Here is a 72,089-nt window from a genome sequence, read left to right on the forward strand (position 1 = left end):
CTACCAGCTATTAAATTATTTTGTGATTTGACAAAATCTAACGAAATTCTAATGACAAATACTTATAAAAAAAATTTGCTTAAAAAATACAGAAAATACAGCTTGTACATACAGCATCATGATTTAACTATGAGAATAATTAAAATAAAACAATTTAGTAAGAAACCATTGAAAAACTACAAAAAATTAAAACTTAAAAAATACTGTTCTAATTTATTTATTTCTCTTTCCTCGCATTTGCCTAGTGTACCGACATAATTTATTTTGTAAATATTGCCGGAAGTAGTACCCTTTACCGTCCAAAGCCTACTAATCGCAATTAAGCATTAAGCGTACAACAATAGTGTGTGCAAAATAGAGACATGCTGCAAAATATGTTACGCTGACATACTTTCAAAACGCACATCCGAACACACGTATTATTTCTGATTACAAGCATTTTCTAATACCTGATTACACTTCATTCCTCGAAAAGAAATCAATGGTGTTAAACATCTTATAATTAGATAATCAATATTTATCAAATATATTTGAGTTTTTGTTTTTACACGTTTAATGTGTTAACACATAATAATTGAGTAATAATTAATAATTAATTATTAATATTTTATATTGTTTATCATTTATTCATACATTTCTGAAGGCATTAAAAAGTGTTTGTAGTTTATAATTTTAGATTCTGAGTGGAGCGGTGAATATTATTTACTTTTTTTTTTAATGATATATGTTTTTTATTCTCTTATTTTTTTACTTGTTATTAGTTTTTAGAGTAGTAGACAAATTAAGAGTTTGATTTCTAACTTTGAGGGCAGTTTTTAGTAGCATATTAAATCTAATTGGTACTTGCGTCAATTTTGATTTTTTGTTGCAAACTAAAAATAAATAACTAAAGAGACTCATTTTTTTAAGAATATCCATATAAGCAATAACTAGACGTCAAATAATTTTCAAAATAGATTGCTTGTTTTTGGATTTTTTAAATAAAATACAAGATTTCTATTAAGTTTTTTGTTTAATAATAAAAAAAACGTTGGAAATATAATATATTACCATGTTTGCTCAATGAAAATTTTTGAAATATTTATAGCACTGGCCTATTCACATTGTTCTACGATAAATCGGTATTAAATCAAAAGTTAATAATAATATATACTGTCATAGTAACTAATAAGTACGTGTTGGGCAAAAAATGAGCAACCTACCGTATGTCCGTATTAGTTATAATAAAATAATTAAATATATAATTATATAATATACTATACTTGGTAATATAGGCTACCAGACGTCTTCACTCAAAATAGTTTTTCGTACACAATAATTTAACATTGAATTCAAATAGAAATCCACTACAATGACCTACTCAATGTTTGAGGCACACTCGAAACCTACTGTACAGTAGGGCGGTTACCTACTTCTCCTCTTTTATTTATAAATTCAATTTTAAATAGATTACTCACCTTTCCACAAACAAACCAATTTTTTTTTAAATGATATAACTAACTTTATGAAATTATCATATTTTAACAAAATTAAAATAAGAAATTCAAAATTTTTACTGTACTTCAGCATATTTTTATTATATTTAAGTTTCTATTTATAGCATTAACCATCGTATGCATATTTGTATTTATTTTAATTATTAGTAGTTAGTTTATTTATTATTCTCCACGGTTAATATTTTATAATTTGTTTCCATAATTTAAATATTATCGTTTTATTATAGCATGTTTTAGCCTTATTAAATATCGAAAGTGATCAAAACCTCATCTATGACTCCCCAATTATGATGATATATATTATTTTCACGTGATCAACTTGATCAATATTCAAGGTTCGTATAAAACGCTAAAAGTGTGAGTGACTATTATTATATTTCCAGTCACTTTGCAGTATTCGTTTAATCATTATTTAATTTTTATTAATTTCCATGAATTAAAATATTATATAAAAATTTTCGTGTTTTGATTTTACAATTATATACGTACTATCTCATTTAAAGATTCCTTCAAATAATTTCTCTATTGATAATCAAATAGTAGCAGATAGGACACTTGAGATTAAAAAATGTCAAGGTAATATTGATTCACCACGACTAAATTTTAAGGTAGGTATTAATAATTATTATGTTTAAACTTTGCAGAGACAATTGTCAATAGATTCCACATTTTAAATAAATAACATTACGAAAAAGGTTCTGGCATAGAGGTTACATTCGGCGTTTTTCAAATAAACACACAAACAGTAATGGTATAAATATTAACATAATATTCTTTTTTTATATATACCTAGGTAATAGATACAGTAAAACGTTTAGCCTTATAATATAAATACTATAAATAAATGTATAATATAACCATATAGATACTTTATTAGAATAGTCTTTCCATAAACACGGTCGGCAAGAATATGAAAATAACGTACATTAATATTTTTCAGTATGAAATATAAGTATTTACTTTTTCACGTATAGATTTACCTCGCGCGTTTTAATAATTAATAATGTACGCGTATCTACCTGCCATCTATCTACGTTTGTGGCTTGTCAAATTAAATTAAATAAACTTCAAGAACTTTGAATTGTATGATATTGATATAATAATATTATGATGACAACAAATAACAATAAAAAATGCCGCCATGCTAGCTAAGGCATAGAAATGTATTGTACTCAGCAACTAAAATTGTGTGTTGTACGGCACATTTTTGTGTAGTACAAAATGCTAAGTGTGTTATTTGAAATTAAAAAGTGCGTAATGGTCTAACTGTTTCTTATAGTTTTTTCTTAGTTTTATTTTTGTTTAATTTATTTATAGATAGGTATTAACACATTTTGTAAAAATATTTTTTCTGTATAATAATTAATATTTATAATTATAATTATACTATAATAAATGATCGTGGCAAAAGTCAAAATCGAACAAACCTCAGGAATTCCCTGACAAAACGCGAATTGCCCACGATACTCAGACAAAATGTCATACTTCGTCTTTTGCCCTGATACATCTGGTTGTAACCAACCTTATTTGAGCAAAACCGTAGTGACTTTTTTCGTAAGATTTTATTACAATTATTAATGACCACCATAAGCGGAAATTTGGTTGAATTTTTAGGGGGGCTATAATAATCCAATGTAAAGTGACCCCGTACCCTCTTTCTATACACAAATATAACATATTACCTTCGATTTTTCGGGGAACTATTAAAATACCCGGGGGACTAAGCTTCTCTAAGTTCCCTCCCCCGATGTCCACCTATGATGACCACACGTAGTCCATACTCCATTTATCATTGTTTTTGTATTTAATCTACTTCTTATATTATAAACACACGTGTACAGAATACACTTTATCTAATTGCTGTATAATATTGGAAGAATAATAATTAATCATGTATATAAATACCACAAAAATATATTTTTTATAAATAAATGTACCAACTTATTTAATTCTTAAAATTAACATTATACCTATATCATTAAATTTTTATTATTATTTATGCATGTTTAATTATTTTTGAACAATAATATTTATTTGTATATAATATTATTGTATATAGTATTTAAAATGCCATGGTTTTGCCTAAATAAGGTTGATCACTTCTTTGTTTGCCCGGCCAAAAGTCAAAATATGACATTATGCCCAATTATCGTGAACAATTCGCGTTTTGTCCGAGCATATCTGAGGTTTCCACGTAACAAATATATATATATATATACAAAGTTAACAGTAAGCACTGTTAACTTTGTATGTATAGATTAATTACATACCTCCTATATATTATATATATAGAAACTTTGACTAATTCATACTTATGTATATAATTTAAATACAGTTTGAAGAATGTGAGAGCAAAATTCCCCGCGTTAATGCAAAGTTTAATATAAATTGAATAGAACGAAAAATATACATTTTAGTCTCTATATTTTTATCTCTATTCTATGTCCCTAAAGCGCAGTGTGTCTCAACATTTGTATTATACGGTGACACGCTATAGAAATATTTTATACTTTGCAGCACGATAAAAAATAAGAATAATAGGTAATATTTAATTTTAATTTACAATGTAAAATTAAAAATAACAAAGAAAAAATATTATAAATAATAATGATAAATGCCGATAAAAGATAACTTATTTTTATTCATCAAAGAAATTATATCAAATGTTCCCTATTAATTATTGTTATAAGTCGTATCGAAAATGTTTGTACATTTTGCGTCATTTAATATACTTCGCGGCACTTTGGACTTATCTGACGACACACTAGTTAAAAAACAATGCTATAGACTATAGATTATAGAGTTTAGAGTTTTGACAACAATTTTGGCCAGTAAGTAATAAGCTAGTTTAGGTAAGGAATAAGTATGTGCTACAGAGAAATACACTTATGATTATATTATATTTTTATAGTGATATATTTGAGTCTATATTGTGTATTTATGTGTTTCTTATTATCATACTACTGTGCGAACCTACTATATGTTAAACTAATCTGTTTTTGTTTAAACGATTAAAAGTTTATGTTTACTATAGAGTATAGACTAACATTAAAGATAAAATTATACTATGACTGAATTTCAATACATTATGTACCTTATTTACTATATTTTACTTTACAATTAATATACCTAACCTTTGTCTTTTTTTTATTTGATCATGACTATATTATTTATATTCATACTCTGAACAATAACTTACTGTATTTTAAATTATAAAATATTGTCTTATGTATTAGTTTATAAATGTATAATAATATATATAATATATTATAATGACTTTTGAGTAACTAATCATTTATTCAAAAGCTTTTACTGATTAATATACAAGTATTTACATGATAATTGATTATAAAATATATTTGTATGTATTTAGTATATTATTTTACGTCTGTATAATAAATGTTTTTATACGCAAAATTTAAACAATGTAAATAACGCATTTTAATAGTACTTACGGGTTTTAAAAATATTTATGTAAAAATGTTCAGTGTAAAATAACATTGCTGTTGAACAAATTATAATCCAACACAGTATCACAATTTTGAGTATCATAATTTATTTTCTTTGGGTCGCAATCGAAGAATCATTTTTTTCTCTCTAAAAATGGGTGTCACGTAAAACTTTTCTAATCACCTGGTTAAATTTAAATTTGTAACTAATAAGGAACACATGGTTTAATAATTAATAATATAGTTAAAAGGTAAAAGAGAAGAAGAAGTTGTCGTCTTTAAGCCACATAACTGAATATTTCTCCAACCATTTCAGTAGGTCAACAATCTATTGCCGCTATTGACCTTGACTTTAAGAAGGAGTAACGGCGACAGTACTTACCACCTCCAACGAAACAGGTTTTCCTTCATAAATAATATAATAAGTATTTTATCATTGAAAAAAATAAATATATAACAAAATGATTTCCTATAATATTTTAATATTATTATACAAATAATTACTTTTGGTACTCGCATAAACAACTAAAAAGTTATAGTTATAACTTAACAAATTGGCGAAGTAAATTTATTATTATCAGATGTTCAATATAAACTAAAAATCATTAAGAATTCTAATAAGAATGTAGGTCAAGTTTAAATAGTTTCAATATTTTAGTTATTAATGTTAACAAAAAGTTAAAAAGATAATTGAGGAATAAATTATATTAGCGTGTATATACCCAAATTATATAGAAAACCAAATAAATCACTAATTACAATATAACAGGAGAGGAGTGTTATCTATTACAGACCTTAATCCCAATAAAAGTTCATAACATATGAGTAATTACTTTAAAAAAACTAGACTTAATTACCATCTCACTTATAATTTAGGAACCAAGGATTCTTTAGAAATCGTTCTGAAAATGAAGAAGATTACAAACGGTCATCAAATGAAATTTGTCAATTTTTTGTCGATCATATCAATGGACCTGTATAATAGTAATGTGATTGAAACTGTTTTTAATTTGTTATTATGTGTACTGAAAATTGATCGTGCTATATTTTTCCAATTGCATTCCTAATCTATAAGCAGGTGTATTAACCAATTCAAGAAATCTTTGGATGTCTTTTAAATGAGGTGTATGTGTACCGGTAGAATTGACTAAAATTATATACGATGGTGGTGAATTGTACAATATGTGCAGGTCGTAGCGCTTCACTATTTATTTTAAATTACGCTCGCATACACATTCATGTTCACTTGTTACACACAAATTTATTAGATCAGCGTACACACTCAAAAAATTGCCTATATTTAATCCGTTTGTAATAATTATTATTATAGTATCTATTGAAATAATTCAGATTCAATACCGACCGTTATTAAGGAGATCAATATAAGCAATTTTCTAAGCATAAGCTTGTGTATCGTGTAAATGTATGCGTAACAAGTGATTTATGGTGTGTTACACTGTGACAGTAGTCTAAAATAAATAATAGTGGTAACGCTTCCAAACGTGCACACACAAGTAAAATGCGCATTGTATCAATAATAATTAATTAGTTTTTTGTCATTTATATCAACTAACCTATTTTATTTTATTTTATTATAATACACGGGTTTGAAACTCTTTCGAACATTTTACTAATAGTTACATAAATACAATAACTACAATAATGCTCATAATAGAGTAGTAAATTAAATTAAGCATTTTAAAAATTATGATGAGTTTGATAGAATCAAATCTTCAAGAAAATAAATATTAATATATTAACGTATATAAATAGTATAAATAAAGATCCATAGAGAGATCTTCATTGGCCATTAACATTAAACGTCTAATAGGCTCATTTTTCATAAATTTCTCTAACATATATATGGTGATTAGACGTACTCCTTTTCGTAGGATAGTACTGTTTTTTGATGTGTATCCTAGTGTCCTTAACAATAATGTTAAGTACATGATATTATACTCTTTTTTTTAAATTATTATGGACTAATACGTGTTTATGTGTTTTTACTGTTTTTTATAATTTTATTATTATTTTATATTTTATGGTTTGACGTAAAGCATTCTTATTGGTTGGTAGCACGATTTAAGGTATACTAAATCGTATATATTTAAGTTTTACACTTGGTATTTTTTACCTTTAAAAAATAATTTATATTTTAGTTAAAGTTTACTTTAAAAATCGATAATTATATAACAATAAGAAACGGGCAGAACAAAAGAAAAATTATTTTATTGAAAAAAATTTTGGAAAATGGGTAAAATAAATAAATTTGACTTTGTAAAAGCTCTATCTTTTAAATTTTTACCAACCATGTGAATTTGTTTAACCATTTTATACAATTGTATACCATTTTATAATTATTTACTATAAATTAGAAACACAAAAAAATAATTTTAATCATATGTATCTGCATTCTAATTTATAAATCACTGACAGTCCTATAACTGAAAAAAATGAATAGGAATATGTGTTTTCCGTGGACCCAACTAAAGTAGTACCTGAAAAACACCAGGACCTAACTAGACTAAATTTAATAAGGGTCTTGCGGACCCAACTGTAAACGCCGATAGAACGGTTTATCTGATACCATTTCTGAGAACATAATATTAATATTTGAATTTTTCATAAAGTTTACTTAAAAATGAATATCACAAAATAATAATTTTTTTCAGTTAAATATTATTAACATTTAAAAGTTCTTAATGAAAGGTTTAAGAGTTTAATTTTGTAAAAAAAATAGAGAATTTATTTTCAAGTAAACTTCATTATATATATATTAAATGCCTAAATAATTGTCGAAAGCTTTCACAAAAGCACGATTACTTATATTCATATAAAAATAAAAATAAATGAACCTATAATATAATTAAAGGTAAAAGTATTATTTGTGTTCTCTTTTAAATTTTTAAGGCGGAGAAAAGTTTGTAAAATGGAACGTTAAAAAGTTCTCATAATTTGTTTAAAAATTTAAACATTGAAAAAAACTTTCAACAGAACATAATTGCTCTAATAGTAGGTAATTATAATAATTAACTATATTATGTATAGGTATGTATAAAATAATAAGATATTATAAAAATATAATTATTAAAGTTCTGTTTTATTAAAAAAAAAAAAAAAAAAAAAAAAAAAACGATCATAGGCGGAGATCCTATGAAATATTGAGGGGGGCTCAAATATATGATGCCAAACAGACCCGTAGGGGCATTGCCCCCACATCCCCAACAAACTAATTTTTACATTACATCACTCATAAAAAATTTTCTCGTTATCATAATAACTTAAATAATTACAAACGTAAAAAAAAGAATAATTAATAAAATACTATTACCATTTTTTAACATTTTTTAACCATAATATATGGTAGTATAGTATGCGGTAAATCACGCTTTACTTGGCGAGGCACAATGCCATAGTCGCCAGGATCAAGAAGGCAGCGTCCATGAAGTTTGAGATCCTCTCCGAGAATCAAGCCTTGGATGACCAAGGCTTGAGACTGGATCTCGTTCTTAAGAAGGGCCCTAACATTTATGTTGTGGACGTCACCGTGCCGTTCGATAACCGCCTGACGGTATTTGAGACAGCGACGACGAAGAAAAAGTCAAAGTATGACGACGTGAGGACTAATTTGGCGGCACGCTACGGTTGCGAAGCAGTGGTTGTTCCTTTTATTGTGGGTACCCTTGGGTCTTGGGACCCTGCGAACGACGCGTTCATGAAAGTTCTATGTAACTGTTCCTATGGAACGGTGATGAAGAAGCTGTGTGTCAGTGATACAATTGCCATTTCTAGGAACATATACATAGAGCATATGTTCGAGGTCCGGCAGGTTTGATACTTTTTATACTTTGTTTAATATACACTATGTTTTTATACTTTTTACTTTTAACCATTAGATTTTAGATTTTATATTTTATATTTTTATAACCATTTAAATTCCGCTTTTGGCTTTGTCTTTATAAATATTTGAAAATTCTGTTTCCCCCCCCTGTATTGTTATAACTCTCCGTTTTTTCTTGTAATGTTGATTCTAAGCATTAATAAACGAACAAAATCTGTTCTTATCAGCTTAACATCTGATACACCTTTCATCGAAAGGTTCAAATGTTAAACTAATTTTTCAAAATTTGGTGGAGATTTCGGGGCTTGCTCCTGCTTCACCGCGGGTTGACCCGATATTGCAGTACCATGGGGAACGGCCCACATAATAAACTGATATACCTATAGTAATTTAAAATTTTGGTTAAATAATTTCTTAAACTCAAAATATTTTTGATTTTTTCAAAATCCAAAATTTTTGAAATTTTTTAAAAATATCGAAAAAATTTTGTCGGATTCATGATTTGTTGGTGCTACGTCCCGGCATCGCATGAATTTAATGTATTGAAAATATTACAATTTAGTTATAACATTGATTAAATATTTAATCAATGGTTATAGTACAAAATTTTTATATAATAATAACAATATTAATTTACAAACATTTAATACTTACAATTATCACTATGAAAAATGTGCTTCTATCTTAAAAATGTTATATATTATTGTGCAAGATTTATATTAGTCATAGACTCAATGATAGTAGCACATTTTTCATAGTAAGTACAAAATGTTTGTTACTAATATAAATCTTGCACAATAAAATATAACAATGTTAACAATCAACGCTTGCCGTGTGCACCCAACACCATCATGATTTTTTTTAAACACAAGATACAAGCGTTTGATTGCTGTAAAGATAAATGAGAAATTTAAAAAAATTAATTACAATTAACTTTTTACTATTTACTATATGTCTATATAGTTTTGAGTTTTTGTATTCAGTGTATTAACAAATCGATGTACATTGTGTATTTCTGCGTACATATCGATGGTTTAAAGAGAAATTATGTTATATTTAACTATATTTATATCCAATTTTTCAAATAATGTTTTTATATGTGATATGTCCAATCGAAATATCTAGCCTCTCTTTGCGATACCTACTGTAACAGCTCAACAAGGTGAATTCTTATGTCTTGAATCGTGTATATTTTTAATAACTACCTAATTATGTAATATAAAAAATATTTGAATTTAAAAATTTAAATTACGCATTATATTATAGATAATTAATACAAATACGCGTTTGAAATGTAGGCATATAACTATTAGTCTAGAGCTCATATTTTTTATGCACTTGTAATATAAAATATACCTAATATGGCTTTAAAATTATTAAATGTAAAATAAACTTGGATTTTCAAAAATTTACAATTTTCACTCGTCACGTCATATTTTTTTTTTTATATTTTAGAAAAGTTTATTGTGTAGGCGTATACATTTTGTAGTACGTATATCCGTAAATAGTTAAATTATTATTATTTCTAGAAAGAAAGGCAATTTAATAAACACATCTATCTTACTATGTATATTAATCAATATTAGGAAGAAACGATTTTTTCAAAAACACACGATAATTTCTAATTTGTTTACTAATAAAATAATGCATTGCATGATTTTGTTTTAACAAATGAAATATGTAATGATAATCAGTGTACACATATTTTAATTTTTTTTTGAATTTACAAATTTTAAAATAATGTGAACTCAAAATTCAAAATTGATTTCCATTTTTTTTAATGTTGGAAATGATATATTGATATAAATCTGTTTTTTATTCACTTTAAACATTGTTTACAAGTGATGATAAAAATATGTACAGTAAGTTCAAAGCTGATCTACTTTTAGTAGTTTTAGTTCCAACCAACTTGATTTAAAAAGTCCTCGACTGATTACAAATAATTGTAATTGCACGATTTGTGAGTAATTAAGAGAGTGAACCACATCCTAAAACAGATAGTAATTTAAATAGTTAGGTACAATTTTACTAGACAGGGACAGGAAAACCATGTTAAAATAATTGTGACAATTTTATTTTCTTAAGTTGTAACTGTTCTACTCCTATTGAAATATAATATAGTTGTAATATATATGCATTTTAAATTATTATTAGTATAAACACAGACACACAGTGCAGCGAATCGAATATATTGGTCTAGTTCACCTATGGTCTTATCAACACCAAAATTGCCAAGTTCATAGTCAGTAGTCACTCAGTCATAGTATAATATTACCTATACAAAATGCAAAAAAATTGTAAAAACTATAACGTCTATAACTGTATGTCCGTGTATAACACAGTACAGACATTAGACATTGAATCAATTACAATTAGGTACACATAAAGTTATCATTTATGAGTAATAAAATATCAAACACTAAATAGCTATTGTTTTGAATTACATAGTTATATGATTTCAAAAAAAAAATATTTTTGAACTATTTTATTTCCTACTAATATTTATTTCTTGAATTATGAATATTGTTGTTTATTATTGTAAATATTAGGTTCAACAAAAAATCAATTGATATTTCAAATCTTATGTTTTGTTGTTCATTTGCGAGTCATGTTAAATAATTATTTTATTTGAAAATAAATTTGTTATAAATCATAATTGACTTTCTTTAACAAAATAAAAATAAATTGTGACAATTGTGTAATGCAGGGTCGTATTAGCGCATAAGCACTATAGACACTGTGCCTAGGGCCTACAAACATTTTTGGGGCCTACAAAAATAAAATGTGTGGCTACTATTTTTTTTGATACAATTATCTTGTTTAATACTTAAATACGAGGGATAAAGAAATATTCAAATTGGCGTAAAATAAGTTTTTTTATGATTTTAACAATTTAATTTTCTATATATTTGTAAACTGAGTAAAATTAATTGTTTTTAAGATTTATTAAAATTATTATCATATAAAAGTTTATTTCTAATAAAAAAAAAAAAGTTTAGATTTGATTTTTTTTTGTTTTTAAAGGATTAACATTGAAATTCAACACTTCCTCTCCTAAACAGAAGGTTTAATTATACCCATTTAAATACTGGACACTGCAGTGCTGTATAAGGGCATAGGAATTAAAAGCACTGTGCCTAGGCCAAGGTTGCAACTGAAGAAAATTTCGGAGGGGGGGGGGGTTCAACATTTTTTTAAAATATAAATACTGAACATTTATATATTTAATTTATTAATTTAATTCATCACTATAAAATATTTCTATTTTAAAAAAAAATGTTGAGGGGTCCGGACCCATGGACCCTCCTCCAGCTACGGCTTTGCCTAGGGCCTACGATTGTATTAATTCGAGCCTGGTGTAATGTCAATTATAATATATATATAATATATACCTATCAGTTTATTTTTTCAATATAATATGTATAGGCACAATTGATACTTATTACTTAATCGATAGGCTATAACGTTATATTCTACTAGCTATAAGAGTAAACTGTGCAAGTACCATAATGTATAATATTCGTGACTTGGTAAGCCATAGTTGTATTCCTTGTATAATTGTATTATATTATTATGTTTTAACTAGTTGACTTATGGTGAATAGGGAAAACATGACGACTAGCTCTGTATTTATAATTTAAAACGCGAGTCTTAATACATTTACAGTGACAAAAAACACCTTAATATCAAAGTAAAATGTTATTAATTTAAATAATTGTTATACACCATCTACTTACACAATATTCAACAGTTAACACGGGAAATGTGAATTATATTGCCTATGATCTATAGACCACCGTATTATAATATTAGTATTACATTATATACGATGTGTATCATAATAAGTATCGGTGTTTCGCTATAATTATTTGTACTTGGCGTGTTTTAAAAAGCTGTAAAAATTTAGTCAGCACTCGACAGTAGCGACACTTACAAACAAACTTTTTTGTTCGGCGATCGAACCGTTCACCGTCAGGAGTGCTAGCGACGCACGGAAACCACTGTTCTGATTTGATTTTTCAGTTTTTACCCGGTTTATCGAATACCGACGAGGCATTGGATCAATCGGGAATTCGGGACTAATTGGAGCAAAACAATATTATATTAGTACGTGCATTTCAGTCTACGGGACGCCTCGTAAAGAAATTCGAGAAAAATTCGACCGTCATTGCAGCGCTCGTCGTGAACTTGCTAGGACTAAAACGATCAAGAGATTTCGGATTTATGCTGCGTATACCATACGCTGCTTACAATGTGTTATTACGACACATTACTTGGACGACCTAATTTCAATTATAACGAGAACAACTTTACATATACTCTGATACTCTGTTAACAGCAGTCTGCGATCCTCTTCGTAATCGTAGAACGTAGAGCGTAGCGACCCAAAGTGACTAGACCGCAACTGACAGCATGACCAATTAGTAATCGGAAAGAGGTCGTTGACGGTGGCCCACGACTAGTCAACGACTATGGTGGTGTCGCCGCTAACTGTATTATCATTTATCATGATAATTATTAATAATATTATGATGATTAAAACATTCAAAAATCATAAAACAGAATGGATTTTATAAATTATAAAATATAATGCTCAATAACTATGTGATCAAAACTTCAAAACGCGTTAAGTATACAATGTAAACACAAGACTACCGGGTCACAGTACCACAATCCAACCAGCAATAATAATTATCATTTTCTCGTCGATCGCTATCGATATTTTGTGTCGTACGATGCGCTGGCCGCCGACTGTTCTGTTCGATCACGAATTATAGAATACGAGCAATGGGATATACGGCTCGAGTGCTTATCATCAATAGGAGATAAACATAACACATTACAGAACCTTATCGATCACAAACACGATTTAACTATTAAAAGCACGGACGTATATATAAATATAATATATACGTCCGTGATTCAAGTTTTTATGAAGTAGACCGTGGTGTGGTGTCAAATGTCAACGCGTTTAGGACCAAAGACCAAACGGCTAAATCACTCGGAAGTTATCTGATTACAGCGGTGAGGTAAGTGCATCGGTAACGACTTGATTGTTTTTTTTTTCAAACGCTGTGCTTCGTGCATGCCTTATTCTAATGATTTTTCCCGATTGCCCCAAGTAAGATCCCGATGTCTAATACTGTCCAATGGGAAATGTCAATTGAGTAGTAAAAGTGATTCTTAAATCTAACTTCGACAAATATTTGCCCGTTTACTATTTTATAATATTGTTTATGATGGATACTTAGGTATGAGTTATGATTATTTTATTTCATACTGCCCAATTCAAGTACCACTAGTCACTACCCATTTGTTAGAATAAGGCTAAAAATGTTGCATAACGGTTTGACATTTTATATAATCAATTTTGATCTTATGATGAAATTGTATCTTGTAGATAAGTACTGCAAATTGTTGGAATCATTCATTTTTTGTTCAATTCTTTTGTACATTCCGCCCAAATCATTGAGGTGTCTTTTTTGTGTCTTGACCTGTTGATAAAAAAAATCATCATGTCGACTGACGAAGTGGAATCCGAAATCCATTTCATGAAAACTTACAGCATAATGAAATGGGACGAACTTATGTAAGCATACTTTTATTAAACCTAGTTGTATTTTATTAATTACCTAAAATATAGACTTAGTAATTTTCTTTACTTTATTCTTACATATAAGAAAGCTTAATGATGATCGTAAATCACTTAACCAGAAAATTGCACTTGGGTTGGCCACCAGAGAAGAATTGTCAAAACAAATAAAAGTTGAATTAAATATGCTGGATACGTGTCAACTTAAAATTGACGTAAGATTATAAAAAATGATTTTATTACAATTATTATTTTTATTTTTATCTTATAGCAAGAAATGAAAGAAAATGACACAGAGTATATTAACACTGAAATACTTACCATTTTATCAAATCGTATAAATGAATTGTACAACAATATGTTTCTACTGTTTCCTGTCGAAAGAACTTCATTATCAGAATATATTGAATTTTGCTCAAATAATGTAAGTGAACAAATTACAATATTTATGGTTTTAAATTTTCATAAATAAGATGGAATATATCTTTTGATTGCCCATAAAGACTAGGTATTGAAAACTTTCTAAAGCCTACTTTATATAATAATTTTAGTTTAAATTTATGATGAATAATGACTATTAAAATTAAATCTTCCCCTGATTATCAAAAGTATATTTTAGACTACCAGTTGGACTGTATATAAAGATAAATATGATGACAATTCAATAACTTATATTTTGATTAATGTCTTACGTATGTGCAATACAAGATAATACTATTATTTACAATAGCTTAAGGATTTTAGTTCCTTATTCCTATAAAAATATTTAATTATTAAAATATAAGATATGACAAGATAACAATATTATCATACATATTGAATACAGTACTTAAGGTCATGTATGAGTATTGAGTATTAATTATAGTTATTCAATAACTAAATAATTAGTACTCATTTAATATGATAAAAAATATTAGTCTAATATGATACCTATCTAGGAATATGTACTTACACTAATATACGACCTGTATAATATTATGCCCACTATTCTACCTAAATATTATACTATATTAGAAATAATAATACTCATAATTTTTTTGTAGGAAAATATATATCCAATCAGTTTGAAACAACTTTTATATTGTTTAATAACAAAACAGATATATTAATAGGATTGTACATTAACGCCATACTTCTTTAATCTTTTAAATGTATTTCTAAAATGTTAGTAGCATCTCTTATTTATTCTGTATTTAACCTTTACATGACACCTTAACATTTCAATGGGTTTTATTTGGGCCTTAGTGTTGAAATTTACAAAACTTTCTGATTGGTTTAAGGTATGATTCTCAAAATTGTTATTGTTTAATGTATTATAATATACTTTCCATTAGTCAGTATAAATTGTACCCTATTTCACTTTTCATCTATATTTTTATTCCACAGTAAAAATTTACCACTTTTTATTTAAAAGTCCATGTTCTACTCCACAAAACAGATTTTATTAATAATTGCAAAATATGTTCATAAAAATTTTGTAATACATATAAGAATAAATTGACTGTGCAATTTATTTGTAATTGTAACGATCAACAAACTTTCTTATAAGTAGAGACTGGATTTTTATGTGCTTATATATTTTTACTAAGAGTATGCAGTTTCAATAGGATTAGCTTTCTTGAAAATTGATTTTCCTATGAATTTATGTGCAAAATTTGTTAGTGCATAAAAAAATTTAATTATTTGCATGAGCTCTAATTTCATGTTTTTTAGATTATCAAAAATGTAAGTAGAATTTATTTTAAATAAAATTGGTGTTTATTTGACTCGAACCACCAATAAGATTAAAGTAATATCCGCGAATCATCAACTCCTAACTACTTTAAATTAGTTTAATTATGGTGCTAAGCAATACAGGATAGATGCTATCATAGCATATCTACATCTTCTGTCAATATATATATATGTATTTAAAGAGTAGTTAATAACTTAATATTGTAACGCATGTGTTTAGTGTAACTATAAAATGTTCAATCAATACTACATAATTGTAAAACATTTTTTTTTTTTTAAAAAGAGGGGGGTTTCCTTTGGTAGCTGAATGTATCAATGGGACTCTAATAATAACACATTTATTGAACACGTAGAATAGTACCTAAATAAAAACAAAAATTATTTCATAAATTTAAGAATAATGTGTGGGCAAAACCATATATAGTACAACCAAGTTAAGACGATTACCAGTTTGGGGTGATTAATCGGTTTTATTGCATTTTAACTGATCTATATAATTATACAGTTAATGCAAACTAGTCAGAAAGTGTCCATTATTCAAAAGTTTTAAGAAATACAGATATATTTTATAAATTTGAAAGAGGTAATAGCGCATTCAATAACTTATTCCTCCTCTACATTAAAAATCTGGTATGACAATAATTGCATATTTAGTATTCCGCTATATAGCATAAACTATAGACAGAAATCAAGAAGTGTATGAAAATTCAAAGGAGATTAAAGAATTTATTGATTAGTCCAGGGCTCTGAAGTTATTGAACTAAAAGTGTATGTTTTATCACTTTAATGTACACCTAAAAACACCAAAATAAATGAGAAAAATTGGTAAATATACCAAATAAAATTATCAACAAAATTATTTTTAATTTTAATTTTTTGTTAAAAAATTTTTAAATCTTATTAATTAATGATACAAATTTTATATTTTTTTTTTTTTGTAGAATATGGTAGTAGGTATTTAGGATCTATTGGTCAGCTCTGGAATGTAAATATGATGAATCCGATCAGCGACAGATTGGCTAAACAATTCGGGCCGGGAAATTTCTGTGTAACAAGCTCACCCAATATATTATAATAATCATATTTTTTATTATTTAATATATTATACGTATAATATACGAGTGCATAACTTTTTTATTTTTAACATTTACAGACATTTCTCATAGTTAATAACCATATTTATTAAGCATCTGAAAAAAATCAATTTAAAATCATAATGAAAAAAATATCAGCATTTTTACTAAGTGTGACCAAAATGTCATGCATGTATAGTACATATATAATAATATCTATCATCAAATAAAAAAAAACGTTAAAACAAATTGTATAAAAATGTTGACTGTTTAAAATAAAATATGAAGCTAGAATGATAAGCTTGCAAATTAATTATGAATGCTTTAATAGATAACATTATTTTAAATAATAAAATAATTGAATCAGTATATTTCCTTTGTTAATGAATTACTATTTATTTCTGTATCATCAATTATCTCACCTATATCTAAGCTACTATATAAAGACATTTTCCTTTACTGTCATAAGCATAAAAGTGTCAAGCTTTAATTCACTTAAAGTACTTCTAAGTCGTATTTTAATATTTTTAAGAATTGAAAAAAACTGCATGCAACCTAAAATAAAATCTTAGTATTTTATAACTCTTGTATAAATTAAAAGTTAATACTTGTGTTAATGGAAAGGTAAGAAGATACTTGTAAGCCAAAGTTAATTTGTTATATGCATTACAATAGTATTTACTTTTTAAGTCAATTAAAGCAACAAACAGTATAAGTGCATGATTATAATAAAGTACAAACTCTGTCTTTGATTTACTTGTCATTATTGTCTTCATTTTTGTCATTATCAAGCTGTATTGTTGTTGTTTGGTATGACTCAGATGTTGATTGTTTAAATACTTTCAATTAATGGCAAAACTTAATAGTTTTGACTTTAGATTTTCAGATATAATTCTTTGGTCAAATTTTTTGAATTTTATAGCAAAATTGACAAAAACTTAATTTAATACTTTAGGACTAATGTGCTAAAAAATTTAAAGTAAAAGTAAAGATAAATTAAACCTTTTGTTTATACTATTAACTACTGTTTATTACATTGTATACTTCTACTTTGGATGTTAAATAGGTATAAATCACTAATAGACTCATTTTCAAGTAACTCAATATATATATATTTTTTAATTTTAATTTTGGTAAACTAGTTTCTATTAATAAATCATAATTTTTGTTTTCAATATCCTTCTAAGACTCTAGTATTGTATTAGGATTATTAATAAATTGTCTAACAATTGTATTTAATTACTGACCATCTCTTTATATTTATTTTAACAATTTTAAAGTTCCATTCACCAAGATTTGTGAATATTCATACCAATGGCTTACTAATATTTTAAGATAGTAAATATTTAATTTGCTTTACCATGGATCACGGAAGAAGCAGAAGTGTTTCTGTATGTTTACTAATATGATAATTGAATTGTCTACATTATGCTTAACATTGAACTTTTTTTTTTAATTTTGCTACAAAATACTGGATACTGTGAAAAAAATCATGATACGATACTAGATAACAGAACCACCTAGTTCACTAATAAGAGGATGTTATACTCCTGTGTATAGACTCTGTCTTACTAACGTAGATCATAGCAAATTTGTGTTCAACATAACGTATTTTGTGATGTTAGCTTTAATATTAGAGTAACTTACCTATTATCAAATTTAAAGGTAAGAATATTATCTAGGAAATGTCATATGCTTTTATTGATATTAATGATATTATTATTTTTAAGTGAGTTATAGCTATATAAAGTATTAAAACTTTAAAATGATAATATTAAATATTAATAAAAGCTTATGACATTTCCTATATAGACAGTATTTTTACCTTTAAATTTAAACGCAAATTTATGATGTATGTTAGTAAGGCGGAGACAACACTTGCAATATATAGCAAAAACTGTGTTTAGCGTGGAATAGAATAACTCAGACTGTAGTGTAATAATTAAAACTCTAAATTTATATATAATATAATTATGAACATTTTCTGTGAAATATCGTATTTAATTTTTTTTTTTTTTTTTTTATCGAATTCATTATAGAATAAATTGCCTCATGGCTAAATACTTAAGTATGACAACAACTTCGTGATACGTTTGTCTTGACGCTAACTGTTATCGCTACTCATAGTACTTATTATTAGTACCTTAATACCCATGGATAAATACTAAAAAATTTATTATTCTGTGTAAATACTTTTAGATTTAGCCGAATAAAAATTCTAGCTAGCTACGTCATATTATCATGGAATAAATTAAGATTTGTTAATTACTCCATGAATACATTAAAAACGGATTTTAGTATTATTGCTGTCATTGTTATAAGTATTTCGACATGCCGGATTGCCCGATGGCATAGCACTCATAGCCACAGATCTAGATATTAAATAATTTATGACTTCTACTAGGTGATAATATAACCGACCAAAAATATGAAGTCAACCCATCTTTTCGTCAATACGAACAATTTTTAATATATTTTTAGTCGGTATATATGTATAAACTTGTAAAGAACGTGTTTTTAATAGTTAGTGCTTTAAGAAAAAAAAATTCAAATGCACAAAAAATAAATTTTTTTCTACCCGTGTATTTCTTATAGAATGAACCGTGATGACCAGTTTATTTCACGATTATAAAGAACTATTTTTTTTATTATTTTTAAGAAGTATTTCTTTATAATCGTGGTTTTTTTTTAACCATTGGTCTTATTAATAGACAATGTGAAGTAAAAATATTTGTGCTTATTTGAAAATCAAAATGCATGTTTTCATGTATTCATGTTTCAAATTTTATTTAACAGTTTTAATAAATTGAATCTTTTATCCTAATTTTCTTAGAATATCCTTTTGTTATACTGCCACATTTGACCACATTTTTTTTATTTTAGTACAATAATATTGTTAGATTACAGTTGTTAAATTTCAAAAAATGTAAACAAGTATTTTCGTCCGACATTACATGCTTGTAATAATATCGCTTCACTCTTGTTAATATTGTCCATTAAAATTGGAATAAAATTTTAGAAAAACGCGGCCACACATATTTTTTTTATCACTGATATGTGTTAATAATATTTCATAATTGGTTTTTCTGTAAGTAATAAATCTAATAAGGTAATTAAAGTTAGTGTAGATTTAGCGTAAATACATCTTTCTGTGTAGGTATCATATTTGACTATTTCCAAATATAACAATAGATAATAAATAATATACAATTATTTTAGAATAATCTCGGGTTAAATAATTTTTTTCTTTAATAATAATAACACATTTTAATGTTAATGATAAATTTAATTATTTTATACTTTATAGCTAATTACTGTTTTAAGGTTTTGAATATTTAAATTTTAAAATAATTATTGATTTACACATAGTTAGCATTCCATAGTTTTTTTCCATTTCATTACCGAATTCAAATTAATTTGTTTTACTATGAAATATTAATTTAACTATTATTAAATCTTGATTTCAGACATTATTTATTACTAAATGTAGCAACATGTTAGATACCCTTATGTCAAGATATCATAGTGATCCTGAAGTTTATATAACTGCAGCAACATACGAATTTGATGATAGAAATGATGTTGAATCAGCTAGAAAATATTTTGCAGAAGGATTAAAATATCACAGTAATTGTAAAAATCTATATGTAGAAGAGTTCTGGGTAGAAGTACAACATTTAGAAAAGACTGCAGGTGTTTCACTTCCAATTGCCATTGAAAAATATAGAAATCTCATAAAACGTTTTGAAGGTGATATTGAATTTCATTTTATATTATTGGACAGAGCAATACAATTAAGTGCAGTTAGAGAATTACAATGCAATGTTGTCAGGTATTGATTAGTTTTAAATAAAATATATTGTACATTTCAATAAATATATTTTTTTATATATATTTATGTATATATATATATGTAGAGATATGGTTAAAAAGTATAGGCATAGTGAACTAATGTGGCAAAAATTAGCAAAAATTCATTTTGATGGTTTTATCTATCATCAGGAGACTGAACAATTACACTATGACAAAAATTATATTAGTGGTATTAGGTCAGTATACAAACATTTTAATACATACATTTTTTCATAATACTAACATATTTTTTTACAGAAACTGTATTAAAACCTATGAAGATGGATTGTAAGAAAATTTACCACTAAAAAATAAACATAAGCTTTGGAACTTTTATATTGATCATGTTATAGAAATTAGAAGATCTTATCGCATGAAAAAAGAAACAATAAGAAATTTTATGAATGAAACAATGGAGCGAGCCTTTCAAGAAGCTCATGATAATAAGGCATTACTCAAAGCTGAATATTATATATATTGGGTATGATTTTTTAAATTATAAGTTTTAATTTATAAATAATAATGTGTTTATTTATTTTTATTTAGGCTAAAAATACGAATAAAGACTGCCATAGGATTCTGAGAAAAGCAGTTGAAGTGATACAAGATAGTGTAGAACTCTGGATTAATTTAATATCATATTATTTAAACTATGACAGTCTCGAAATGGGCATTGAAGCCTTTCAAGCCGGTGTTCGGGCTTTGACAAATAAATCAATGCCTTTATGGGAGATTCTAATTTTATATATGGGGAATACTCATCCAAAATTGGTAAAATAACTAATAAGTATTAGTACTATATCTTTACAAAAACAATTAATTGAAACTCTAGTATTTAAAGTTAGCCTTTCGATACTTGATGAACCTAAATAATGTTTTAAGACTTTGTTGACCAACATAATTATGTATAAAAAAATTAAAACATTTAACATGTTATCTAGCCGCATTCTAGCCCTAAATTAAACTTTGTCCACATCATATATCTGTATTTTATTCATATATTTATTCTGTATTCTTATTCGATACTACATTGAATTATTGTTATTATCATCACATGCATTTGAATCATAATATTTTATTAATGTCCTAGACAATTAACCTAAACTTAACAATATTTAACTTTTCTTTTAAAATACCTTAGATTGACAATTAACTTTTTTATTTTCCTATAATAGTTGAAGTAATTTTCTTTTGATATCTTGTTCAAAATGAAATGATTAAATTTTATAAAATTAAATCTTAACTAATAAATACATTTCAATAAGTAACAGTTAACTCAATATTTTTTATTTCTTAGGTATTTTTTGCAGTGTATCTATAGTTTTGATTCAAATAGCATATATCTTCTCATAGTGGACAATATTTAATACTTGCCCATGAGTCTTTTATAATAATACTATAAACCAAAGGTTCCTAAAGTGGTCTATATTGATCCCTTGGTATCTATTCTGACTTGCAAGGAGTCCATATTACCAAATGAAAAAATTGGAGGTACATGAGATATAATTAGTAGAGATCCACGACTTATTAAATAAAAAAACGTATTCATTGTAATTTTTACGAAAAAAATATGTGCTACAATTTAAACGTAACAACATTTAATATCAAAGCATCAGAAACCTTCCCATTAAAATTACAAAAATTTTTTATGTTACTACATTTAAGTCGCATTTCCTATCATTTAAATAATTAAATATTGTCATTACTATATAGAAAACCTTATTCAAGTGAGTAACTCTGTATAAGCTATAAAAAAATACCGTTACGTTAATTTGTAAAAATTGAATGTAGGGTTCTACAAAAATTGAAAAAATTGGTACGTGGTCTAAAAGAAAAAAAAATTTGGGAACCTCTGCAATAAACATTATTTTCTATCTATCAATATTTTATTGTTTCTTTATAACAATATTTATTCATTTTTTAGCTCCAACAATTATATCACGAAGGCTCACATTTTCCATACCCAGAAGTAAATTTTGTAATCAGGCCTGAATATTTGGAATGGAGTGTAGTTCATAATGGTATACTTTCAACTCGTGAATTGTTCATTGAACTTAGAGACATAAAACCAGAATGTAAACAGTTGTATACAACCATGATTTCATTTGAACTCACTCAAAACTCTGGAATTACAAAATTAAAAACTATCAGAAAATTGTATAATGATGTATGCAATGTTTTTGGTCATAAAGACATTGGTGAGATAGCCTTAATTTTCAAATAGTATTTTTTAATTGATTTTAAAATGGTTTTACAGGAGTATGGTCTGACTGCATTCGATTTGAATACATGTACGGATCTCGTAAATTAGTGAAAGAAATTTATAAGGCATCATTACTGTGTTTGGAACCAGATTTAAGGAGTGGTATGGCAGAAGAATTTGAAAAACTTAAAGAAGAATTCATGTATGTTTAATTGCTGTTAAACATAAATTATATACTTACATTTTGTTTTATTTTTTAGGGAAGAAGATCCTAAAGATGAAGGAGTTATTGTTATTGATGATGACGAATAATTTTAAAGTTACAAAAATATTATGTTTTTAATAGTAATTTGTGTACTTCCTTTTTATGTCTGTGATATGTAGTGTTAAGTTAAAGTCTGTTTATTATTAATGATTATTTTTATTTATTTTTTAAGTAATTATATATACAATATATTTATTTCTTTTTTAATATTATACCTATCATTAAGCATAATGTAATTTGAGTGTATAGCATTTATGATTAAGACATACATCATAATTATTTTATTTACAAAATATAAAGAAAAAAATAGAAATTTATGATGGATCATAGTTTATGTGGTTAACATAACACAACGGTGCTATTATATTAGACATATATACCATGTATATCTGCGGTTACTATTGATCATAATAACAGTGTCTTATGTAATCAAAACTAATTTCCCATTATTTACATAAAAAATCTTAGATTTTTCATCCAACTGTGAAATCTTATCTGACTATTAGGATTATGTTTTAAGCACAACTAGTTTCGGAAAAATTAAAATAATCGATTAATATTTTATGTTTATTATTTAAATTATTATAATTAATTAACCAATAAAATTATCAGCACTGGCAATGGCACTTAATAAAAAGAACATTTAAATAAATACGTTAAGTTTGATTATTATTAATTTAAATTACTTTATTAGATATTTAAATATGCCTAGAGTAATATTACCTTTTAAGAAATTATATTTTAAAAATATTTACCTGGTTTTTGAGAAAATTTGTGCAATTTAAAAAACAAAATTCAAAATTTAAATTTAACATATTTTGTTTATATATATATATAATATATAAGTATATAAATATAATATAAATCTTACTCGGGAAATTTTGGATTTAGAATACAAGTTGATAGAATAAAAATGACCTGAAAAATATCAATCAATTTAAAAATGGTATTTAAAAAGTCAGAGAAATTTATATAGCCAAGCCAGTTTAAGGTCCCGCAAACAAAATTGAAAAATATGTACTGAATACTGAGTTATATATTGTATACCTTGTTATCATTGACTCATGGTATATGTTATATGTATAAATATTATGAAAAATATTAAATTAATTATGTAACGGATTAAATAGTATTATTGAAAATCTTGAGTGATACTGGTATAGTATTTGATTAACTTATAATTTATATGTTTAATAACTTATTTATCTAGGTCATGTTAACAACTAATAAATTATAGGTGTTACATTACTCGACAGAAGACTCACCTGGGGTCCCCACCTCAAAAGCAAACGGACACAACTTAACTCTCGTCCACACCTGATTTGTCCTCTCCTTAAATCCAACATGAGCATGTCCAACTGTTTACTTTTTTACCCAACCGATCTGATCCTACGGCATCGCCCTCTGAGGCACCGCTAAACCCTCAAATCTCAAAACAATTCAAGCGTTCCAATCCATCTTCCTCCGTATGGTCACCAAAGCCACATGGTTCGTCACAAATGTTGCCTTACATGAAGACCTCAAAGTTCCACCCATTAACAAGACTGCAGCCACCTACTACCACAAAGACTCCACTCCAAAATGCAAGGCCACCCAAACCAACTTTTATCCAAACTGCAAATTAAAACACTTCCAGGCAACCCAACCAGATGCCTGATCTGGAAATGATCCAGAGACCTACTAAATAATTTATAATTACTAAACTCAAATTCATGTAAAGAGTACCACTACTGTGAGCTACTCTTTTCCCCGCCTAATCACTGTCATTCCCCCCTCACATTTAGTTATTGTACATATTATAGTATAGATTGTAAATATTTAAATAAACGAAACGTTATTCAAAAAAGTGTTGTATACTTATTCAATGATTTATCATTGAAAAACAATTCTTAAGAACGATTAACCTCTGTATTGGTAAATAGACTTAAAGATAATCTAAAACCATATTATTTTATTAATATCGTTTTCCAATCCGATAGATTAAACAAAATGTTTAACAATGTATTTTCAATATTTTTAAATTACTGTAAAAACATCTTAGGTACCTGTAATTATAAGATTTATTATTAGCTTCAAACTTTACTGCGTTTATTTTCAACATAAATTGAAGAAAAAATTCATAAATATTATTTAAAAAAAAGCTAGAGTATTTTTTTAAATTGTATCCGTAAAAATTACTAATATATTATATTATGTTTATGTATTTAATGAAAGTTATTAGTTTAACTAGTAATAAACAAATTCTTATCAGCTATTAAACTTAATACTTAAGTCTTGATTTTAAAACCCATTTGCTTACAATTAAACATTAGTTTATATTCCTTATAGTCAAAGTTCAGGGGCCCGCTACATCAGCATTTGTTTTCTCAGTCTATATCATCTATAAAATAGAAACAAAGATACCACGATTTCCACGAATACGATTTACGACTCTCTGGTTCAGTCTAAGACAAACTGGCAAAAGCACCTATTATATATTTTATAAAGAAGATTATTTCTTGTGCATATAGACCGGATAGATTTATCATATTTACATTTACATTTTTTATAAATATAAGCATGTTTTAATTTAAAATAATTTCGATTATTTTTAACCATTAATAATTTATTCAAAATTGTAATATTAAAAATCTATCCGATAAATTCACAGGAATTATTAATATGATAAACTTAAAATAATTTAATTTAATTAAAAAAAAAAAATGGATACCTAGCAGGTAATAACCGCTCTGCTGACTGCTATAGTGCAGTTGTAAGTATCCCGCAGTGTATCTACTTCGTCATTGAGTAGATACTTATAATTACAGATTATTAGCAATCAAAGCAAGCTATTTTGTAAAGTGAGAGTAAGTTTGTTACTAATAAAAGTAAGAGGCCTCTATTATGGATTTGCCGACTTTATTTGAACCCTTAAATCCGCCACTACCTAATAGATGTCTGAATTATTGTTGATTGACCTTACTGGAAATACAGAAAGATGATATTAAATTTTAAGTTATAAAGGATTCAGGATTAATACACAAATACACTTTACTGTAAGTACCTACTGTAAAACAATGTTCATATTATTATGATTACATAATATCTTAAAATAAATCAACATACCTATTTTGAAAATGTTATTATTCATGGTAAAAATAAACAAAAACAGTATAAAAAAATATAATATTAAATATGTCAAAATTATAAAAATATATAAATAATTTTTTTAAATTTTTTTATAAAATTATTGTTTGTGTTAAAAAAAAGTTTAAAAATGTAATACAAAGTGTCTCATAAGTATTCTATAAATTAAGCGATTTGAATATTTTATTAACGATAAAATTTATCATTGAAATTTGATTTCAATATGATATATCATTGTGTATCCAGTATTTGTTTATGAAAAAAAATTATTCACGGTAACTTAAAATCGTGTGTATCATATTATTACAAATTGTACTGTTCGAAATGATATTTTTGATTTATTTTAAACTATTATCTATTTTATATTATGAACCTATTTTACTATTTTGCAATATTTACATGTTAATAAATTTTAATTTACACAAGTAGATATAATATGGTATGAATACATATTATTATAAAAACTATAAATATTAATAATATCATAAATGCAATATTTTCCAAAAAAATTTTATCAACTTACCATAGGAAGGTAATACTGAAGTCTGAAAGTAAAAAAATTACTAGCTTATAAATACTTTTTAAATTACTATGTCTTCATGAATATGTTAAAAATTAAGATGAAGTTTTATTTTTTATAATTATGTACGATATTTTTTTGACATATTTATGTGTCAAAATATAATAAAATAATTTGTAATAGAATATTTTAACATAATAGCGCAGTCAAATTAGAACTACATTTGGTTTGACAAATTTTACTTTTTTTTTAGTCTTCAATGTATGTTTTATTAGCAATTATAGTTAATTACAATCGTCTTTAGTTGGTTGTTTCTTTGAAAGTAAAGATAAACCAAAATGTTAGTCGTTTGATAAAATAATAATTTAAAATTCAATTTAAGAATCCGTCATTGAGATCATTAGTTCTTCTTATTATTATAGTTGTAAATTTTAAATAAAACTGTACTGTCCGCAAAAAGGATTACCCAAAGCACTAATAATTGAATCCGATCCAATTTGCTTATTCCAGAAGCCACCGATAGATTTAATTTTATGTAGGTACCTATATTGGGGTTTCCAATTGATTATTATTTTGTTAAAATGTAGGTCTCGTGCACGTAATACGTACGTCACGGCGTACATAAGCTAGGTATATTTATATTCATATTATTGACTATATTATTATTATTAATTGTATTTTATAATCATTAATCATTGATTCGTGTTTAATTTTTTGTCGATCATAAATTATAATTATATAATGTTATGATCGCATCGCAGACTAAAGTGCAGAACTGAAACGTCAAAAACTAGTTAATAATATTATTATAGTATACTAATAGTAGGTAATAGTTGTAGACTGTACTAGTAGTACCTTTACTAATAAAATAATAACACTATAGCGTATAATGACCATTTACTGTGTACTATATAAAACTATAAAACAATTAATGACACAATATTATGTACCGCTAACAACACAAAAACTGATATTAAGCAATGTGCACAATTGACAATTGTAACAAATAAAATACAATTTTTTTTCTTTTAACAGATATCAATCGCACATGTACGTAATAGTAAGTAAATAATAAAATTATTTATTTTATAGTAAAATATTTTATTTACTGATGTTTAATTTTAAGTATAGTTTGTTCAAAATTGGGAAGTTCTGAATGTTCTGAAGCTTTATGGCAAACGATAAGATGTGCCCAGCATAAATTTGTTCCTAACAAGCCCAAAAACCTTTTTTTTATTACCAGAAGGCAGAAAGTGGAAAACTACAATGGGCGGTGAATCAAAGTAGAGTAGTGTCGAGTTGTAATTTATGACAACAGAAATGAACATTGAATTTTCACTACAAATGGAGGTCTTTCTTTTTTTATCTTAACAAAATATATGGTTCATGGATGAACACTTAAATGTTCCAGTATATTTGCTCAATAATACATTATACGAGTAGAATTAGAAGGAAATGTTAAGGAGTGTGTTTATGCTTTTCTTCCAGATAAATTGGATACCTAATACAATATATCATGAAATATTATTAATCATTTTTTAGCATTTGTTTGAAACGAAACTCCCCTTAAACCTAAGGGAATCGTTATAGATTTTGAGTTGGGTGTATTAAATGTAATAAATTGAGTTTTTAATTGAGTTCAGATTCAAGGTTGCTTCTTGGTTGCAACAAAATGACTATTTTAGTTTTACCTTAGATTATTCTTGCCTCTTTAAAAATTCCATGAAATATATATCTATGTTGAAACCAAATTATAATTTTTTTACGTTCTTTAATTTTCATTATACTTAAATCTATTTCTTAACTATATAGCCTATAATGTTGACTAACAAGAATTAAACAAATTAATTATAATGTATTGTTTATTATTTTAAAGATATTAAAACTTAAATGATATGTCACTCAAATAAAATTGTTTTCAAATAAAACAGGTTAGCCTTCATTTTTTTGCAGCCACCTTTTAAATTGACATATTATGTATAGTGTGTATTGTACCATTCTTTTATGGCACCTTATTCCTGGGACCCAGATTATCGTCACATTCACAAATCGACATTAATTTTAATTCACTGTGGTAGGAAAGGAGTACATACAACGCATACAAATACAGCACTGCAACAAAAATAGTAAAATATGTAAAAATGTAATGAATTATATTGAGTCACTGAGCTCTCTATTTCAGGTTGGGATTCATACTCTTATGACTTGTGATCATAAATTACACAATGACCAAATTTGCCTTGGGTGGAAATCCACTACCATTCATTCAACAATCATACATTTATTTAATAAATAAATTATAATAAGGCTATACTATACTACATAAGTTGTATAGTTTTATGTTGTATTATTTAATTATACAAACTAAATCTAACTAAACTATTAAACTTGTGAGCTCCTTCATATGAACATGTTGAGTAGGGTCCACTATCTTTTTGAAGAATAATCAAAAAATTTATAATTTTTTAGGTACCTAATGTAAAATATAATTAATAGTCAACCATACAAACAGTATAAATAAATGAGGGTACTTATTTCGAATTCGGAGAGCACACTCAATTACCCCTCCCCCTTCCCCCCACAAACAACACTAAAACAATGCATGAGGATTAACTTAATCATAATTATTACTACATTTACTGAAGTTTTGAAGAATTGCAAACCTTTCGGTGGTGTCCTAACATTTGTATATTAATAATATAATATTATGGTTTCCTCTTTCATCAACGTGGAATTCATCCTTTCTCGTTAATACCTATCAGTTTTCATTCAAATGATAAAATGTATTTTTATTGTGTACGTCAAAGAATATTATTTAATTAAATATTAAAAGGTTACAATTTTTAATAAAATACCTAGGTATAATGTACACCGTGTCAGTGGTATACATTATATTATAATTAGGTGACAACATTACCGTCGTCTTAAAAGGTCCCTCGCACATGGGCTATATTATAATATTATATTAACTCTAAAATCCGTTTGAAAAATCGAATACTCGTAGATATTAATTATTATTATAACTTCAGATCATAGCATTATTATCAGTCTGCAAATGAGTAATTGATTATTTCCTAAATATGTTAAAGAATTTTTGCATGTTATTCTGTAATTTTTGTTAACGTTTTTGATTGCTTTGATTACAATTCAAAATATATTAATCTGACATTATTATTTAAATATATTGTAATTATTATAATATTATAATTTATCATAATATTGCAAAATTATTGTTTTTTTTTCATCGACATTCTCCTACTAAAAATATTATTTAATTACATATAATAGCCCACTACGCTTTTCTATTTTCTCATTTAACCAAGTATAACTTCCACGGGAAGACAGAAAATTGCAGTAGGTCATATTTTAATTTGCATGTTTATCATCAATTTATGACCATTATACGATAATGATCACCATTATTGCTGCAGCTTACAGTATGATGATGGCAACTTAACATAATAAAAAAAAAAATAGTAAAAGCTTACGCAAATAACCTGACATAGATAACCAGTCTATGGTGTGACTATCAGCTTTGTCGTCGCCGTTGTCTTTTTCTTCTTCTTCATCATTTTCTTCTTCTTCATCTTCACCTTCCTGGTCACCTTCACTTTCTTCATCATCTGCTTTCTTTTTTTTCCCTTTCTTTTTGCGATGCTGTATTGCGGTTTGACGATACATCGTCATGTTTTTTCGATATTCCATGGCGCGCATTCTCAAATCCCTTGGTGGGCTTTCGGTTGTAGTCCGCTGATTGCGTTCGTCCTTAGATCCGTTGTTAACATCGATCGTTATACTCCTTTGATTTGACACAACGGTATTACCAACAAGAGTAACAGCAACAGAATTCGTCATTTCATATTTTCTCGTTGGGTGTACAAGCTTAACAGTTATTTCGGGGGAGTTATTATTTGACCATAGTCTTCTTCCGTATTTACTTTTTAATTCTTCTTCAGTTGTTTCTTCATCACCATCTTCATCTTCATCTTCATCGCCTGTATCATCCTTAATAATTTTAAAATTCGTTAAGATTATTGTGAAATAATTATTTAGATTACGTAAATAACTCAAAAGAAATTACATGATGAACAGTGAGAAGAACAACATATTTTTCTGAAACTAGGTATAAATACTAATACCCATTACAATTTATAAGTATGCAGTACTATATTAATAAAAGTAGCAATATGTAGTAGGTATGTTTCGTTGTTGTCACAAAATACTGATTAATAAAGGAATTATTCTTTGCAACTTTTATATTAATAGATATATATGTTACTGTGAATGTCCGTAATTGGTGAGTGCTGACAATCACCTAGTAAATGTCGACATACACCTACTAAATTTGTGAATATTGAAAAATTAAAATAATATAGACAGCATGTACTAGTGGATGTTGACATTTACATTAGGATTTTGGTCAATGTTGACATACGCAACATGGTTTTGGTTAATGTGGACATAGGTTACGTATTCATACATAATATTATAGTATAGTACTATAGACCAGTGGTCTTTGACCTTCTTGGAGTTGTGACCCACTTTTTTAGGCCTACATTTTTCGCGACCCACATAAGCTTTGTAATAAAGCTAAAATCGCTTAATGCTTTGCAGTAGTACTATTAAAATTAAAACTGAATACAATACAATATTTTTAAACTGTGTTTTTATTTATTAATTTTCTAAGTTGAATAATTAAAAAAATATTTTTTTACCTTATACAATTTTATAACTTTATTTTTTATTTTAAAAAATATCAACTTTAGAGCTTACGCGACCCATTTTTTTTTTTGCCCACCGGTTGGAGACCATTGCTATAGACAATAATATAAAATAGAAATAATATATTTAGTTATACTTATAAATATTAACAATTACTTTTATTAATTATGATTATTATTATTGAACAATATTATACCTGTATTATTAATTTAAATTATGATTATTTTGACATAAAAAAATTATTGTTTTAAAACAACGGCGAAAATTGTTCTACTTATTACAACATGACATTTTGAACTGCATAAAATGCCAATATTTCTACAACCACACTTTTTTGTGGTGTACTTTGTTTTGCAATTACATCGTGTATATAGATAGGTAATAGAATTTTAGATAAGATCAGATTAAATAATATCGGAATTACCAACATTCACCAATATCGTTATATAAATGTCGACATTCGCTAGTAAATGTTTACAAATAGTACAAATTTAATCAATATGCCAATATTCACCAATGACTGGTGTATGACGACATTAACTGGTGACTGTCAGCACTCACCAATTGCGGACATTCGCAGTAACATATAGATAAAGTAGGTATTTCTATATTTTATTTACTAAGCATACCTAATCTATTCTAGAATCCTTTTTATTGAAAATGCAAACTTAAACATCCTAATAATAATCCTAATCGCAACATGCTACATACCTACTTACAATTTCTAAAAACTAAAAATTATAAAAACATAGATAATATAATATACAAAAAATATTGTGTTTATACATTTTAAAAATTCTATAATATAAATAAAATATATTATGTAGGTATAGTTATTGATACTTTACATCTGTGTCATTTGAACTTCCTATAGCGATGAGCCACATTGATGGTGCACATCTCTTTTTGTCTGCTACACAGTAGTGGCTGTATAATATTTTAACAGTTATTAATATTGTTACAATTTTTGGAACGTAGGTATAATAACTTACGTGTTGTGATTTAGTAATCTGAAGTATAATGATAAAACTAGCCACATAACAATGAAAATGACCCAAAGAACAATTGTAAAAGCTATCAAATTTCTTGATCTCTATGATAGCACAGATTTTAATTAAAAGCTAAAAATAATGTCATATACTAATAAGATTTTGTGTTAAATCTACCAACCTTTTAAATATTATTAAAATAATATCATTTAGTTTTGTGACTACATTAAAAATAATCTTATAATGTAATCAGGTGAATACACTATAATGAATAAATAGTTAACACATTATTGTTATTCAGTCTGTAATTTAAAAAAATAATCAAAACTTTAATTTAATTATTATTATAATAATCCCAAATTATTATTCGAGATAAAAGATAGGAAAGAAGGTAACTACCGTTCTGTATTCTGTTGTAGGTATATTAGGTATCGAGTAGGATTACTATAATGCGTGTATTAAATTTGCATTTAATGATGTATCATTGGACAGGTACGGAAATCGATTCTAATTGGATATTGTCATTTGTCTGTCAGCTTATATCACTAAATATATTTCATGATATGTTTTTTTGATTTAAGAATTTAATTAATTAATTTTATTATTATTTGTATTACAGATAGCCAAAAAGTTGATATAATTTTTTGCAAAAATATTGATTTTGTTGTATTATTAGTATTTAGTTATTATAATGATACATATTTATATTTATACCGTAATAAATTATTTATTTATTTTATTAGATTAAGCACCAAATGACTTTTGGAACGATATAAACAAAGTATAGTGAAAATGAACTATTATTGTTTTTAACTTCTGGATTAATACACAAATACACTTAACTGTAAGTACTTACTGTTCTAAATTTACTTGTTACTAAATTCTAGCTTTAAGTACTTGTAACTGAAAATTGTCGATTTCAGAATTTTTACCCACTCATATTTTTTTTTATTGACATTTATGAAAAAAAAACTTAAAATGTATCAATATATTATAAATTTCAATAGTTGTATTAGTTTATTGAAAACACGTCTTTTCCATTGAACAACATCTTATACTTATACATCTTATAAGTCCAGATACGTAAAAATAAAACTGACAAGAACTAGTTGTATTCTATATCTAAACCAAAATTAAAATTTTTCTAATTCAATTTTAACTATATAATCTTCTACTAGGGTTCATCTTTAATTTAAAATTAAATGGGCAGTTACATTATTGTGACTGTCGAATACAATAATACTCCTTATTAAAAATTTCAGGAATAGACGAATAATGAAAAAATTATACGACAATTTATAGCTAAATAATGTTGACATATTTTATAGGTATTTATAAAAAATTAACTATCCAAACATTTTTAAACAGTGACTTAAAATAATATACTTAGGTAGTTCACACTTATAAGACATAGTTGGAAAAATTGCTGTTCATTCATTATAGCAAAGTCGACTTGCTTATATTTTTTGTTAAGAGTTTATTTAATAATTTTAAACAGCACCTACAATTGATTTAATAAAATAATGAATTCATCTATATTCTATTATATATATATATTTAGTAAGCCTAGTTATTACACATATATTTAATACCGTATGTACAATAATATTTTAACTTACCGAAGAAGCTCCTATAATCGCTACGCTCCAAGTAATTAATAAAAAGAGTATAGTTCCAAGAACAACGAATTGCTCTAAACGAAGCAAAAACAAATTTATAATTAGTGTTGTATATAAAAATGATGATAATGACGATAATACACACAGAGACGTATTTTAGGGAGGTGTCGTCCGTGTCTAGACACCCAGGTCTAAAAAAAATATAGCCCTATATGTATTAGTATTTTACTTGTGACTATTAAAATATATATATACAAACTGAAAAAGCGAAATTAATTGCATTAAATCCAACGACATGTATCGATTGTTTCGAGATATACTCGTATTTTTAAGCTAAGTTTACAATTTATCTGGATTATTGAATTATTCAAATTTTATCGGGTTATTTAAGTATATTTTGGAAACCCCCGAAAATTACCCAAAATACGCCACTGGATATGTGAATAATACGAATATCTACTAACTTGATAGTTCAGACACATTTATCCCAATTACCGCCAATGACAACATCTAGAATATTTTATTTATTTTAAATTATTAATCAATTTAATTTTGATAAAAAATAATAAAAAATCATGATTTATTTGTATTGTGTAATTATAAACTTAACTATTATAGAATTTTGATTAATCATTGTTCAATGACTTCGATATACAAGTATATACATTAGGACTACAATAAAAAATATTTAACTCAAAATCATGAAAGACCAAATTTATCTATCTGTATTGAAATTTTGTCGCTAAAATAGTGAAATGTTATTAGTCGAAGAGTTTAAATTAATCTTTTTGAATTTTAAACACAAGATTGTATTATATATATATTCTATCTCGTTGGAAAACAGTTTTCGTCGAGTGGCAGTCGATCACTCAGACAACAATCATTTGTCACTCACAACCTAGTAAATGTACGACTGTCCCCACTAACCAGTGTACTCTGTTGTATAGTAAGACCTTGTCATTAAGAAAAGTTCGAAAACCGAAATTCTTTCTTAACGTGAATATAAAGTAAAGAAATTTATATTTATAAATTAAATGAATCTATGGATTCAAAAAATACCCAGCGTCCCAGCCATTTTCAATAAAAATTAATATATACTTCCTGAGACTAAGAAAATATGTATGGCTTATTTTCAACCCCTATTTGTTGTTAGAGGTAAGCTCGCATATGAATTTAGTTTTGGGTCGCAAAAATAGAATATGTTTTTGTTTATTAAATGGCTGCAATTGGTAAAAGAATATATTTAATTAATATAAATATTCTATACTCTAGGCATGTTGAAATTTTGGTTGCCTAAGAGACATACAAAATTGTTATTTCTATTATAGTGACCTATTTAATTTTACATACTTATGGTATGTTATGTAGTTATAAAGAATTGATAACAATTGAATACAAATAATACAAAATTTGTATTACAAATCTGTTCTGATTGAGTCACCTTTTTTTTTTTTGAAGATCATGACTTTTTTGCAGGCACAATCCACTGAGGATTTATTAATTTATCCATTAAAAAAAGGATTAACAAAAATGTTGTACATAATCGAAGTACTAAGATAAACATAAAATAGTAAATATATTTATTGTTAACTTATTTTGCATATTATTATCACATTACTATGCAACTACGTAAGTGCTGCAAAAGAAAGGACGTCTATGGGGTCAGCTTTAGTAACTTGGATAATTTATATATTATTAAAAATAAAGCAAAAATAAAATAAAAGTACAAGACAAAAATCTTGTTTAAAAAAACATTTTAGGCCGAATTGAATGAAATATCGGTCTAACACACGATATAATTAAAATAATATATAAATAATTATTATTCAATACATACATAAAATCGGTTAAATTAAATAGGTAATAGGTGATACAATTTCATATAGTAAATATAAAACAGTTTATATCTGTTTAGATATAAAATATAAATAGATATGAATATTATACACCTACGTGTATCTATATTATGGAATTGTACAATAGTACTAGTATTTATTAAAACTAAAACACACTTTTTTGGCTAGAAAATGTAAAATGGAACACAGTTAAATAATAATAATAATAATAATAATAACAATAATAATAGTACCTAGGTAGGTAGTTGTTATTATTATTAACATTAAAAAGTTTCTAATCGCTTACCGTAAACACTGCGGTAAAAACTGCAATTCCAAATTCTACGGTTAAAGACTGAATAAACAAAAAATTATAATTAAAAAATTTCATTTTGATTTCCTGTTAAAAAAATAAAATATTTTACAAAATACAATCGTTATGAAATGTCATGATGTATATATTTATATTACAGTGTATTTGTTATTTATTACTAGGCATTTACTTGGACTGTTGAAATATACAAAAGTAATAAAGACTCTTTGACATTAATTTTTAATTATAAACACCTAAAATTCCTAAGTCTTATAACATTTTAATTTTTAATTACAATTTAATATGATGATAGTGGAGTTATAGTAAATTGATGAATTGTGTAAATGCAATGTTTTCAACTTAAACTTGAGTGAGCCTCGTTGCTCGAATCATATTTAAATTATTAAATTTCGATTTTATTTAGTTTTTTTTAAGAAAAGGTTATTGTAATTTAACAAAGTATAATTTATTTATTTATTTATTTCTGCGCTCGTCTATTTATTTACATGTTCTTATCTCCACTTTGGTTTAGATTCGTTTAAAGGAACTAAAATGTCTATACATTTTCAAAGACATAATTACTGACTTTAATTATGTTGTCACACTATCCAAAAAGTCCGTTGGTTTTTCTTCCTCCTGTTTACTTTCAACACAATTATCAGATTATCTTTGTATTTTTTACTAAGTTTTCTATATTGCTTTTAACATTTATCATTAAGTACATGTTTAGATCGTCAGCAAATCTTTATTTCTTATTAATATAGAACATATACAGGACCCATAATCTTCGATTCTATCATTTATCTAATTTATTAATTTTTCCGATTAGTTTCTAAACAGTATCGTTGATAGCGTATAGACTTGTTTCAAACCTATAACTATAGTTCAAAAGTTTCTAGTAGAGTATTTCTCAATTTCACTTATTTATTTGTATTTCCATCCATACTTTAATGGGATTAATTAATTTTTTGGAAACTCAAACTTGTATAGGATATTGTAAAGACTGTCGCTAATGTTGTATAATCGTGCTTTATTGCTAAAATAAACGAATGTATGCCAAACATTTGGTCCACATATTTGGTTTTCTTCTCAGTTATTTTCTTTTGTTTTGCATTTTGATGGCTTGTAAATTACACACATTTATTGAATTATTAGTTACATTGTGCCGTCCTATATAGTCATTATTTCACCATTCTCACCTATTATTATGTTTCCGCATTTATTTTCCTATGATACATTTCGCTGTTTCCATTGTAGTGTTTTGCTTCTGAACGTTTGTGAAATTGGTGGTTTATATTATTCCAGTTTATTTGCTATCGTATTTACTTTTTTATTTTTTTTTATTTTTGTACTTCCTTGAACTTTGAATAAATCGATATCGAATGTAATTATATTATCGCTAGAATGTCTTTCCTTACCAGTGACGTACGCAGAAAAAAGTTTTGGGGGGTGTTTTTGAAAATCAATTATTGAAAAGTAGAACTTTTTTTAATAAATATACAAAAAAAATTATAAAAATTAGGTACCTATACTTAAAATACTTTTTTTAAATTCAAACATTGATATAACAAAATTAACATTAAAATTGTATAAGTAAATAACCATGCAAAAACCTAAGTAATTCGGGGGGTGTTTTAACACCCAAAACACCCTCCTGTGTACGTCCCTGTTTCTTACATATCTATCTTACATTTAAATTGTCACCTCCGCGACAGCATACTACATTCTAATTGCTTGCTATAAATGTTGATTGTATATTATAACCCAATCTAACCTATTTGGTTCTATGTGTATTCATCCGGTAATTTCCACATGTATTTTTGTAATACAAATTTTTTTTTTAGAATATTGAATTATATCTTACATAATCAGTGACGAGCGGACAAGGCGAGCGATAAAAGCGCCACCGCCGCATACACGCTTAAAAAAGAAAAAGGAAATTTATTTTATTTATAACATCAGTATGTTATATTATTGACATGTTGCAATAAAGATTTTTTTTATTTTAGTTATAGTATACTTCATTATGTGTATTATATTAGAATATTAGAATAATTTTAAAAATGTTGCAAAGTATGTTAAGTCAAGGCTGAAGGCAGACAAGTTATCAATTTTCTTTGAAATTTACTGTTGCTGTTAAGACGTTTTGGACGTAATTAAAGTCCGGATGCGAGCTACGTACGCTACAACAGTCTTAAAGTAACAAGAACGAATGACAATAACAATAATTCGCATTTCGCAATAGAAAAATATTAGCGCATGAGGATGAAACAATAAATACACAAACAGCTGATGATGATTGGGCATGGTAGTACTGATAATCATAAAATAAAATAATAATAACAATAATACTGGTGTTGCTGGTGCATTGCGCCCGTGAGCCACCACAGAGTATTTGGTAATGGCAGTGCACTCTGCGCGGAGTGTGTCGGTCGCCAGACGCTCATCGGCGACCACCCATTACCGACAGATTGCAGTGTTGGAATTCGAAATCAGCACTTGCTGCTCTACCCTGTCATCGCGGGGTCCGATGTACTATGTATATATAAAACCGATTCGATAGCTGTACAATGTGAGGACGCCCGTGGTAGTCGACGTCAGCTCAGCCGTACGGCAGACCTGTTCCGGCAGTGTATACAAAGAATAATTGAATGAATCATGAGATGAAAACACACAGTCCATTAACGTGGAGAGTTCTTCTTCGTTTAAAACACACCACCACCATTGCTCCATTGTGCGTCGGCTTAATAATACCCGGTGACACAGGAGTAGTTCAGACGTCATCGACTAACCACAATCATAACCGGCCTTACTAAAAATTTTTATTCCTATTTTCGTTGCATTTTTTTTTCCATTTTTTCCGATCACCGCGGTGGGTATTACCGAGTAGGTAATAGTTATAAACTTATAATCGACGGTTTAGTGTGGTTTGTAACTCACCATTTGACTTTCAATCGTCCTGTATATAGGTAATAAACTATACTATACCTGGTGGCTACTATATTATGTATCTCTACAAACGTAATGCGTGCACGTGCAATTGTACTTCTACCGAAATCATCGCCTATGTCTGTGTATTACATTATTACTAATGCGAGCAATAATGCAAATACATTTATTATAGCACGTTCACGCGATCAAATAAAGGTCTAACCATGATTTCAAAAAACACACACACACACACACACACATAAATTATATATTATAGGTAGTACTAATAGTAGGTACACCGAACTATCCTACATGGTGATCGCTTTTCAGCTGCACAAATATGTGTAATACACTGATACCCATATAAAGTAGGTATAGTTATACAAATACATGACGTATAAATAATATATTATTAGATATGCGTGTTAATTAATTTTTTATGTATTGTTGTCACGCATTATTATTGTAGTTAACTATACAATGAAAATCGGTTATAACAAATAAAGTGATTTTTATATTAACAATAACATTTATGTAATTATATAATAATAAATATACGTTACGTTTTTCTCATACTAACTTTTAAAAATAGAAATGGCGAAAAAGTTGTAAAAATTAAAACAAAACTTAAAAAAATATACTTATCCAAATGATAAACTTATTTTTTATTTTTGATAATCCGGTAATTTTTAATATAATACTTGGTAATTTAGATAGTATAGAAATAGTGGTTTTTTAGACACCATATTTAAAATTTAAAATTTTGTTTTTATTGATTTTATCATCACTAAATTTCCTTGGTAACATTTTTTTCTGGTGCATACAAAATTTACCAAAGAGGGCATAATAAAATCAAACACTTAAAAATACATTAAAAAAAAATCCATACTAAAATCAAAATATCAACTAAATGCGTGTTTAATGTTTAAACAAATATTCAATAATACAATTTTAGATTTTCAAAATTATAATGAAGTACCGAGAAAAAGAGACAAATGCCCGGTCTTGCACCCTACAAGTGATTATGACGTGCTGCACACACACAACCTAAAACGGAAGGATAAAATTAAATGGGTACTTGTCGGTTATCACGACTGCCTAGCAAGACGTATTGAATGATTGTTATTATTAGCATTGGTGATATACATAGGGTTGTAATAAAATTATAGTAAATAGTTATATAAAAATAATTATTATTTTATTATTATAAAACAATAAAATTATACAAGGTAGGATTGATGACGATTTAAAAAGAAACGCAACTACCGTAAAAATTATAAAAAACTAGAAATAATTAATAATTCAATTTAGGAGGAACATGCTCAGACATGCAACTAAACATTTCTACAAATGGGTTTTTATGCTTTTGACGTCATATAAATTCAACCAAAAAACTCTCCAAATTTGTAATACCGTGTTCATAGTAGTCTCTAGCAATAGAAATTGAGATGAAACTGCAAATGATTACATTACAACTTACATGGTACACCCAAGAGTGGAAGCTAGTGATCAGATTGATATTTAACATTTGATGGATTACTATATTGTGTATAAAACTAAAATAATAGTTATCAGAGAAATTATAAAAATGTTTAATTATGATTATTAATTTGATTTATTGTTAGCATAATATAAATTCAAAAATAAATCTTATTAACAAATTCTAAGTGCTTTTATTATACACCTATTTCTAACATCAATTACTAAAAAATTTTTATAAATATACAAATTAAGAAACAATTTTTACTATCACACTCACAACTAAATAGCTGTCTAGTATATTACAATTTAACAACAAAGTAATATACTGTTAATTACACTGAAATTTAAAAAAATTATAACAATTAATAGTAGGTTATTTAATTAAATGGTACCTACATTGTTTTTTATACATTATTTCTATTCCCTAAAGGTATCATCAATCAAATATAAATTATTTTAAAAACTATAACAAATACATAAATAGGTTTTTAATATTAAAAAGCAGCAATTTTAGGTTTTTGTACAAGTGTATTTTTAATTTACACTTCTTTTACATTAAAATTCAACTAATCACTCTGCTAGATTAGTACTATCTTTTATTATTTTGTAATTATTTCTCATAACTTTATACGTATTTAATTGACTACATGTTTTTAGATGGCAGTACACAAGGTCACTCAAGGGCTGCTCAGACGTGAATTCTCATACCACCAGGGAATATAACAACATCTTATGTTGAAAATTAACTAGAAGATACTGATAATTATTATGGTTTTATGCAATGTACGTGTAATGGTTGTTGAATGTAATTGATAGTAAATTAATAGTAGTGTAGTGATTGCAATATGTTTGAAATCTGAATAAAGGATTGGTAAACAACTGTAGCTTGTAATTTTCATTCCTAAAAAATGCCTCAGCTATAAAACATCTTTTAGTTTTTATTACTTTTATTCCATTAATAGGTTTCAATTTAACCAAAATCCATTGTAATGTTATTTAAAGTGTCTAGTTTCAAATGATGTTCTATGGTAGTTTTATTCGATTAATATTTAATATTGTTATGTTAGAATCAGAACAATTTTTAAACAATGGTAATGTCTTAGTATAATGAAAAATATGAATTTTATATTTTCGTACGAGAGTATTTATTTGTTACAATAATTTTACATTGAAATTCAACAAAACATCTGGTAGACTTTTACTATCTATTATTGCTTATCATGATTATTATTTCTTATCATCTGTTATAAGTTTATATTTCATATCTTTTTGCATTAATACGTTTGTATTTGTAGTTAATTTTCAACCGTAAGATTCTTTAAAAAATTTTCCAATATGAATGTAGTTTGTCTGTTAGTTTTTGTTTGACTTCTCACTATTCTTAGTTATACTGTGTTTTCCACGTGCTAGTTGTCAAAGAAAGGTTTTCGTACTCCTTGTGGTGTGTGGTAGTGACAATTTATCATCCAACCATTTTACATATTTAACTGAATACATTTTTTCAGATGCAAGTTCAGCAGATCACTCGAAGCATGATCAGACATGAATTATCATTCATACCACTTGGGAAAGTATCGACATCCTGTTTTGAAATCCAACAAGAAGACACTGATAGTTATAATGGTGTTATGCTTTGTACGTGTATTGGTTATTGAATGTTAATGATAGTATATTAATATGAGTGAACCAAAATGTTAGTGCAATGAAATGCTGACCATTAGATTAAGCAAATGATTCAAATTATCTATTATTAACTTTCATATATTTCATTTATGCTTCTACTTGATAAACACTATTAAACACGTTTTTATATGATAATTTTTACAAATGTAACAAATTCATATTTTTAATTCCTCGTAAAACACTCAATTCTCATGTTAATCCCATCAAATCCAGATTGTCAGATTAAGAGAGTAATTCTAATTTCCTATTATTAGCTTTCATACTATCTTTTATTATTTTGTAATTATTTCTCATAACTTTATACGTATTTAATTGACTACATGTTTTTAGATGGCAGTACACAAGGTCACTCAATGGCTGCTCAGACGTGAATTCTCATACCACCAGGGAATATAACAACATCTTATGTTGAAAATTAACTAGAAGATACTGATAATTATTATGGTTTTATGCAATGTACGTGTAATGGTTGTTGAATGTAATTGATAGTAAATTAATAGTAGTGTAGTGATTGCAATATGTTTGAAATCTGAATAAAGGATTGGTAAACAACTGTAGCTTGTAATTTTCATTCCTAAAAAATGCCTCAGCTATAAAACATCTTTTAGTTTTTATTACTTTTATTCCATTAATAGGTTTCAATTTAACCAAAATCCATTGTAATGTTATTTAAAGTGTCTAGTTTCAAATGATGTTCTATGGTAGTTTTATTCGATTAATATTTGATATTGTTATGTTAGAATCAGAACAATTTTTAAACAATGGTAATGTCTTAGTATAATGAAAAATATGAATTTTATATTTTCGTACGAGAGTATTTATTTGTTACAATAATTTTACATTGAAATTCAACAAAACATCTGGTAGACTTTTACTATCTATTATTGCTTATCATGATTATTATTTCTTATCATCTGTTATAAGTTTATATTTCATATCTTTTTGCATTAATACGTTTGTATTTGTAGTTAATTTTCAACCGTAAGATTCTTTAAAAAATTTTCCAATATGAATGTAGTTTGTCTGTTAGTTTTTGTTTGACTTCTCACTATTCTTAGTTATACTGTGTTTTCCACGTGCTAGTTGTCAAAGAAAGGTTTTCGTACTCCTTGTGGTGTGTGGTAGTGACAATTTATCATCCAACCATTTTACATATTTAACTGAATACATTTTTTCAGATGCAAGTTCAGCAGATCACTCGAAGCATGATCAGACATGAATTATCATTCATACCACTTGGGAAAGTATCGACATCCTGTTTTGAAATCCAACAAGAAGACACTGATAGTTATAATGGTGTTATGCTTTGTACGTGTATTGGTTATTGAATGTTAATGATAGTAAATTAATATGAGTGAACCAAAATGTTAGTGCCATGAAATGCTGACCATTAGATTAAGCAAATGATTCAAATTTTCTATTATTAACTTTCATATATTTCATTTATGCTTCTACTTGATAAACACTATTAAACATGTTTTTATATGATAATTTTGACAAATGTAACAAATTCATATTTTTAATTCCTCGTAAAACACTCAATTCTCATGTTAATCCCATCAAATCCAGATTGTCAGATTAAGAGAGTAATTCTAATTTCCTATTATTAGCTTTCATACGTTTAATTTAGGCTGATACTTCATAAACACTATAAAACATGTCTTTCATTAAAACTCTAGACAAATATTTCAAATATATATATATATTCTTTTTAATATTGAAAAGCAGCAATTTTAGGTTTTTGTACAAGTGTATTTTTAATTTACACTTCTTTTACATTAAAATTCAACTAATCACTCTGCTAGATTAGTTCTATCTTTTATTATTTTGTAATTATTTCTCATAACTTTATACGTATTTAATTGACTACATGTTTTTAGATGGCAGTACACAAGGTCACTCAAGGGCTGCTCAGACGTGAATTCTCATACCACCAGGGAATATAACAACGTCTTATGTTGAAAATTAACTAGAAGATACTGATAATTATTATGGTTTTATGCAACGTACGTGTAATGGTTGTTGAATGTAATTGATAGTAAATTAATAGTAGTGTAGTGATTGCAATATGTTTGAAATCTGAATAAAGGATTGGTAAACAACTGTAGCTTGTAATTTTCATTCCTAAAAAATGCCTCAGCTATAAAACATCTTTTAGTTTTTATTACTTTTATTTCATTAATAGGTTTCAATTTAACCAAAATCCATTGTAATGTTATTTAAAGTGACTAGTTTCAAATGATGTTTTATGGTAGTTTTATTCGATTAATATTTGATATTGTTATGTTCGAATCAGAACAATTTTTAAACATTGGTAATGTGTTAGTATAATGAAAAAAATGAATTTTATATTTTCGTACGAGAGTATTTATTTGTTACAATAATTTTACATTGAAATTCAACAAAACATCTGGTAGACTTTTACTATCTATTATTGCTTATCATGATTATTATTTCTTATCATCTGTTATAAGTTTATATTTCATATCTTTTTGCATTAATACGTTTGTATTTGTAGTTAATTTTCAACCGTAAGATTCTTTAAAAAATTTTCCAATATGAATGTAGTTTGTCTGTTAGTTTTTGTTTGATTTCTCACTATTCTTAGTTATACTGTGTTTTCCACGTGCTAGTTGTCAAAGAAAGGTTTTCGTACACCTTGTGGTGTGTGGTAGTGACAATTTATCATCCAACCATTTTACATATTTAACTGAATACATTTTTTCAGATGCAAGTTCAGCAGATCACTCAAAGCATGATCAGACATGAATGATCATTCATACCACTTGGGAAAGTATCGACATCCTGTTTTGAAATCCAACAAGAAGACACTGATAGTTATAATGGTGTTATGCTTTGTACGTGTATTGGTTATTGAATGTTAATGATAGTAAATTAATATGAGTGAACCAAAATGTTAGTGCCATGAAATGCTGACCATTAGATTAAGCAAATGATTCAAATTTTCTATTATTAACATTCATATATTTCATTTATGCTTCTACTTGATAAACACTATTAAACACGTTTTTATATGATTATTTTGACAAATGTAACAAATTCATATTTTTAATTCCTCGTAAAACACTCAATTCTCATGTTAATCCCATCAAATCCAGATTGTCAGATTAAGAGAGTAATTCTAATTTCCTATTATTAGCTTTCATACATTTAATTTAGGCTGATACTTCATAAACACTATAAAACATGTCTTTCATTAAAACTCTAGACAAATGTTACAAATATATATATATATTTTTTTTAATATTTAAAAGCAGCAATTTTAGGTTTTTGTACAAGTGTATTTTTAATTTACACTTCTTTTACATTAAAATTCAACTAATCACTCTGCTAGATTTGTACTATCTTTTAATATTTTGTAATTATTTCTCATAACTTTATACGTATTTAATTGACTACATGTTTTTAGATGGCAGTACACAAGGTCACTCAAGGGCTGCTCAGACGTGAATTCTCATACCACCAGGGAATATAACAACGTCTTATGTTGAAAATTAACTAGAAGATACTGATAATTATTATGGTTTTATGCAACGTACGTGTAATGGTTGTTGAATGTAATTGATAGTAAATTAATAGTAGTGTAGTGATTGCAATATGTTTGAAATCTGAATAAAGGATTGGTAAACAACTGTAGCTTGTAATTTTCATTCCTAAAAAATGCCTCAGCTATAAAACATCTTTTAGTTTTTATTACTTTTATTTCATTAATAGGTTTCAATTTAACCAAAATCCATTGTAATGTTATTTAAAGTGACTAGTTTCAAATGATGTTTTATGGTAGTTTTATTCGATTAATATTTGATATTGTTATGTTCGAATCAGAACAATTTTTAAACATTGGTAATGTGTTAGTATAATGAAAAAAATGAATTTTATATTTTCGTACGAGAGTATTTATTTGTTACAATAATTTTACATTGAAATTCAACAAAACATCTGGTAGACTTTTACTATCTATTATTGCTTATCATGATTATTATTTCTTATCATCTGTTATAAGTTTATATTTCATATCTTTTTGCATTAATACGTTTGTATTTGTAGTTAATTTTCAACCGTAAGATTCTTTAAAAAATTTTCCAATATGAATGTAGTTTGTCTGTTAGTTTTTGTTTGATTTCTCACTATTCTTAGTTATACTGTGTTTTCCACGTGCTAGTTGTCAAAGAAAGGTTTTCGTACACCTTGTGGTGTGTGGTAGTGACAATTTATCATCCAACCATTTTACATATTTAACTGAATACATTTTTTCAGATGCAAGTTCAGCAGATCACTCAAAGCATGATCAGACATGAATTATCATTCATACCACTTGGGAAAGTATCGACATCCTGTTTTGAAATCCAACAAGAAGACACTGATAGTTATAATGGTGTTATGCTTTGTACGTGTATTGGTTATTGAATGTTAATGATAGTAAATTAATATGAGTGAACCAAAATGTTAGTGCCATGAAATGCTGACCATTAGATTAAGCAAATGATTCAAATTTTCTATTATTAACATTCATATATTTCATTTATGCTTCTACTTGATAAACACTATTAAACACGTTTTTATATGATTATTTTGACAAATGTAACAAATTCATATTTTTAATTCCTCGTAAAACACTCAATTCTCATGTTAATCCCATCAAATCCAGATTGTCAGATTAAGAGAGTAATTCTAATTTCCTATTATTAGCTTTCATACATTTAATTTAGGCTGATACTTCATAAACACTATAAAACATGTCTTTCATTAAAACTCTAGACAAATATTACAAATATATATATATATTCTTTTTAATATTGAAAAGCAGCAATTTTAGGTTTTTGTACAAGTGTATTTTTAATTTACACTTCTTTTACATTAAAATTCAACTAATCACTCTGCTAGATTTGTACTATCTTTTATTATTTTGTAATTATTTCTCATAACTTTATACGTATTTAATTGACTACATGTTTTTAGATGGCAGTACACAAGGTCACTCAAGGGCTGCTCAGACGTGAATTCTCATACCACCAGGGAATATAACAACATCTTATGTTGAAAATTAACTAGAAGATACTGATAATTATTATGGTTTTATGCAACGTACGTGTAATGGTTGTTGAATGTAATTGATAGTAAATTAATAGTAGTGTAGTGATTGCAATATGTTTGAAATCTGAATAAAGGATTGGTAAACAACTGTAGCTTGTAATTTTCATTCCTAAAAAATGCCTCAGCTATAAAACATCTTTTAGTTTTTATTACTTTTATTTCATTAATAGGTTTCAATTTAACCAAAATCCATTGTAATGTTATTTAAAGTGACTAGTTTCAAATGATGTTTTATGGTAGTTTTATTCGATTAATATTTGATATTGTTATGTTCGAATCAGAACAATTTTTAAACATTGGTAATGTGTTAGTATAATGAAAAAAATGAATTTTATATTTTCGTACGAGAGTATTTATTTGTTACAATAATTTTACATTGAAATTCAACAAAACATCTGGTAGACTTTTACTATCTATTATTGCTTATCATGATTATTATTTCTTATCATCTGTTATAAGTTTATATTTCATATCTTTTTGCATTAATACGTTTGTATTTGTAGTTAATTTTCAACCGTAAGATTCTTTAAAAAATTTTCCAATATGAATGTAGTTTGTCTGTTAGTTTTTGTTTGATTTCTCACTATTCTTAGTTATACTGTGTTTTCCACGTGCTAGTTGTCAAAGAAAGGTTTTCGTACTACCTTGTGGTGTGTGGTAGTGACAATTTATCATCCAACCATTTTACATATTTAACTGAATACATTTTTTCAGATGCAAGTTCAGCAGATCACTCGAAGCATGATCAGACATGAATTATCATTCATACCACTTGGGAAAGTATCGACATCCTGTTTTGAAATCCAACAAGAAGACACTGATAGTTATAATGGTGTTATGCTTTGTACGTGTATTGGTTATTGAATGTTAATGATAGTAAATTAATATGAGTGAACCAAAATGTTAGTGCCATGAAATGCTGACCATTAGATTAAGCAAATGATTCAAATTTTCTATTATTAACATTCATATATTTCATTTATGCTTCTACTTGATAAACACTATTAAACATGTTTTTATATGATTATTTTGACAAATGTAACAAATTCATATTTTTAATTCCTCGTAAAACACTCAATTCTCATGTTAATCCCATCAAATCCAGATTGTCAGATTAAGAGAGTAATTCTAATTTCCTATTATTAGCTTTCATACATTTAATTTAGGCTGATACTTCATAAACACTATAAAACATGTCTTTCATTAAAACTCTAGACAAATATTACAAATATATATATATATTCTTTTTAATATTGAAAAGCAGCAATTTTAGGTTTTTGTACAAGTGTATTTTTAATTTACACTTCTTTTACATTAAAATTCAACTAATCACTCTGCTAGATTTGTACTATCTTTTATTATTTTGTAATTATTTCTCATAACTTTATACGTATTTAATTGACTACATGTTTTTAGATGGCAGTACACAAGGTCACTCAAGGGCTGCTCAGACGTGAATTCTCATACCACCAGGGAATATAACAACATCTTATGTTGAAAATTAACTAGAAGATACTGATAATTATTATGGTTTTATGCAACGTACGTGTAATGGTTGTTGAATGTAATTGATAGTAAATTAATAGTAGTGTAGTGATTGCAATATGTTTGAAATCTGAATAAAGGATTGGTAAACAACTGTAGCTTGTAATTTTCATTCCTAAAAAATGCCTCAGCTATAAAACATCTTTTAGTTTTTATTACTTTTATTTCATTAATAGGTTTCAATTTAACCAAAATCCATTGTAATGTTATTTAAAGTGACTAGTTTCAAATGATGTTTTATGGTAGTTTTATTCGATTAATATTTGATATTGTTATGTTCGAATCAGAACAATTTTTAAACAATGGTAATGTGTTAGTATAATGAAAAAAATGAATTTTATATTTTCGTACGAGAGTATTTATTTGTTACAATAATTTTACATTGAAATTCAACAAAACATCTGGTAGACTTTTACTATCTATTATTGCTTATCATGATTATTATTTCTTATCATCTGTTATAAGTTTATATTTCATATCTTTTTGCATTAATACGTTTGTATTTGTAGTTAATTTTCAACCGTAAGATTCTTTAAAAAATTTTCCAATATGAATGTAGTTTGTCTGTTAGTTTTTGTTTGATTTCTCACTATTCTTAGTTATACTGTGTTTTCCACGTGCTAGTTGTCAAAGAAAGGTTTTCGTACACCTTGTGGTGTGTGGTAGTGACAATTTATCATCCAACCATTTTACATATTTAACTGAATACATTTTTTCAGATGCAAGTTCAGCAGATCACTCAAAGCATGATCAGACATGAATTATCATTCATACCACTTGGGAAAGTATCGACATCCTGTTTTGAAATCCAACAAGAAGACACTGATAGTTATAATGGTGTTATGCTTTGTACGTGTATTGGTTATTGAATGTTAATGATAGTAAATTAATATGAGTGAACCAAAATGTTAGTGCCATGAAATGCTGACCATTAGATTAAGCAAATGATTCAAATTTTCTATTATTAACATTCATATATTTCATTTATGCTTCTACTTGATAAACACTATTAAACACGTTTTTATATGATTATTTTGACAAATGTAACAAATTCATATTTTTAATTCCTCGTAAAACACTCAATTCTCATGTTAATCCCATCAAATCCAGATTGTCAGATTAAGAGAGTAATTCTAATTTCCTATTATTAGCTTTCATACATTTAATTTAGGCTGATACTTCATAAACACTATAAAACATGTCTTTCATTAAAACTCTAGACAAATATTACAAATATATATATATATTCTTTTTAATATTGAAAAGCAGCAATTTTAGGTTTTTGTACAAGTGTATTTTTAATTTACACTTCTTTTACATTAAAATTCAACTAATCACTCTGCTAGATTTGTACTATCTTTTATTATTTTGTAATTATTTCTCATAACTTTATACGTATTTAATTGACTACATGTTTTTAGATGGCAGTACACAAGGTCACTCAAGGGCTGCTCAGACGTGAATTCTCATACCACCAGGGAATATAACAACATCTTATGTTGAAAATTAACTAGAAGATACTGATAATTATTATGGTTTTATGCAATGTACGTGTAATGGTTGTTGAATGTAATTGATAGTAAATTAATAGTAGTGTAGTGATTGCAATATGTTTGAAATCTGAATAAAGGATTGGTAAACAACTGTAGCTTGTAATTTTCATTCCTAAAAAATGCCTCAGCTATAAAACATCTTTTAGTTTTTATTACTTTTATTTCATTAATAGGTTTCAATTTAACCAAAATCCATTGTAATGTTATTTAAAGTGTCTAGTTTCAAATGATGTTCTATGGTAGTTTTATTCGATTAATATTTGATATTGTTATGTTAGAATCAGAACAATTTTTAAACAATGGTAATGTCTTAGTATAATGAAAAATATGAATTTTATATTTTCGTACGAGAGTATTTATTTGTTACAATAATTTTACATTGAAATTCAACAAAACATCTGGTAGACTTTTACTATCTATTATTGCTTATCATGATTATTATTTCTTATCATCTGTTATAAGTTTATATTTCATATCTTTTTGCATTAATACGTTTGTATTTGTAGTTAATTTTCAACCGTAAGATTCTTTAAAAAATTTTCCAATATGAATGTAGTTTGTCTGTTAGTTTTTGTTTGATTTCTCACTATTCTTAGTTATACTGTGTTTTCCACGTGCTAGTTGTCAAAGAAAGGTTTTCGTACACCTTGTGGTGTGTGGTAGTGACAATTTATCATCCAACCATTTTACATATTTAACTGAATACATTTTTTCAGATGCAAGTTCAGCAGATCACTCAAAGCATGATCAGACATGAATTATCATTCATACCACTTGGGAAAGTATCGACATCCTGTTTTGAAATCCAACAAGAAGACACTGATAGTTATAATGGTGTTATGCTTTGTACGTGTATTGGTTATTGAATGTTAATGATAGTAAATTAATATGAGTGAACCAAAATGTTAGTGCCATGAAATGCTGACCATTAGATTAAGCAAATGATTCAAATTTTCTATTATTAACATTCATATATTTCATTTATGCTTCTACTTGATAAACACTATTAAACACGTTTTTATATGATAATTTTGACAAATGTAACAAATTCATATTTTTAATTCCTCGTAAAACACTCAATTCTCATGTTAATCCCATCAAATCCAGATTGTCAGATTAAGAGAGTAATTCTAATTTCCTATTATTAGCTTTCATACATTTAATTTAGGCTGATACTTCATAAACACTATAAAACATGTCTTTCATTAAAACTCTAGACAAATATTACAAATATATATATATATTCTTTTTAATATTGAAAAGCAGCAATTTTAGGTTTTTGTACAAGTGTATTTTTAATTTACACTTCTTTTACATTAAAATTCAACTAATCACTCTGCTAGATTTGTACTATCTTTTATTATTTTGTAATTATTTCTCATAACTTTATACGTATTTAATTGACTACATGTTTTTAGATGGCAGTACACAAGGTCACTCAAGGGCTGCTCAGACGTGAATTCTCATACCACCAGGGAATATAACAACATCTTATGTTGAAAATTAACTAGAAGATACTGATAATTATTATGGTTTTATGCAATGTACGTGTAATGGTTGTTGAATGTAATTGATAGTAAATTAATAGTAGTGTAGTGATTGCAATATGTTTGAAATCTGAATAAAGGATTGGTAAACAACTGTAGCTTGTAATTTTCATTCCTAAAAAATGCCTCAGCTATAAAACATCTTTTAGTTTTTATTACTTTTATTTCATTAATAGGTTTCAATTTAACCAAAATCCATTGTAATGTTATTTAAAGTGTCTAGTTTCAAATGATGTTCTATGGTAGTTTTATTCGATTAATATTTGATATTGTTATGTTCGAATCAGAACAATTTTTAAACAATGGTAATGTCTTAGTATAATGAAAAATATGAATTTTATATTTTCGTACGAGAGTATTTATTTGTTACAATAATTTTACATTGAAATTCAACAAAACATCTGGTAGACTTTTACTATCTATTATTGCTTATCATGATTATTATTTCTTATCATCTGTTATAAGTTTATATTTCATATCTTTTTGCATTAATACGTTTGTATTTGTAGTTAATTTTCAACCGTAAGATTCTTTAAAAAATTTTCCAATATGAATGTAGTTTGTCTGTTAGTTTTTGTTTGATTTCTCACTATTCTTAGTTATACTGTGTTTTCCACGTGCTAGTTGTCAAAGAAAGGTTTTCGTACACCTTGTGGTGTGTGGTAGTGACAATTTATCATCCAACCATTTTACATATTTAACTGAATACATTTTTTCAGATGCAAGTTCAGCAGATCACTCAAAGCATGATCAGACATGAATGATCATTCATACCACTTGGGAAAGTATCGACATCCTGTTTTGAAATCCAACAAGAAGACACTGATAGTTATAATGGTGTTATGCTTTGTACGTGTATTGGTTATTGAATGTTAATGATAGTAAATTAATATGAGTGAACCAAAATGTTAGTGCCATGAAATGCTGACCATTAGATTAAGCAAATGATTCAAATTTTCTATTATTAACATTCATATATTTCATTTATGCTTCTACTTGATAAACACTATTAAACACGTTTTTATATGATTATTTTGACAAATGTAACAAATTCATATTTTTAATTCCTCGTAAAACACTCAATTCTCATGTTAATCCCATCAAATCCAGATTGTCAGATTAAGAGAGTAATTCTAATTTCCTATTATTAGCTTTCATACATTTAATTTAGGCTGATACTTCATAAACACTATAAAACATGTCTTTCATTAAAACTCTAGACAAATATTACAAATATATATATATATTCTTTTTAATATTGAAAAGCAGCAATTTTAGGTTTTTGTACAAGTGTATTTTTAATTTACACTTCTTTTACATTAAAATTCAACTAATCACTCTGCTAGATTTGTACTATCTTTTATTATTTTGTAATTATTTCTCATAACTTTATACGTATTTAATTGACTACATGTTTTTAGATGGCAGTACACAAGGTCACTCAAGGGCTGCTCAGACGTGAATTCTCATACCACCAGGGAATATAACAACATCTTATGTTGAAAATTAACTAGAAGATACTGATAATTATTATGGTTTTATGCAATGTACGTGTAATGGTTGTTGAATGTAATTGATAGTAAATTAATAGTAGTGTAGTGATTGCAATATGTTTGAAATCTGAATAAAGGATTGGTAAACAACTGTAGCTTGTAATTTTCATTCCTAAAAAATGCCTCAGCTATAAAACATCTTTTAGTTTTTATTACTTTTATTTCATTAATAGGTTTCAATTTAACCAAAATCCATTGTAATGTTATTTAAAGTGTCTAGTTTCAAATGATGTTCTATGGTAGTTTTATTCGATTAATATTTGATATTGTTATGTTCGAATCAGAACAATTTTTAAACAATGGTAATGTCTTAGTATAATGAAAAATATGAATTTTATATTTTCGTACGAGAGTATTTATTTGTTACAATAATTTTACATTGAAATTCAACAAAACATCTGGTAGACTTTTACTATCTATTATTGCTTATCATGATTATTATTTCTTATCATCTGTTATAAGTTTATATTTCATATCTTTTTGCATTAATACGTTTGTATTTGTAGTTAATTTTCAACCGTAAGATTCTTTAAAAAATTTTCCAATATGAATGTAGTTTGTCTGTTAGTTTTTGTTTGATTTCTCACTATTCTTAGTTATACTGTGTTTTCCACGTGCTAGTTGTCAAAGAAAGGTTTTCGTACACCTTGTGGTGTGTGGTAGTGACAATTTATCATCCAACCATTTTACATATTTAACTGAATACATTTTTTCAGATGCAAGTTCAGCAGATCACTCAAAGCATGATCAGACATGAATGATCATTCATACCACTTGGGAAAGTATCGACATCCTGTTTTGAAATCCAACAAGAAGACACTGATAGTTATAATGGTGTTATGCTTTGTACGTGTATTGGTTATTGAATGTTAATGATAGTAAATTAATATGAGTGAACCAAAATGTTAGTGCCATGAAATGCTGACCATTAGATTAAGCAAATGATTCAAATTTTCTATTATTAACATTCATATATTTCATTTATGCTTCTACTTGATAAACACTATTAAACACGTTTTTATATGATTATTTTGACAAATGTAACAAATTCATATTTTTAATTCCTCGTAAAACACTCAATTCTCATGTTAATCCCATCAAATCCAGATTGTCAGATTAAGAGAGTAATTCTAATTTCCTATTATTAGCTTTCATACATTTAATTTAGGCTGATACTTCATAAACACTATAAAACATGTCTTTCATTAAAACTCTAGACAAATATTACAAATATATATATATATTCTTTTTAATATTGAAAAGCAGCAATTTTAGGTTTTTGTACAAGTGTATTTTTAATTTACACTTCTTTTACATTAAAATTCAACTAATCACTCTGCTAGATTTGTACTATCTTTTATTATTTTGTAATTATTTCTCATAACTTTATACGTATTTAATTGACTACATGTTTTTAGATGGCAGTACACAAGGTCACTCAAGGGCTGCTCAGACGTGAATTCTCATACCACCAGGGAATATAACAACATCTTATGTTGAAAATTAACTAGAAGATACTGATAATTATTATGGTTTTATGCAATGTACGTGTAATGGTTGTTGAATGTAATTGATAGTAAATTAATAGTAGTGTAGTGATTGCAATATGTTTGAAATCTGAATAAAGGATTGGTAAACAACTGTAGCTTGTAATTTTCATTCCTAAAAAATGCCTCAGCTATAAAACATCTTTTAGTTTTTATTACTTTTATTTCATTAATAGGTTTCAATTTAACCAAAATCCATTGTAATGTTATTTAAAGTGTCTAGTTTCAAATGATGTTCTATGGTAGTTTTATTCGATTAATATTTGATATTGTTATGTTCGAATCAGAACAATTTTTAAACAATGGTAATGTCTTAGTATAATGAAAAATATGAATTTTATATTTTCGTACGAGAGTATTTATTTGTTACAATAATTTTACATTGAAATTCAACAAAACATCTGGTAGACTTTTACTATCTATTATTGCTTATCATGATTATTATTTCTTATCATCTGTTATAAGTTTATATTTCATATCTTTTTGCATTAATACGTTTGTATTTGTAGTTAATTTTCAACCGTAAGATTCTTTAAAAAATTTTCCAATATGAATGTAGTTTGTCTGTTAGTTTTTGTTTGATTTCTCACTATTCTTAGTTATACTGTGTTTTCCACGTGCTAGTTGTCAAAGAAAGGTTTTCGTACACCTTGTGGTGTGTGGTAGTGACAATTTATCATCCAACCATTTTACATATTTAACTGAATACATTTTTTCAGATGCAAGTTCAGCAGATCACTCAAAGCATGATCAGACATGAATGATCATTCATACCACTTGGGAAAGTATCGACATCCTGTTTTGAAATCCAACAAGAAGACACTGATAGTTATAATGGTGTTATGCTTTGTACGTGTATTGGTTATTGAATGTTAATGATAGTAAATTAATATGAGTGAACCAAAATGTTAGTGCCATGAAATGCTGACCATTAGATTAAGCAAATGATTCAAATTTTCTATTATTAACATTCATATATTTCATTTATGCTTCTACTTGATAAACACTATTAAACACGTTTTTATATGATTATTTTGACAAATGTAACAAATTCATATTTTTAATTCCTCGTAAAACACTCAATTCTCATGTTAATCCCATCAAATCCAGATTGTCAGATTAAGAGAGTAATTCTAATTTCCTATTATTAGCTTTCATACATTTAATTTAGGCTGATACTTCATAAACACTATAAAACATGTCTTTCATTAAAACTCTAGACAAATATTACAAATATATATATATATTCTTTTTAATATTGAAAAGCAGCAATTTTAGGTTTTTGTACAAGTGTATTTTTAATTTACACTTCTTTTACATTAAAATTCAACTAATCACTCTGCTAGATTTGTACTATCTTTTATTATTTTGTAATTATTTCTCATAACTTTATACGTATTTAATTGACTACATGTTTTTAGATGGCAGTACACAAGGTCACTCAAGGGCTGCTCAGACGTGAATTCTCATACCACCAGGGAATATAACAACATCTTATGTTGAAAATTAACTAGAAGATACTGATAATTATTATGGTTTTATGCAATGTACGTGTAATGGTTGTTGAATGTAATTGATAGTAAATTAATAGTAGTGTAGTGATTACAATATGTTTGAAATCTGAATAAAGGATTGGTAAACAACTGTAGCTTGTAATTTTCATTCCTAAAAAATGCCTCAGCTATAAAACATCTTTTAGTTTTTATTACTTTTATTTCATTAATAGGTTTCAATTTAACCAAAATCCATTGTAATGTTATTTAAAGTGTCTAGTTTCAAATGATGTTCTATGGTAGTTTTATTCGATTAATATTTGATATTGTTATGTTAGAATCAGAACAATTTTTAAACAATGGTAATGTCTTAGTATAATGAAAAATATGAATTTTATATTTTCGTACGAGAGTATTTATTTGTTACAATAATTTTACATTGAAATTCAACAAAACATCTGGTAGACTTTTACTATCTATTATTGCTTATCATGATTATTATTTCTTATCATCTGTTATAAGTTTATATTTCATATCTTTTTGCATTAATACGTTTGTATTTGTAGTTAATTTTCAACCGTAAGATTCTTTAAAAAATTTTCCAATATGAATGTAGTTTGTCTGTTAGTTTTTGTTTGATTTCTCACTATTCTTAGTTATACTGTGTTTTCCACGTGCTAGTTGTCAAAGAAAGGTTTTCGTACACCTTGTGGTGTGTGGTAGTGACAATTTATCATCCAACCATTTTACATATTTAACTGAATACATTTTTTCAGATGCAAGTTCAGCAGATCACTCAAAGCATGATCAGACATGAATTATCATTCATACCACTTGGGAAAGTATCGACATCCTGTTTTGAAATCCAACAAGAAGACACTGATAGTTATAATGGTGTTATGCTTTGTACGTGTATTGGTTATTGAATGTTAATGATAGTAAATTAATATGAGTGAACCAAAATGTTAGTGCCATGAAATGCTGACCATTAGATTAAGCAAATGATTCAAATTTTCTATTATTAACATTCATATATTTCATTTATGCTTCTACTTGATAAACACTATTAAACACGTTTTTATATGATTATTTTGACAAATGTAACAAATTCATATTTTTAATTCCTCGTAAAACACTCAATTCTCATGTTAATCCCATCAAATCCAGATTGTCAGATTAAGAGAGTAATTCTAATTTCCTATTATTAGCTTTCATACATTTAATTTAGGCTGATACTTCATAAACACTATAAAACATGTCTTTCATTAAAACTCTAGACAAATATTACAAATATATATATATATTCTTTTTAATATTGAAAAGCAGCAATTTTAGGTTTTTGTACAAGTGTATTTTTAATTTACACTTCTTTTACATTAAAATTCAACTAATCACTCTGCTAGATTTGTACTATCTTTTATTATTTTGTAATTATTTCTCATAACTTTATACGTATTTAATTGACTACATGTTTTTAGATGGCAGTACACAAGGTCACTCAAGGGCTGCTCAGACGTGAATTCTCATACCACCAGGGAATATAACAACATCTTATGTTGAAAATTAACTAGAAGATACTGATAATTATTATGGTTTTATGCAATGTACGTGTAATGGTTGTTGAATGTAATTGATAGTAAATTAATAGTAGTGTAGTGATTGCAATATGTTTGAAATCTGAATAAAGGATTGGTAAACAACTGTAGCTTGTAATTTTCATTCCTAAAAAATGCCTCAGCTATAAAACATCTTTTAGTTTTTATTACTTTTATTTCATTAATAGGTTTCAATTTAACCAAAATCCATTGTAATGTTATTTAAAGTGTCTAGTTTCAAATGATGTTCTATGGTAGTTTTATTCGATTAATATTTGATATTGTTATGTTCGAATCAGAACAATTTTTAAACAATGGTAATGTCTTAGTATAATGAAAAATATGAATTTTATATTTTCGTACGAGAGTATTTATTTGTTACAATAATTTTACATTGAAATTCAACAAAACATCTGGTAGACTTTTACTATCTATTATTGCTTATCATGATTATTATTTCTTATCATCTGTTATAAGTTTATATTTCATATCTTTTTGCATTAATACGTTTGTATTTGTAGTTAATTTTCAACCGTAAGATTCTTTAAAAAATTTTCCAATATGAATGTAGTTTGTCTGTTAGTTTTTGTTTGATTTCTCACTATTCTTAGTTATACTGTGTTTTCCACGTGCTAGTTGTCAAAGAAAGGTTTTCGTACACCTTGTGGTGTGTGGTAGTGACAATTTATCATCCAACCATTTTACATATTTAACTGAATACATTTTTTCAGATGCAAGTTCAGCAGATCACTCAAAGCATGATCAGACATGAATTATCATTCATACCACTTGGGAAAGTATCGACATCCTGTTTTGAAATCCAACAAGAAGACACTGATAGTTATAATGGTGTTATGCTTTGTACGTGTATTGGTTATTGAATGTTAATGATAGTAAATTAATATGAGTGAACCAAAATGTTAGTGCCATGAAATGCTGACCATTAGATTAAGCAAATGATTCAAATTTTCTATTATTAACATTCATATATTTCATTTATGCTTCTACTTGATAAACACTATTAAACACGTTTTTATATGATAATTTTGACAAATGTAACAAATTCATATTTTTAATTCCTCGTAAAACACTCAATTCTCATGTTAATCCCATCAAATCCAGATTGTCAGATTAAGAGAGTAATTCTAATTTCCTATTATTAGCTTTCATACATTTAATTTAGGCTGATACTTCATAAACACTATAAAACATGTCTTTCATTAAAACTCTAGACAAATATTACAAATATATATATATATTCTTTTTAATATTGAAAAGCAGCAATTTTAGGTTTTTGTACAAGTGTATTTTTAATTTACACTTCTTTTACATTAAAATTCAACTAATCACTCTGCTAGATTTGTACTATCTTTTATTATTTTGTAATTATTTCTCATAACTTTATACGTATTTAATTGACTACATGTTTTTAGATGGCAGTACACAAGGTCACTCAAGGGCTGCTCAGACGTGAATTCTCATACCACCAGGGAATATAACAACATCTTATGTTGAAAATTAACTAGAAGATACTGATAATTATTATGGTTTTATGCAACGTACGTGTAATGGTTGTTGAATGTAATTGATAGTAAATTAATAGTAGTGTAGTGATTGCAATATGTTTGAAATCTGAATAAAGGATTGGTAAACAACTGTAGCTTGTAATTTTCATTCCTAAAAAATGCCTCAGCTATAAAACATCTTTTAGTTTTTATTACTTTTATTTCATTAATAGGTTTCAATTTAACCAAAATCCATTGTAATGTTATTTAAAGTGTCTAGTTTCAAATGATGTTCTATGGTAGTTTTATTCGATTAATATTTGATATTGTTATGTTCGAATCAGAACAATTTTTAAACAATGGTAATGTCTTAGTATAATGAAAAATATGAATTTTATATTTTCGTACGAGAGTATTTATTTGTTACAATAATTTTACATTGAAATTCAACAAAACATCTGGTAGACTTTTACTATCTATTATTGCTTATCATGATTATTATTTCTATCATCTGTTATAAGTTTATATTTCATATCTTTTTGCATTAATACGTTTGTATTTGTAGTTAATTTTCAACCGTAAGATTCTTTAAAAAATTTTCCAATATGAATGTAGTTTGTCTGTTAGTTTTTGTTTGATTTCTCACTATTCTTAGTTATACTGTGTTTTCCACGTGCTAGTTGTCAAAGAAAGGTTTTCGTACACCTTGTGGTGTGTGGTAGTGACAATTTATCATCCAACCATTTTACATATTTAACTGAATACATTTTTTCAGATGCAAGTTCAGCAGATCACTCAAAGCATGATCAGACATGAATTATCATTCATACCACTTGGGAAAGTATCGACATCCTGTTTTGAAATCCAACAAGAAGACACTGATAGTTATAATGGTGTTATGCTTTGTACGTGTATTGGTTATTGAATGTTAATGATAGTAAATTAATATGAGTGAACCAAAATGTTAGTGCCATGAAATGCTGACCATTAGATTAAGCAAATGATTCAAATTTTCTATTATTAACATTCATATATTTCATTTATGCTTCTACTTGATAAACACTATTAAACACGTTTTTATATGATTATTTTGACAAATGTAACAAATTCATATTTTTAATTCCTCGTAAAACACTCAATTCTCATGTTAATCCCATCAAATCCAGATTGTCAGATTAAGAGAGTAATTCTAATTTCCTATTATTAGCTTTCATACATTTAATTTAGGCTGATACTTCATAAACACTATAAACATGTCTTTCATTAAAACTCTAGACAAATATTACAAATATATATATATATTCTTTTTAATATTGAAAAGCAGCAATTTTAGGTTTTTGTACAAGTGTATTTTTAATTTACACTTCTTTTACATTAAAATTCAACTAATCACTCTGCTAGATTTGTACTATCTTTTATTATTTTGTAATTATTTCTCATAACTTTATACGTATTTAATTGACTACATGTTTTTAGATGGCAGTACACAAGGTCACTCAAGGGCTGCTCAGACGTGAATTCTCATACCACCAGGGAATATAACAACATCTTATGTTGAAAATTAACTAGAAGATACTGATAATTATTATGGTTTTATGCAATGTACGTGTAATGGTTGTTGAATGTAATTGATAGTAAATTAATAGTAGTGTAGTGATTGCAATATGTTTGAAATCTGAATAAAGGATTGGTAAACAACTGTAGCTTGTAATTTTCATTCCTAAAAAATGCCTCAGCTATAAAACATCTTTTAGTTTTTATTACTTTTATTTCATTAATAGGTTTCAATTTAACCAAAATCCATTGTAATGTTATTTAAAGTGTCTAGTTTCAAATGATGTTCTATGGTAGTTTTATTCGATTAATATTTGATATTGTTATGTTCGAATCAGAACAATTTTTAAACAATGGTAATGTCTTAGTATAATGAAAAATATGAATTTTATATTTTCGTACGAGAGTATTTATTTGTTACAATAATTTTACATTGAAATTCAACAAAACATCTGGTAGACTTTTACTATCTATTATTGCTTATCATGATTATTATTTCTTATCATCTGTTATAAGTTTATATTTCATATCTTTTTGCATTAATACGTTTGTATTTGTAGTTAATTTTCAACCGTAAGATTCTTTAAAAAATTTTCCAATATGAATGTAGTTTGTCTGTTAGTTTTTGTTTGATTTCTCACTATTCTTAGTTATACTGTGTTTTCCACGTGCTAGTTGTCAAAGAAAGGTTTTCGTACACCTTGTGGTGTGTGGTAGTGACAATTTATCATCCAACCATTTTACATATTTAACTGAATACATTTTTTCAGATGCAAGTTCAGCAGATCACTCAAAGCATGATCAGACATGAATGATCATTCATACCACTTGGGAAAGTATCGACATCCTGTTTTGAAATCCAACAAGAAGACACTGATAGTTATAATGGTGTTATGCTTTGTACGTGTATTGGTTATTGAATGTTAATGATAGTAAATTAATATGAGTGAACCAAAATGTTAGTGCCATGAAATGCTGACCATTAGATTAAGCAAATGATTCAAATTTTCTATTATTAACATTCATATATTTCATTTATGCTTCTACTTGATAAACACTATTAAACACGTTTTTATATGATTATTTTGACAAATGTAACAAATTCATATTTTTAATTCCTCGTAAAACACTCAATTCTCATGTTAATCCCATCAAATCCAGATTGTCAGATTAAGAGAGTAATTCTAATTTCCTATTATTAGCTTTCATACATTTAATTTAGGCTGATACTTCATAAACACTATAAAACATGTCTTTCATTAAAACTCTAGACAAATATTACAAATATATATATATATTCTTTTTAATATTGAAAAGCAGCAATTTTAGGTTTTTGTACAAGTGTATTTTTAATTTACACTTCTTTTACATTAAAATTCAACTAATCACTCTGCTAGATTTGTACTATCTTTTATTATTTTGTAATTATTTCTCATAACTTTATACGTATTTAATTGACTACATGTTTTTAGATGGCAGTACACAAGGTCACTCAAGGGCTGCTCAGACGTGAATTCTCATACCACCAGGGAATATAACAACATCTTATGTTGAAAATTAACTAGAAGATACTGATAATTATTATGGTTTTATGCAATGTACGTGTAATGGTTGTTGAATGTAATTGATAGTAAATTAATAGTAGTGTAGTGATTGCAATATGTTTGAAATCTGAATAAAGGATTGGTAAACAACTGTAGCTTGTAATTTTCATTCCTAAAAAATGCCTCAGCTATAAAACATCTTTTAGTTTTTATTACTTTTATTTCATTAATAGGTTTCAATTTAACCAAAATCCATTGTAATGTTATTTAAAGTGTACTAGTTTCAAATGATGTTCTATGGTAGTTTTATTCGATTAATATTTGATATTGTTATGTTCGAATCAGAACAATTTTTAAACAATGGTAATGTGTTAGTATAATGAAAAAAATGAATTTTATATTTTCGTACGAGAGTATTTATTGTTACAATAATTTTACATTGAAATTCAACAAAACATCTGGTAGACTTTTACTATCTATTATTGCTTATCATGATTATTATTTCTTATCATCTGTTATAAGTTTATATTTCATATCTTTTTGCATTAATACGTTTGTATTTGTAGTTAATTTTCAACCGTAAGATTCTTTAAAAAATTTTCCAATATGAATGTAGTTTGTCTGTTAGTTTTTGTTTGATTTCTCACTATTCTTAGTTATACTGTGTTTTCCACGTGCTAGTTGTCAAAGAAAGGTTTTCGTACACCTTGTGGTGTGTGGTAGTGACAATTTATCATCCAACCATTTTACATATTTAACTGAATACATTTTTTCAGATGCAAGTTCAGCAGATCACTCAAAGCATGATCAGACATGAATTATCATTCATACCACTTGGGAAAGTATCGACATCCTGTTTTGAAATCCAACAAGAAGACACTGATAGTTATAATGGTGTTATGCTTTGTACGTGTATTGGTTATTGAATGTTAATGATAGTAAATTAATATGAGTGAACCAAAATGTTAGTGCCATGAAATGCTGACCATTAGATTAAGCAAATGATTCAAATTATCTATTATTAACTTTCATATATTTCATTTATGCTTCTACTTGATAAACACTATTAAACATGTTTTTATATGACAATTTTGACAAATGTAACAAATTCATATTTTTAATTCCTCGTAAAACACTCAATTCTCATGTTAATCCCATCAAATCCAGATTGTCAGATTAAGAGAGTAATTCTAATTTCCTATTATTAGCTTTCATACATTTAATTTAGGCTGATACTTCATAAACACTATAAAACATGTCTTTCATTAAAACTCTAGACAAATATTACAAATATATATATATATTCTTTTTAATATTGAAAAGCAGCAATTTTAGGTTTTGTACAAGTGTATTTTTAATTTACACTTCTTTTACATTAAAATTCAACTAATCACTCTGCTAGATTTGTACTATCTTTTAATATTTTGTAATTATTTCTCATAACTTTATACGTATTTAATTGACTACATGTTTTTAGATGGCAGTACACAAGGTCACTCAAGGGCTGCTCAGACGTGAATTCTCATACCACCAGGGAATATAACAACATCTTATGTTGAAAATTAACTAGAAGATACTGATAATTATTATGGTTTTATGCAATGTACGTGTAATGGTTGTTGAATGTAATTGATAGTAAATTAATAGTAGTGTAGTGATTGCAATATGTTTGAAATCTGAATAAAGGATTGGTAAACAACTGTAGCTTGTAATTTTCATTCCTAAAAAATGCCTCAGCTATAAAACATCTTTTAGTTTTTATTACTTTTATTTCATTAATAGGTTTCAATTTAACCAAAATCCATTGTAATGTTATTTAAAGTGACTAGTTTCAAATGATGTTTTATGGTAGTTTTATCGATTAATATTTGATATTGTTATGTTCGAATCAGAACAATTTTTAAACAATGGTAATGTGTTAGTATAATGAAAAAAATGAATTTGATATTTTCGTACGAGAGTATTTATTTACAATAATTTTACATTGAAATTCAACAAAACATCTGGTAGACTTTTACTATCTATTATTGCTTATCATGATTATTATTTCTTATCATCTGTTATAAGTTTATATTTCATATCTTTTTGCATTAATACGTTTGTATTTGTAGTTAATTTTCAACCGTAAGATTCTTTAAAAAATTTTCCAATATGAATGTAGTTTGTCTGTTAGTTTTTGTTTGATTTCTAACTATTCTTAGTTGTACTGTGTTTTCCACGTGCTAGTTGTCAAAGAAAGGTTTTCGTACACCTTGTGGTGTGTGGTAGTGACAATTTATCATCCAACCATTTTACATATTTAACTGAATACATTTTTCAGATGCAAGTTCAGCAGATCACTCAAAGCATGATCAGACATGAATTATCATTCATACCACTTGGGAAAGTATCGACATCCTGTTTTGAAATCCAACAAGAAGACACTGATAGTTATAATGGTGTTATGCTTTGTACGTGTATTGGTTATTGAATGTTAATGATAGTAAATTAATATGAGTGAACCAAAATGTTAGTGCCATGAAATGCTGACCATTAGATTAAGCAAATGATTCAAATTATCTATTATTAACTTTCATATATTTCATTTATGCTTCTACTTGATAAACACTATTAAACATGTTTTTATATGACAATTTTTACAAATGTACAAATTCATATTTTTAATTCCTCGTAAAACACTCAATTCTCATGTTAATCCCATCAAATCCAGATTGTCAGATTAAGAGAGTAATTCTAATTTCCTATTATTAGCTTTCATACATTTAATTTAGGCTGATACTTCATAAACACTATAAAACATGTCTTTCATTAAAACTCTAGACAAATATTACAAATATATATATATATCTTTTTAATATTTAAAAGCAGCAATTTTAGGTTTTTGTACAAGTGTATTTTTAATTTACACTTCTTTTACATTAAAATTCAACTAATCACTCTGCTAGATTTGTACTATCTTTTAATATTTTGTAATTATTTCTCATAACTTTATACGTATTTAATTGACTACATGTTTTTAGATGGCAGTACACAAGGTCACTCAAGGGCTGCTCAGACGTGAATTCTCATACCACCAGGGAATATAACAACATCTTATGTTGAAAATTAACTAGAAGATACTGATAATTATTATGGTTTTATGCAATGTACGTGTAATGGTTGTTGAATGTAATTGATAGTAAATTAATAGTAGTGTAGTGATTACAATATGTTTGAAATCTGAATAAAGGATTGGTAAACAACTGTAGCTTGTAATTTTCATTCCTAAAAAATGCCTCAGCTATAAAACATCTTTAGTTTTTATTACTTTTATTTCATTAATAGGTTTCAATTTAACCAAAATCCATTGTAATGTTATTTAAAGTGACTAGTTTCAAATGATGTTTTATGGTAGTTTTATTCGATTAATATTTGATATTGTTATGTTCGAATCAGAACAATTTTAAACAATGGTAATGTGTTAGTATAATGAAAAAATGAATTTGATATTTCGTACGAGAGTATTTATTTACAATAATTTACATTGAATTCAACAAAACATCTGGTAGACTTTTACTATCTATTATTGCTTATCATGATTATTATTTCTTATCATCTGTTATAAGTTTATATTTCATATCTTTTGCATTAATACGTTTGTATTTGTAGTTAATTTTCAACCGTAAGATTCTTTAAAAAATTTTCCAATATGATGTAGTTTGTCTGTTAGTTTTTGTTTTGATTTCTCACTATTCTTAGTTATACTGTGTTTTCCACGTGCTAGTTGTCAAAGAAAGGTTTTCGTACACCTTGTGGTGTGTGGTAGTGACAATTTATCATCCAACCATTTTACATATTTAACTGAATACATTTTTTCAGATGCAAGTTCAGCAGATCACTCAAAGCATGATCAGACATGAATTATCATTCATACCACTTGGGAAAGTATCGACATCCTGTTTTGAAATCCAACAAGAAGACACTGATAGTTATAATGGTGTTATGCTTTGTACGTGTATTGGTTATTGAATGTTAATGATAGTAAATTAATATGAGTGAACCAAAATGTTAGTGCCATGAAATGCTGACCATTAGATTAAGCAAATGATTCAAATTATCTATTATTAACTTTCATATATTTCATTTATGCTTCTACTTGATAAACACTATTAAACATGTTTTTATATGATAATTTAGACAAATGTAACAAATTCTAATTCAATTCATAAGTTTGTATAGCCAATTGAACTGTAGCATTACTATATTCTTTCACTTTGTCAAACTGACGTATGCTGAACAACATTTCGCGTTTTTTAAGTTATTTATAGTTATAATTCATAAGCAATCAACATAATAATATAAGTATAAAGCAATCATAAATATAGTATTCATAAACTATTCAGGATATTATTAGGGACTAGGGTATGTATAGATTAGGGTGTCCAGACGTCCCGTTTTATATGGGAAAGTACCGTATTTCAAAAGTTTGTCCCGTTGTCCGACATATGCTTCTGGGTTGCTATATTGTCCTGTTTTTAAAAATATGACTATTTTCATAAAATAGAAAATATGTAAATAAATTAAAGATAATATCTTCATCTATCCGTACTAAATATCAATTACGGTCTACGGAGTAAATGTATGTCGTATATAATTATGCATTTGTAGAATAATGATGTTTTTGCTAAATTATTATGATTAGCAATTAGTAATAGTTTATACTTATAAAGTTATAAGTACAAAAAAAATATTTATATTTTTAAAATTGTGATTAAATATCCAAAAATATTATTTTAGGAAGTTACATTTGTTAGTTATCAATTATTATTAAGATTTAAGACTTTAAATATTTAAGCATTTCATCAAAAATAGATGTTTATTCATAATAAAAAAATTCTTATCCTTGTCCCGTATTTTATATTTTCATGTCTAATAGATTTTCTTCGCAAGCAGCTATTTCTTGGCGTGTGTGTAATTGTATTTAATAAAACCATGTTCCCAGTGGCGTAATGTGGAATTGGTTCTGGGATGGGATTTGGATATAAGTTTATACTATCATTCTAGCATTCACAAGAAATAACGATAATTCCCTCATTTGTAGGAAAATAACGTTAATTACCAATGTAACAAAATTTACCGTAACACGTGGATAGATTATTAATTAAAAAAAGAAACACTGACCATTTAAGACCTAGAAATATACATATACATACTTATTGGCTATTAATATATATGTTTAGTGACTGGTACCTTATATGATGCAATAATACGATTGTATTGGTAGGTATTCAATAGTTGATCGTTTTAGCTAGTTGTTTATAAAATATTTTTTTATTTTCATCGTGTACTAGCTAGCACCCCGGTGCGTGTTTTTACGAAATAACTATATAGGTACCCGGTCTACGCGCGATGTACTCACTATTATTCGTACATGAATTTTATTGTTGTTAACTATTTGCACCTGCTTATTTGTATTGAAATCGTAATTATTATGTTTTACGAACATCTATGATTTTTATATATATATATTTATGTTCTTTGGTATACTTACTCGTAAACTTGACCCTGGCCAATGCATTTGCCTATAATACCTGCATTATAATGATATTGTCGCAGTCTTGGACATAGTCCGCTGGAACCGCGGTTCTCGGTCTGCCTTAATTTTCAAGTCCACGGCATGGGAATAGTAAGGAAGTACAATATTCCGAAGTATGACTATTATTAAAGCTTAAATTATTATTATCTAGTGGTTCTTCGGTACAATTCGCCAAGAAGGGGGTGTGAATGATCACGCAGTTACAGTATAGCCTTTTTACAATTATACTTTAAATGTTATATATTAACAGTGTATTGATACCTCCCAAATTAGAAACCCGCATCATAGAAAATAATAAACCTTAAAACTTTTTCTTGATCACATTAAAACATTTATTATAATCCGAAAAAAATAAATCATATTATTACATATTATATTCCGTGAAAAGCTGAACTTTCCAATTCAACATGATGACCGGAGTTTTTATAATATCCAGTGATCACAATAATTATTTTTTAGCTCCTGTAATCGATTGTGTAATATAATATAATGTCTCAGGGTATTTGTGTAAACAAATTTTATGCTATTTTTAAATTTTTGACATAATTATGTCATTTTGCAATAAAACAATTTAATTTGTGTCCATATGAGACGGTTGTGTACCGTGTACCTACCTACTGAGCAGCACGTAGCTAGAATATTTCTACTAGGGGGGGCCAATAGTTTTTAGCCCTTTTATCATTTTCCATTATTTTTCCCAATGAAATACTTGTAGGGGGCTTTTCCCTCACACTAATCATTAGGTAGTATGCCATACAAAGAATCTTATTTATTTATATTTATAATTTACTTTTGGTTAGTAGTCGATTAAAAAGAAATGTTTTCTCAACAAGTGTACCTAATGAGTATTACAAAAAATATAGTACCTAAATTAAAAAAAAACCAACGATTATCCGTATCTAAAAATAACAAAAACTAAAACCAGCAAAACCGACCATTAATTAAATTTATAGTTGATTTTTTATGGCCCATGTACTGTTATATATATCATATTTAAACTTGACTTCAATAAGTATTTTGAAATATTTTTGTTAACTCAATAAGAGAGTGAAGTAAAATGAATAAATATAAGTAAGGAGATGTTTTAAATAATTTTTAGGATAATATGATTTGTAGTATGCTCCAAATATATTTAACAAAACAATTTAAATTTAAAATAGCTGTAACTTAAAAACTATTTAGACAAATACAGCTTTGAAAACGTAGTATTATAGCTACAATTATTAAGTTTTAGTCACACGTTTAAATAACAGTGGACAGTGGTATTAGTATTTATAAACAGATGTTTTTGGCACTTACCCTGTATCAAGGTACAAGTGCGACTTTATTTTATATTTTTACATTTTAATAGTTAAAATTGTTTAAGAATATTTTCACAATTTTGACGGTGGATTTAGATGTAACACTCCCATATAATTATATTGCAATAATCATCATATTTTTAAGTTAATTATTTCTAAAGAAATTGACAGTTGAAGACATTAGCGGCTCGTGGCTTGGACGACGGGACAATAGCACCCCTCCCCCACTAAATTAATTAAAAGAAGAAAATTAATTTATATTTTTAGTTTTATATTTTTAAAAAAATAATTTTTATTAAAACTGCATTTTTAAATTTCTAATACCTATATTTTGTCGTATGCGAACATTAAATTTGTTTCCCACAGATGCTAGGAGCATATTGGTACGCATGCACACACGAGCAGTGTCTATGGTCTGGACGACCGGCAGATTCGTCCAAAAGTAATTCTGAACACGTACATGGATCCGATGGCACTGCAATCGTGTGCGTGCGGGTACGTTTAAACTGCGATCTTATTGTAGGGTCTGGACGACCGGCAGCGTAGTTCATACAGTAAAATATTAGTATATTATTAAAATAAGTAATTTATTTTTAAGATTAACTATGTATAGTACGCTCGTCGTTGTCGGTTCCTATCGCTATTGTTATTGTCGATTATTATTTTTAAACATTTTTATTTTTTTAAAAATACTAATAATTTAATCATATATTATTATCCATATTATAATAAACAATAAACGAATATTTATAAATGATAATCGTGTCATTTAGCTTCTAATTTTTATTCTTAAAATATGCCTTAGCTATAAACATCTCTTAATTTTTTACTACTTTTATTTCTTATTAGGTTTCAATTTAAGCATAATTCAAAGTAATGTTATTTAGTTACAATAGATGTTTTATGATAGAATGTATTTATTATACAGGGTGATTCTTTTATCATTGAACACTTATTATTTCAAGTATTGACTTTTTAATTTTTTTTAACATTTTTTATTTCATGATTTTCTTAAACTATATAAAATTTAAATTTTTTTCATCCTACTATTTATAGTGAAATCACTATCAACTTTTGATTTTCAAATGATAACTAATACCTAAATAAAATTTTTCTAAATTAATAGGGCTATTTTTTTTTATAAATTTTAGGTTCAAATTCTTATTGTTCATTAATTTGATAGGTAGCTTGATATAGCCTTTCAAAATTGTATTAGAAAAGCATGAGATTTAAAATTTTTTACGAAAAACAATTGAAATTTTATAATGATAATTTAGACTTTGGAAAACGGCTTACAATGCAGTAGGTATGGTAAATTTTTGAAAATTGTCAAGAATAATATAGGTTGTCGAACTTCGGCGCCACTGATTTCGCCTATTATCATGGTGAGTTGTAATTTAATTTATAATTAACGGTATGTCTATAGTCTGTATTATAGTATATGTTGTCGTTTGATAGGTTATGATAATTGGTAAATGGTATGTATTCATATCGACACATCAAAAGTTACATAATAACAGAGGTAAATAATAAAAACAACGTGAACATAAAAATGTTTATTTTCAACGCATGAATTGTCATTGTTCTGTGTCAGTAGTATGATTTAAGAGGGCGTCACATCCGCATGTGTTGTCTCTGTCTTACAAGTATACGTAACATAGCAAATTTACAAATTTCTTAACAAGATATGTACATATTTTAATAAATTATAATGCATGAATAAACATTACTTACATTATATCACATAATAATCAGTAATATTACTACTATTACTAGTACCAAGTTATATAATATTTCATTAGATAGTTGGTTCTAAAATCTATTTTCAAGATAATTGCAATATATTTTATTTATTATGTTTGCTTTTGCAGTCAATAAAATCTAGCTGTTATAATCATAATAAGTTTTATCGAGTTTTATTTTAAGTTGTATTGTT

The 72,089-nt window shown here is 26.6% G+C and overlaps 2 protein-coding genes, 1 long non-coding RNA gene, 1 other non-coding gene and 1 pseudogene across 4 annotated transcripts in view; 3 read left to right on the top strand and 2 right to left on the bottom strand.

The window, feature by feature from the left end:
* LOC113558415 (carbohydrate sulfotransferase 11-like) overlaps nt 1-5,102 on the bottom strand; it is a 9,480-nt gene extending 4,378 nt beyond the window's left edge. The window contains 1 exon segment of the mRNA XM_026963863.2: nt 4,952-5,102. Coding sequence (XP_026819664.1) covers nt 4,952-5,048 — 97 coding nt within the window. The 5' untranslated portion in view covers nt 5,049-5,102.
* Nucleotides 5,103-8,956: 3,854 nt separating this feature from the next.
* LOC113559503 lies at nt 8,957-9,154 on the top strand. The gene has a single exon (XR_003406003.1). It is a non-coding gene; the product is annotated as a U2 spliceosomal RNA (small nuclear RNA).
* A 4,121-nt stretch (nt 9,155-13,275) lies between these two features.
* Nucleotides 13,276-24,035, top strand: LOC113555976 (annotated as a pseudogene).
* LOC113555977 lies at nt 15,907-17,231 on the top strand. Its single transcript, XR_003405429.1, has 2 exons — nt 15,907-16,938; nt 17,055-17,231. It is a non-coding gene; the product is annotated as an uncharacterized LOC113555977 (long non-coding RNA).
* Nucleotides 24,036-29,154: 5,119 nt separating the features above from the next.
* Nucleotides 29,155-34,992, bottom strand: LOC113555978 (transcriptional regulator ATRX-like). Its single transcript, XM_026960641.1, has 6 exons — nt 34,947-34,992; nt 34,483-34,556; nt 32,867-32,967; nt 32,723-32,801; nt 30,641-31,157; nt 29,155-29,264 (listed from the first exon to the last, which is right to left on the bottom strand). The coding sequence occupies exons 1-6, from the start codon at nt 34,990-34,992 to the stop codon at nt 29,155-29,157; spliced, it is 927 nt and encodes a 308-aa protein (XP_026816442.1).
* Nucleotides 34,993-72,089: the final 37,097 nt, after the last annotated feature.

This window comes from Rhopalosiphum maidis, chromosome 3 (assembly GCF_003676215.2).
Source record: "Rhopalosiphum maidis isolate BTI-1 chromosome 3, ASM367621v3, whole genome shotgun sequence".
NCBI classification, from domain to species: domain Eukaryota; kingdom Metazoa; phylum Arthropoda; class Insecta; order Hemiptera; family Aphididae; genus Rhopalosiphum; species Rhopalosiphum maidis.

What these genes read in the sequence shown, in the direction of transcription:
- LOC113555978 (XM_026960641.1), bottom strand. Translation starts at nt 34,992, where the DNA reads ATGTTGTCATTGGCGGTAATTGGGATAAATGTGTCTGAACTATCAA. An exon ending in AAATGTGTCTGAACTATCAA is followed by an intron (nt 34,557 to 34,946) that starts GTTAGTAGATAT and finishes TGCTTCGTTTAG; the next exon opens with AGCAATTCGTTGTTCTTGGA. An exon ending in AGATTACTAAATCACAACAC is followed by an intron (nt 32,802 to 32,866) that starts GTAAGTTATTAT and finishes AATATTATACAG; the next exon opens with CCACTACTGTGTAGCAGACA.